Here is a 71333-nt window from a genome sequence, read left to right as displayed (position 1 = left end):
TATTGCCTCTGTCAGAGGTGGGGCAGTTATCTGCTGTGCATTGGGCAGCTTTGTTTAGCTCTTCCACAACCAATCCTCCCTCCAGGAGATCTCTTCTGTTTATGGGCCATTAATTACTAATTATCTCCTGTTCATGGCCAGTGAGTGTCCCTGCATGGCTGATAAAATTCCATCATCCCACTGGGAGATGCTCTGCCCAGGGGAGGAGCCAAGCATTCCTACCTGGATACAATCTGACCCTGGGAGCAGCACAGCAGCCTCTGCCCACTGCATTCCCAGAGGAGCAGCTTTCTTCTCCCTGCATTCCCAGAGGGAGAGCAGGCCCATCTCCAGCAGCCCTGGAGCTTCAGAGGAAAACTCCAGCCTTGTCCAGGATCCCTGCTCCAGCAGAACCACAGCTGGCCCTGCAGGAGGGCTGAGCCACCATGGAATGGCACTGCTGCCACCACCCTGATCCACAGGGGGTCAGCTCCTGCTCTGACTCTGGCAGTGTTGTTTCAATTTACTGCATTTTTTATTTTATCTTTTTATTTTCTTCCCTAGTAAATAACTGTTATTCCTCTCCCATATCTTTGCCTGAGAGCCCCATAATTTCAAATTTATAACAATTCAGAGGAAGGGGGTTTACATTCCCCATTTCAGGGGAGGCTCCTGCCTTCCTTAGCACACACCTGTCTTTCCAAACCAAGACCCCTGATTTTCAGGCTGCAGTGCTGGATGTTCCTGGGTGCAGACTGCCCACTCCTGGGGCTGTCACTCCTCAAGGACGTACTGCTGACCACACCTTGGCATCCACGCCAGTGCCAGGTGAGCAGCAATCCCAGCTCCTTGTCTGTGTTGGTCTGAGCTGGGTTCAGTTTTCCAAGGGGTGTCCAAGGGCTCTGTAGTTGTCCCAGAATATCTGAGGCACCTACAAGGAGGAGGCAGACATGGAATGGGGTCTCCATTGGCATCACCTGTGGTGGAGATCCTTGCTGGAGATAACACTGCCTGTTCTGAGATTGAAGTCAAAACCTCACTGATTTGAGGTTTTTGTTGGATAATGGGAAAAATCTCCTCACTGAAGGAGTGGTTAATCATTGGAACAGGCTCCTCAGGAAGTGGTGGAGTTGCCATCCCTGGAAGTGTTCAAAAAATGAGATGTGGGGCTATGTCTCAGAGGGAGTGGTGACACTCAGTCAAAGGCTGGGCTTGATCTGGGAGGTCTTTTCCAACCTGAACGATTCTGTGAGTCTAGGACAAGTGTTTCCATCTATTTGAGGTGGGAAATGGAGTTTGGGCCACCTCAGCTCCCTGTGCCAGGCACATCCATGCCCATATCCACACTCGTGCCAGATAGCCACAACCAGTTTTCCTGTGGACCCCCCTGCAGAGAGAACTGGTTTCTGGGGTCATTTCAGCACCTTTCCACACACATCTGAGAGGCAGAAAAACATCTCCCAGCTCTTCTTAGTGTAGGCTCTGAGCTCTCCAGATCAGCAAGGTGGAAATCTCTGCCTCTTTGCCACAGAAAGGCTTCAGGGGGAAAACATCGTTATCCTGATTTCCACCTTTTTTTGGGAATCTGCTTCCTTGGCTGGCAGATCCTCCAGCCCCTCACAGTCTGCTTGCTGCAGAGCAGCCTGGGGGAATGACCTTGGCCTCAAATTCCATCAGGAAAGGTCCTTGCAGAACAAGGCTCTTCTCAGAGTCACAGTTTACAGGCATCCTAGGCAACCACCTTGGGCTTTTTCCAGTCCTCCAGGGAGAAGCACAGTCCTAGGAATCAATAACTGAGTTCTTTTGAAAGTCAGCAGGGCTCCAGAGTGATCCAAACCACTCTCTTCAGTGCTTTCTCTCTGCTAAAAGCAAAGAAGGGGTCCCTGAGTGAGAGCCCTGGGCTCGAGCAGCCTGAAGGGGAGCAGCCCTGGCCCTCTGTCCCATCCCCAGGGGCTGGTTTGCTCAGTGCCCGCTGTGTCCCATCCTTCTGGGCACTGACTGCCCAGCTCCCCCTAGAATGGAGCCAGGCAAGGGGACCCCAGCAGGCTTTGAAGGCAAACACCTTCATTTTTTAGTGGAAACAGCACCCCGAGGCTCTGCTGGAGCAGGGAGAGCCAATCCCTCCTTGTGAGCCCCCAAAACTCATTTCATCTTCAGATATTCTCCCTCACCCTCTTTAAAGCTGGGATTTCTTTCCTGACTCCAACTGCTCCTCATTGAACATGCAATAACCACCCAGACCCCCCCACATCTGTGTTTTCCCCTCCCCAAAACACCCATAACTTGCTCTATATTAATTTTATATTAATTCCTCTCCCAGCAGTGCTTTCTCCACATACCTGGACAACAAGGCTTCAATTACTGACTAAGAAAGTCTTGTTCTCCTGCCTCACTCCCATCCTGCATGTCTCTTAAAAAAACACCATAAAACAGCAGCTGAGCACATCCCTTGGTGTAAAGGCACTTCCTGATGCTGGGACACCCCAAACTCAAAGCTAAGGCTGGCACATTCTCCTGCCCAAGGACAGCAGCTGGGCTTGGGGCCCAGAGAAGATGTTTCCCTCCCATTAATGGGATGAATTCACGCAGAATTGTGTGGAATATGCCTTGTGAATGAAGGCAACCAAGAGGCTGAGGGATGCACCAGCACGAGAGCTCCGCATCCCACCAAAGGTCAGGCCTGCATCCCCCCTCCTGTGCTTGTACTTCCAAGGGAACAAAGAAAAACTGGAAGAAGCTCAGGAAAATGCCACATTTTTAAAGGCTGAGAGAGCTGACTCGTGGCCAGAGAGACAGAGAGGTCAGATGGGTTTGTGCAATAGGGGGGAAAAGGGTGAGTGGCTCAAGGACTGACCCCATTTGTGCTGTGAAGACCTTTTGGGGGGTTCATGGTTTTGCCAGAGGAGCTGGGAAAAGGCACAGGGAGAGGCAAGGAGGGGAAGATGGAGCTGCCTGAATTCTCAAGTTCACCCGTTTTTTTAGCAGTGAGGGTGTTTTACCAGCTGGACAACTTACAATTGGATCCTCTCCCAGTCTTTAAACTGAGCCCATCTGTGTTTTTAAATACTAAGTTTAACCCCAGAAATGATGATACAGACAGAAAAAAATCAGCCTATTAGCCACTTTCTGGAAAGGTCTGGGTTCCTTGCACTCCGTGACCCCTTGGAAAACACAAGGAACCTCTGCACTTCTCAGAAACAAACTCCAGGATGTTTGAAAATCTGTTTGTGCTGCGTCCAGAGCGGGGTAGCAACAGCTGAAGGTCACAAGCAGAGTATAAATAGAAAGGAGGTTTTGTTGTGACATGTCCATCCGGAGCCATTGCTCCTGGGTATGCCATCTGGGATGGGAGCAGGAGCCTGTGCATCCCCACTGCAGGAAGGAGGAAGGGATTCTGTCCTTGCAAGGATGATACCATGGAAAGGAGGGGTGAGAATTATGAGGTTGTAACTTGGCTCCTCATTTTACCGATTTTGAAGAAAAATCAGAGGTGTGAGGGAGCTTTAGAATGCAAATTCCTCCTGTGGGGTTTCAATCAGGTACCCGAGCAGGGAGAAGGAAATTTTCCACCCGTGGAGAGCTTTTCCTCTCTGGGGAGTGGTTTGCAGTGACTGTCCTCATTTGGGGACCTCAGTGTCCCCAACAGAAGGGGTAAGAGGGCCTCTCTGGTGGCTTTTAGCATGTGCTGGTGGGATTTTATTCCAAGCTCTAACCATGTGCTAAAGACTTTTTCTGGCCAAAATCCTGCTTAATTCCATTTCCCTCTTCCACCCATCAGCTCCCTGCACCTGACATTTGCCTCCCTCACATATTTGGGTGATAAATTTTTTACGGTCTGGAGCTTGGTGCAGAACAACACCACCAGGAGGTTGCCTGAAACCACAGGTCATGATGACTCCAGCAACACCTGTGGATGTCAGGAAAGAAGGGCAGAAAGCCATGGGGGAGAAACCTCTGGAATCTTGGTAAAACCAGAGGGAATGAGGCACTGGGATGGAAAAGCTCGAGCCAAGGAATGTGGCTGGGCAGGTGAAGGTGTTTGCTGATGCAATTCCTGCAGCTCTTGAGGCAATGAGAGAGGAGAGGAGATTTTGGCTTTCAGCACTCAGAGATAACTCCTGGTGTTTCAGGAAAGCACTTGGAAAGGGACACAGCCCATAAACTTCAGACATCGTGGCTGGATGGTGGCCAGAGAGTGTCTCAGCTCTGGCTGCCCGAGGCTCATCTCATCAGGGAATCTGCTTTCCCAGTGAAAGGAGCAGTGTCCTGTCCTGTCCCAGCATAGGTGAGACCCAGGCTGGGGGCCAGAGAGCTGTGAGTGCTCAGTGAGGGCCCTTTTCTGGGGAGCCTGACCCTCTCTTGGGAGCAGATCCTCTGGCAGCTGCTGAATGCTGCCTCCTCCTGCTCCGTGATCCCACTCTTGGGAGGTCTCTTTTAGCCTCAAACACAGACCTGGAGCAGCACCCTGCCCCCAGGACTCCCCTTTCCCAAGATCCAGGTTGTCTACACTTCTCTGAGCATGAAAAATGTGGATAACTCCCCAAATTACCATCTCCTGCTACTGCTGGCTGGAAGGAATTTGCTGATCCAAGGAAGAGCTGGAGGTCAGGGATGCCAGAGCCATGGCAGGGTAAATCCAGGGCTTCAGCAGCACAGATGTGTTCCAGCTTCTCCCACTTTAACACAGGCTTGCTGGATCCATTGTCATCTTCCCACAGGATTATTTTTACCAGCTCATAAGGATGGGATCTGGAAGTCTATTGAAGCAGCTAAAGGTGGCTTGTTGGAAACCCATGGGAATAAAAGGAGGAGAATCCCAGCTTTCCTTCTCAGCTTGGAGGGAATGACTGTTTCTCCTCCTCCTTGAAGGACAGCTGGGTGTGTGGCATTATGACCACAAAGAGGAAAGTCTTTTCTCTCCTGCTCTCAGTGCTGCTCTGGTATTGGATTGTGTGATGGGTCACACCTATTGATCACAGCAGGCTAAAAAAGACACAACCCATAAATAACTCCTGACGTCCCCAGCTGGGCCACAAATCCTGAGCAAAGGGCTCTTGGGAGAGCTGTTGCTGGTATTTCTCTGTCCTTTTCCTCTGGGAAATGCTGGGGACAGGTCTGGCTTCAGACAAAACAGGCTCAGTGCAATGTTTTTGCAGGAGTTTTCTTAGCAGGGTGTCTTGGTTTGAACAGACAGGTGTGTGCTAAGGAAGGCAGGAGCCTCCCCTGAAATGGGAAATGTCAACCCCTCCTCCCCTCTGAATTGTTATAAATTTTAAATTAAGGGGTTTTCAGGCAAAGATATGGGGGCAGGAAAAACAGTTCTTTACTAGGGAAGAAAATAAAAAGATAAAATAAACAATGCGGTAAACTAAAACAACACTGACAGAGTCAGAACACAACCTGACCCCCTGTGGGCCAGGGTGTTGGTAACAGGACAATTGGAATGTGACTGCAGCCCTCCTGCAGGGCCAGCTGTGGTTCTGCTGGAGCAGGGATCCTGTAGAAGGGTGTAGTCTTCCTCTGAAGATCCAGTGGAAGAGGCGGCTGTTCCTCTGGGAATCCAGTGGAGAAGCTGTGCTGCTGTCCCAGGATCTCAGGTTGTATCCAGGTAGGAATGCTTGGCTCCTCCCTCTGGGTGGAGCATCTCCCAGTGGGATGCTGCAGTTCTTATCAGCCATGCAGGGACATTCAATGGCCTGTTATCAGCAGATGTGTCCCTGGAAGAAGGATTGGTGTGGAAGAGATAAGGAAAACTGCCCAATGAACAGAAGACTACTGCCATCCAGATGGCAAATAGAAAACAATTTGCTTGGCAATCCAGGACAATTTGCTTGGCAATCCAGGACACAGGGGCTGGGTTATCTCAGTCCTTGACCCGGCCCTGCCTGGAAGAGCCTCACCAGCCAGGTTGGAATGGGGCACTGCTGCTGCCAGCCCTGTGCTGTTCCCATGCCAGCAATGGGTTAGGACAGGAAGGCAAAGGTGGTTCTGGGCTGCTCTCCTTTCCCAAAGTGAGTCATTCCTTGTGCTCAGCCTGCCCTCTGAATCCATGGAATGCACGATTTTGGCACAAGGAACTGTAGGAAACGCACAGCAGGGAGACCAAAGTGGGGGGATCAGATTGTGCCTGCTCAAGGAAACAGCCCCAGAGGGTTCTGGGGTGGAGGAGCACAGCCTGGTCCCTGCAGGGCACTGGGGACCCACCCAAAATCCAGGCCAGCTGCTGGCCAGGTCAGGGCATAGCAGCAACCCCCTCCTTAAAGCTCTTCCTGATGCTCCAGCAGGTCCCACGTGCTCTGTGTGGCCTGAGCACGGTGAGGGACACGTGAGGAGTGGAGAGGACACAGCCTGGCACCGTCCCTCTCCCTCCCCCCGTTCCCTTGTTTTTACACAGCTGAAAAATAAAAAAAAGCATTCCCCACGTAATGATGGTTCGGCCAACAGGTCAAGCCAAGCATGACAGATCTCATTTGGAGCTGGGGTCAGGCAGCAAATTGCCTCAGTGCTGCTGGCACTGAGGGGCCACTGGGGTCCCCCCAGCATCCTCTGGCTGCTCACACCCTCTGTACCCTGGGTTTTTGGGGGGCTGGGGTGGGTCAAGCCACTGCAAAAGAGACTTTGGGAGCAGCGCCGTGCTGGTAACTCCCAACCTTGGGGCATTTCCCACTTTATCAGAGCCCATGGCAACATTTTTGCCTGATCCAAGAGGTTTCTCAGCTTCCAGCATTTTGCAGGGCACACTGTGTCCTGCATTTCCCTGGCAGAGGGGAGGAGAAGGAGGCAGGAAATGACTGTGCTGGAGCCGGAGAGCTCCAGGGGCAGCGAGGAGCTGCAGGTGCCTTGCAGGGAGCCAGGCTGGTGCTGAGAGAGCTCCAGAGGCCTCCCAGGCCCTGAGCCGAGCCCAGGGAATAAAATCCATCCCGTTGCAGGGAGATGGGAGAGTCAGCCAGGGAGGGGAAGGTTTATTTAGAGAAACAACCGTGGGCTGCCAGCCCACAGCAGGCTTTTAGCTGATGATCTGCACGTGCCATGCTTGGGGGCGGCTGGGGGAAGGAGTCCACTATTAAAAGCCTGGCAGAAGCTCTGCTGAATCCTGCTGGAGCTCGGGGAGGGCCTGATCCAGCAGGATCCCACCTCCAGTGTCACCTCATCTGACCCTGGGACCAAAGCAGAGACAAATCCAAGGCAGCTCGCCCTCTTTTCTTCCAGGGGTGCAGCCGGCACTGGTGGGGAACACCAGCAACTCCTGGGAAACCGGGTCTTTTAAAGGATTATCCAAGATTTAAAATGTGCCCAGAGATCCACATAAACCCCGAGCATCTTCTGGGAAAGGCTGTGCTGAAGGGAGGGAGGCTCTGGAGAGGATGGAGCTGTGCAGATTCCCACCCTCCTGAGCTGGGTGCAGCCTGGAACACCAATGACCCTTGGCATTAATGGTGACCCGGGCAGTGAACCCATCCCCTTTGACTTCTCATCCCTCCAGACACCTCCCAGCGATGTGACCAGCACAGGATAATCCATCTCCTTCCCTCTCCGTTAAACAAGCCCTGCTCCTAGTCATTAAGGTGGAGATTCCTCCTGCAGCCAAGGGCACTTCCCGGCTCATTAACACCCAGCAGGAGGGAGGGAGGACTCGAAAAACCGTGGGTGTACCTGGGGGTGCTGCTGCTGCTGGGGGTGCCATGGATGGGGACACGGATGGGGACAAAGTGCTCAGAGCTTTTGGGATCTCCAGGTTAGTGTTTTGTCCGGGTTAGTGTTTTGGTGTCAGCCCCATCTGTTTGCATTGGAACGGTGGGGAATCAGCTCAGAACTGTGGATTGGTCACCCTAAAGGACTTCTGGTTCCACCTCCTGCCATGGGCAGGGAACCTTCCCTGATGCCTTGTGAAGGCTGACCTGGAGCAGAGGCTGGACAGAGCTAAAGAATAAAGCAGGGATTTATTAAAAGGTCTCAATGGATGCACCTTGGGCAGCACAAGAACCCAGGCAGGGCTGCACCCAAGATGAACCCAAAATAGTCACAAAATGAACTCAAGATGAACCAAAATGGTCACAAAATGGACACCCAGTCATGGGGTCTCTCACTTTGATCAGTTCTGCTCCATTTGCATCTTGCAGTTCATTGTCCAGTTCCAGCTTTAGCCCATGCAGTCCCATCCTTGTTGTTTTTCTCTCTTCAGCCCACGTTGTTTGTGCTCTTGGGCTGAGATTTGGATCATTTGTCCTTGGTCCCCAGCTAGAGCAGGAATTGTTTTGTCTCCCTGCTCTGTGCAGAGAGCTCACCATCCCCTCATGTGAAGCCCAAACCCACACACTAAAGCAGCACAGAACATGAAAAACAGAAAAGCCAAAACCTGAGGCATCACCCTTATCCCAAGCTGCTCCAAGCCCTGTCCAGCCTGGCCTTGGGAAGCAAGATGAGACGTGAGGAAGGAATTAACACCACCAGAGATGAGCACGTGCCCAGCAGGGCCAGATGGGCTGCAGCAGGACCAGGGGCTGTGGGAGCAGGAGCCCACCTGAGCACATCAACCTCCCCCGGACAAGGAAATTGTGACACAGCTCAGAAGGAAGTGGCCATTTCTTGCCCCAGGCGCTCACCTGGCACCTGCACAAGCCATCCCAGTGGTGCAGAAGCAGGGAGTGTGCTGTCAGAGGGATCAGGCAGGTCCGGGGCTTGTTTTTGTGTTTCTGGGAGCTGCTCCTCCTTTCTCCTCACAGCTCAGAGCTGGGGGAAGGACTCTGAAGAACCTGCCAGCTTCACCCCACGGGGCCCTCTTGAATCCAGCAAGAAATACATTAAAGGGACACTTTGCCACAACCTTTCCTTCTCAATAAGGGTAAAGGTGCTTTTCCTACTCCGAGTTTACCTGCAGGAGGTGACAAAAAGGAAAAAAAAAACCCAAATTTGTAGTGTTTTCCCTGAAAACACAAGCCCTGGTGCAAACCCCGCATTCTGGATGGTCATTCCTGCATTCACTGCCTGGCACCAGCAGCACCAAAGAACAAAGCTGGTCCTCCAGCAGGGGCTCAATCCTGAATCACAGACTTGTCTGGCTTGGAAGGGACCTTAAAGACCATGCAGTTCCACAGGCAGGGACCATCCCTCTCCTCCTGCCTCTCTCACAAGGATGTGCTGGGCCAGAACCTCCCAGCAGCCACCTGGGATGGAGGAGGGGAATCCAGGGTCATTAGTGCAAAGAGGAATGAGGCCAAGAGGGCTTTCATGCCTCAGCATCTTAATTGAAATGGGTTTCCCATCCTCCTCCCCCTGCTCCCAAGCCCAGGCTCCTTCAAGGGCATCTCCTGGCGTGGTGCTGTGCACTCTGCATCCCCCATCAACCACTCACATCTCTTTAATTAAATGTCAAGATATTCAGGGCATTTCTTTTTAATTTTTTTTTTTTTTACCTTTTAAGTGCCCTCTGCTCAGGAAGATTCATGGAGAGCTCAGTTACTGTGTGGTGAGGAGGGGGAGAGCTGTGGGTGGGAAAATTGTGGGGAAACTGTGATGATCACAGGCTGGCAGGATCCCCTGAAATCCTTTGGGGTGGTTATTTGAAATCTGGGAAAGGTTCTTCCCCCACAGGGTGCTGGGCACTGCCCAGGCTCCCCAGGGAATGGGCACAGCCCCGAGGCTGCCAGAGCTCCAGGAGAGTTTGGACAACACTCGCAGGGGCAGGGTGGGATTGTTGGGGTGTCTGTGCAGGGCCAGGAGCTGGATCAATGATCCTGGTGGGTCCCTTCCAGCTCAGGAGGCTCCATGGTTCTGTGATCTACCAAACACAGCTGGAGGTGCAGCTCCTCCATCTCCAAAGCCAGGGCTGGTCCTGGGGCATCACCCCCGGGGGAAGCCAGTCCTGTGCTGCACCAGTGTGGGACATCTGAAGGACCAAAACTGCTTCCCTGCGGCAAAGGACAGCCTGGCATGACCCTCCAGGGGTCTGGGGACATCATGGATTCCCAGAATCCCAGAATCCCAGACTGATTTGGGGTGGAAACAACCTTGAAGCTCATCTCATTCCACCCCCTGCCATGGGCAGGGACACCTTCCACCATCCCAGGTTGCTCCAAGTCCTGTCCAGCCTGGCCTTGGACACTTCCAGGGATGGGAATTGCACAGCTGAGGCACTTCCAGCCTTTTTTGATTCTCCACACTGAGTCCCCTGGAGTCACCTCCTCCCCTGTGCGCTTCCCTGTTCAGATCTCCCTGGGAAAGGCGCAGTGTCCGACATGGAGAGCTGCCAGGTGCTCTTTTTGCAGCTGATGGAGGGCTGGATGCCCAGTGCTGGCACTCCCAAAGGATGTTTCTGTACAGTTTGTCCTCCCAAGGAGACCTGGAGATGAAGCAGGAGAGGAGGGAGCAGGGCAGGAAGCTGCAGGCAGGACACATTCATCACCTCCATCCTCCTTGTCCAGTGCCAGCCAAAAACACACACGGCTCCTGTCCAGGCCACCCACATCCTGACCCAGCCTGGGCCAGCTCCCCCTGCTCCACATCCCTGCCCCAGCCCCCAGCCTCAGACCTGGCCAGGCTCAGTGTTTCACCTGGGGAAAGCCTTTTAAAATCTTGATAAAGTTTTAAATCTCAGTGTAAATCCTGCAGCGGTGGCAGTGGGATTTGGGAGTCGCCCTGGTAGGATGAGATGTGGTTTTGTCACCTTCTGGGGAGCCCACAGTGGGAGCCAGCTTCAAAGTCAGAGAAATTTAGTGCTCCAAACCAACCATAATTTCTCCTGGAAAGCACTCAAGGAGGCTTCTCTGGTGGTGACTGAGGAAGGCAAAGAGGCTGGGGAGGGGCTGGGAACACAAACCCTGTGAGGAACCACTGAGGGAGCTGGGGGTGCTCAGCCTGGAGAAAAGGAGACTCAGGGGTGTCCTCATCACTCTCTGCAGCTCCTGGAAGGTGGCTGTAGCCAGGTGGGGTTAATCTCTTTCTCCAGGCAGCACTGACAGAGCCAGAGGACACAGCCTCAAGCTGCACCAAGGGAAATATAGGTTGGATATCAGGAAAAAGTTTTTTACAGAAAGGGTGATAAAGTTCTGGAATGTTCTGCCTGGGGAGGTGGTGGAGTCACCATCCCTGATGTGTTTAGAACAGACTGGATGTGGCACTGGGTGCCAGGGTTGAGTTGAGCTGTTGGGGCTGGGTTGGACTCGATGATCTTGAAGATCTCTTCCAACCTGGTCATTCTGTGAATGCTATGAATTCTGTGATTATGAGCAGGCAGCTGAGTCCAGCCTGGATTCCCATCCATATCCATAGGCTGCAGTGGGAGCTGACACATGCCATGTGCACAAACACCAGCATTCAGGTGAGGAGAGACCAAAATAAGGAGAAGAAATGGTGCCTGTGTCTAGGTGGGAGGCCCATGGCCCAGAGAGAAGGAGCCTGGAGAGAAACACATCCCATCTTTGGTAAAACCCTTCAAAATGTCCAAATGCCTGAAGATAAAAGTTTCAGATTTTAGAAACTGCTTAGGTGGGATGCCAGAAGGACGTGGGCAGCTGCCTGGACTCCCAACACTGGTGTGTTGATGCCACCCCAGTGGGAACCACGAGCTCCCCTGGGATGCTCAGCCTTGGTGGGGCTGCTCCTTCTCCCCAGCGCAGTTTGGGGACTGGGTTGTCTGGGAGGCATCACAGTTCCTCTGGTGGGATCTCATTATGTGATGAGCTGAACATCTGGATTAAAATAGATCAAATAGTCACTAAATCCTAAATAAGCCTGGGAGCTCAGCGGCAGCCATATGCTTCCTACTGACAAGCTCAAAAAAAAAAACCCCTCTCCTTGCCATTACCTCACACTGCAGCAGTGTTTTATCCTCCTCCAAGCCAGCTCAGGGACAAACCTTCCTGCTCTGCCTGCCCAGCCCTGCCTGCTCTGGCCATCCTCTGGACCAGCAGCCTGAGGCTCTTTTAGGCAGGGATGCCTGGAAATGGGAACTTACCCAACTGTGCAAAAGATCTGGTGATGGGAATGAAAGGAATCGTATTCAAATGAAGATGAAAAAGGGAGAAAACCAGAGCTTTGTTGGTTAGCATTCAAAGGATGCTAAATGTCCCTTAATGTTTGGGGTTTTAGGAAAATCCTGCAGGAACACAGTGAATATTGATGTTCTGTTGCCTGTATCCTTCTGGGGCCAAGAGAAAAGTGAAAGTCGGGTGGCCTCCAAGAGCTGGATGGAGAGCATGGAGGGTGGGATGGACCCAGGGGTGCTGCAGGAGGATGCAGGGCTCATGGAATGGTTTGTGTTGGAAGGGATCTTAAATCCCATCCCACCCCCTGCCATGGCCAGGTACACCTTCCACTGTCCCAGGTGGCTCCAAGCCCTGTCCAGCCTGGCCTTGGACACTTCCAGGGATCCAGGGGCAGCCACAGCAAATCTGGGCAACCCAGGGCCTCAGTGCCCTCACAGGGAAGAATTTATTCCCATTTATTCCCATTTAATCTCCCCTTTCCAGGGCAGACTGGAGGGACTTGGGGATAAGACATCACAGCACTGCTTTTACCCCCTGGGAGCAGAAAAATAAGGTGTGGCCACTGCCTTTAGGTCATGCTCCTTATTCAGCTAAGCAAGACAAGGGCTAAGGTCCTGGGAGGCCTTGGCAGGCTTGTCCTGGAGCTATTTTTAGCCCTTTTCAGCTGATTTTAGCTGAAACAGCACATTGCCCAATGGCCAGATGAGCATTGCTATGGCATTCACATTCCCTGAACACGATTTCTCCACCCAGGGTTTTCTCCTGGGAAGCTGAGAAGCTCAGAGAAAAAGGAAAACAATTTTGATCTCATTTGCTTCTCCTGTGTTGTGCTCGTGTGGAATGTGTTTGGAGATTGTTCACCCACAGGTGATTGTTTCATTGGACTCTGCTGTGAGTTGTTTTAATTCTTTGGGCAATCAGGGCCAAGCTGTGTCAGGACTCTGGAGAGAGTCAGGAGTTTTCATTATTATCTTTTTAGTCTTCTGTAAACATCCTTTCTGTATTCTTTAGTATAGTATAGTTTAGTATTCTTTAATAGAATATAGTATTATAAAATAATAAATTAGCCTTCTGATAATATGGAGTCAGATGCTTCATTCCTACTTTTTTTGGTGGCCCTGCATGTACAATTCATTGCTGGAGTGGCAACCAGTCAGGCCACCAGATTTCACCAAGCCTTTTGCAACTGCATGGTTTCACCCCAAAAACATCCAACCAGCCAGTGAGGGCCTGAATAAAACCAGGGGGAGTTCTCTGACCCAGCAGTGCTTCTGCAGGTTGTGTGAAGTGAGAGCAGCACCAACCAGGCCACCCTTGACCCCCACCCCCTGCAGCAAAAATTCTGTGCTGCTGGTTGTGGAAACCCGGGCACTGGGAATATTTCTCTGTCTGCTCTGGGATGCCCTGACCCCCAGGGGAGCACTGACTTTGACCCTCACTCATGGAAAACGTTTCCTAGACTTCAAGATAGACCAGAATCCACCAAAGTGTGAAATAGATTATAGAGAGCAGTGTAGGTGTATCACTTAGGTGGGAAATTCAGGTTTTGGGATTTTTAGTATGTTGTGGATGGGAGCAGAATGGAGGGCACAGGGTGTCATCCTGGGTTTCTTCTTCATGTTTCTTCTTCCTCCTTCTCCTTGGGTTTGGGTGGCATTTTGTAATTGGGCAGAAAAACCCACATTGCAGGCTCTTTGGGATCAGTTACTGGGTTAAAAGGGGAAATAATCTAGGTGTCAGTTCTTAATTGGATAGTTTAGTCTGAAAAGCCCTTGTAACAAGAGATTGTTGGCCATTTTGTGCCTTCTAATGAAAGGCTGCTGAACTCATCATTGTGAGACCATGTTTTTTTCTGTTTTTTTTTTTCTTTTTCTGTTTGTTTGGTTGTTGTTGTTGTTGTTTGTTTGTTTTGGCTTTTTTGTTTGTTTTTTTGTGCTTTTTTTGTGGAAGGGGCTGGCTGTTTTACTGATAAGAAATAATAAACACTTGAGTCCAAACACGAATTACTGTCTCAAGCGCCTTCAACCCCGACCCAGAGAAACCCACGACTGGTGCCACCACAGCTGGTCCCTTGCCGTGGTGACTCCGAGGAGGGCCGAGCACAGGAGATGCTCAGAAGCCTGTGTGCACCCACCATAATTGCATTATTGATGGGAATTAGCAGTAATTGGATAATTTGGGAGCTGAGTGTTGGGTTTGTTACAACAAACGCCGACAGAAACGTCGCGGCTCGTTGCGGTTTGCTGGTTAATGAGACCAACCTCAAACTCCCTGCCCTGTGCACCGGGGTTTTGCTGCCTTTTTGCCTCCTAAATTGTAACACTTCAAGGATAATCACCTGGAAATGGCAGGGAAAAATCGGGGCAGGCTGTGACCTGGGTTAGCTGGAGAAATTCTCCTTCCTTCTCCGGTTTGCGGGAGAGGAGGATGGTGGTGGCTGAGCTGTGTTGGATCAACCTTTGATTAGTGATTAATAATGAGATCAAATGGGAGCACAGAGGTGTCCCTGGTGTCCCCTGCTCTCCATCTCCCACTGCTGTGACTGGGTGAATGAGGCAGCCCAGGGGCAATGATTCACAGAGGCCAAATCCTGCTGGGAAAGGTCCAAGGGCCCAGTTTGGGCTCCTTGGTGCCTCCAAGCTTTGGGAAGGACCAGACTTTCACCTCTGGGATGCACAGCCTGAAGGAATCAGCTCTGCATTTGCAGTCACATCTCCCCAGCTTCCTGCTTTTCCTTGGAAAAGTGTTGTGGGTTTTTTTTGTTTTTTGGGTTTTTTTGGGTTGGTTTTGGGTTTTTGTGGTTTTTTTTTTTTTTTTTTTTTTTTACGTTTTGGGCTTTTTGGGGGGCTTTTTTGGGTTTTTTGTTTTGTTTTGTTTTGGGTTTTTTTGGTTTTGTTCTTTTGTGGGTTTAGGGGGGCTTTTTGTTTTCTTGGTTTGTTTGTTTATTTTGTGGGGTTTTGGGTTTTTTTTTTTGGTGATTTTTTTGGGGAGTTTTCGTGGTAGTTTTGTGTTTTGGGTTTTTCTGTTTGTTTGTTTTGTGTTTGTTTTTTCTGGTTTTTTTTTGGGGGGGAGGTGGTTTGTGGAAGGGGCTGGCTGTGCCATGGCAGCGTGGGATCCACACCCTCCTTTTTCCTTCTTGCCGACACCTCGTGATGTTGCACCTGATATCTCCCGTTTCCTCCAGAAGGGAAACGGAGGGGGCAGGAGAAGAAATCACAAAATCACACCCCGCTCACCAAACAACCCCCTCAGGCTTTATTCCAGCTGCGAAACACCTCCCTCGCCATTCCCCTGCCTCCCTTCCTCCCCGCATCCCGGGAAAGGCCGGAATTTGGGGCTGGGGGAAGGGATGCTCCTCCTGCATCCCTTCTGCCTGCCCGTGCCCGATCCGTGCCGTGCCGGGTGACGGTGATGCGCAGCGACACTCGGCCGTGCGAGCGGGGACACGGCAGCCCCCGCTGCCCCTCCCGCAGCCACCGCCCCCGGGAGCTGCTCCAGCAGCACCCCCGGTCCCCCCATCCACCCCCCAGCTCGGGGCAGGGAGGGATGAGGGGTCCCAGAGGGGTCCCGGAGGTCTGGGGTGTGCTGGAGGGAGTGGGAAATGGGCTGGGGAAAAGGCTCCAGGGACTTGCTGGGGGAGAATCCACCCTTGGATGGGGCTGTGTCGGGGGGCAGGAGCATTTTTGGGGTCGGGATTCATCTGCCTTGTGGATTGGGGTGATGGGCTGGGGGAAATACAGCCAGTGGTTGAGGCTGTTCAGTCCTTCTGCAGCTCCTCGTGGCTCAAATGCAAGCAAGGCTATTCCTTCTCCATCCCCAGACTCCCTTTCCCCATTCCCATTCTTCCTTTATCCACTCCCATCCTTTTTTTCTCCATCCCCATCCTCTATTTCTCCATCCCCATCTTCCCTTTCCCCATTCCCATCTTCCTTTATCCACTCCCATCCTCTTTTTCTCCATACCCAGCCTCGCCCTCTCCATCCCCATCCTTTCTTTCCCCATTCCCATCCTCTCCCATCCTCTTTTTCTCCATACCCAGCCTCTATTTCTCCATCCCCATCCTCCCTTTCTTCACCTCCAGCCTCCTTTATTCATCCCCAGCCTCCCCCTCTCCATCCCCATCCTTTCTTTCCCCATCCCCAGCCTCTCCTTCTCTCTTCCCAACCTCCCCTTCTCCATCCCCAGCCTCTCCTTCTCCATCCCCAGCCTCCCAGCTCCTTCTGCTCACCCCGAGCTTGCCCCTGGTTGCCCTGGCCTTGACCTGGCCCCATAAATCCCAGCCCTGTGCCGAGCTCAGGAGCATCCCTCTGCCTCAAAGCCTGGAGCCGGGAGCACAGGACGAGGGGAGCCAAGTGCAGGGCGCAGGGAAGCAAAAAGCAGCGTGAGAACGCAGCCCTGATTTCTCACCCCGGCTCAGGAAGACACAGGGACATGACCCAGTTATTTGATGGCAGCGTTTAATATTTCCCCTGCAAGGCAAAGCCAGCCCGGCTTCCTCTCCCTCCCGCTTCCCAGCCAGGCAGCCCGGCCTGGATCGCCGCCTTCCCGGGGCTTAAGAGCTCCTGGGGCTGGGATGGAGGGGAAAATGTGACTGTGCAGCCTCATCAGGCTGTGCCCAGATGTGCTGCTGATTCATCGAGGATTGCGTAAGCCCCGGCAGCGCCGCTCCAGCCGGGAAGCAGCTGCTTCCTCCAGCTGTGCCCTGGAACGGGGGTGTTGGGGGATCCCTCCAGGGGGGGCAGAGCGCTCAGGGTGGGGTGCAGCGCCCCAAAAACTCTGCAAAGAGGTGAAGGAGCTGGGAGAGACATCACTGTGATGGTGGGAAGCAGGTGAGCAGGTCCAGGAGTGGTCAAAAAAGGCAGCCCAAGGTGGCCAAATCAACCCTCCCATCTCCCTGTTCAATGTCCTGAGGGTGTTTGGCCTCTCTGAGGGATCCAGTGGCTCTCCTGAAGGGACAAAGGACAAATCTCTCTGGGGTGCAATCGTGTGGACATAATTTGATTATCCCTTCCTTGATGGTTAACATCACAAAGGGAAACGCTGCCTGGGCTGAGCCCTTGGAGCCACCACTCCGGGACTGCTCTGGGGGAAGAAGGGTCTGAAACTGGTGAAACTGGGCTGGAGCAGCTACAGCATTTGGGAAGGCTTTAAAAATGTCCCAGCTCCTGGCTGTGCCTGTGTTCAAGAGACATGTGGACAATTCTCTCAGGCGTGTGGTTTGATTTTTGGGATTGTCCTGTACAGGGCCAGGAGTTGGACTGATGATCCTCGTGGGTCCCTTCCAGCTCAGGCGATTCCGTGATTCTCCCAGCAGCAAACTGGTCAGGCTCCTCTGGAGAAGATACAAAGAAGATACAAAGCCCAGGTCCTGCTTTTGTTCCAGGGCCCATGAAAATTCATTTTTGCTTTCCAAAAAAGACACAGGCATTGATAAGAAAGACCTGGCTAGACCAGGGCTTCTACAAAGTCACCCTGCAGAGCAAAGAGGTTTCAGTGAGGCCCCAAAACTCCTGATCTGCCTTAGCAAGGGGGGTTTAGCCAGTGAGATTTCACAGAAAATGTGTGTGTGCGCATCTGTCGAGTGTGTTTGCACACAAATAGCACAACAGAGGTTTTAGAGGATGGTGTTGCACAAAGCAAGAGCAGGACACGTTGTGTTTTATGAAAAATCCCCTGGCAAGATGAGACAGTTTTCCTGGATGTCAGGAAAAACATCCAGGACCTTGTGCAGGACTTCAGTGCCTCCTGCACACCCGTTGCCACACTCAGCCTGTGCTGCTGTGTACCTCTGCAAGCCTGGGATTTATTTTTGGGGAGGGATTTGGCAGGCTGGTGTTTCTAAGGATGACCAAGACCTTGGCCAACCCTTTGGGGAGGCCACCTGAGCATCTCATGGGCAGCAGGTCCCAAATCACAGTCACCACACAGGGGAGAAAACAACGAAAATCCTGAATCCGGTAAAACAAGAGGGGGGGAAAAACCCTTCAGTGCCAGAGGTGGCGGGTGAGCACATGGAGAAGGGGGTGGCGGAGCCAGTCTCATCCTTTTGGGATGCTGGGAGTAGGGGAGAGGCTTTTCCTTGCGAGGAAAGTGCTGAGCGAGTCACCAGGAGCGGAGCAGTGTCTGGCTAAGCCGGGGTTTAGCGCCGTTCTAAGCGGCTTTAGGAGCCGCGAGCGCGCGAGAAGCGCACACGAAATAGAAGTGGGGAAAGAAAAACAAACAGTGCCAGTGGTTATGTAAGGGATCAGAGGCTGCCCACGTGCTCCCTGGGGTCCTCCAGCCCCCCTCCGGGAATGCTCTGATGGGTTTTGGTTCATCCTGGTCGCCGCTCGTTAGGAATTTTTGGGGAGGGTTTGTGGAGTATCGTATTTGCGGGGTGCCTCATGGCAGGGAGGAGTGCTGAATCTGACTCCATGTGCTCAGAAGGCTGATTTATTACTCTATAATACTATATTATATTAAAGAATACTATACTAAACTATACTAAAGATTACAGAAAGGATATTTACAGAAGGCTAAAAAGATAATAATGAAAACTCCTGACTCTCTCCAGAGTCCTGACACAGCTTGGCCCTGATTGGCCAAAGAGTCAAAACACTCACACCAGAAATCCGATGAAACAATCACCTGTGGGTGAACAATCTCCAAACACATTCCACATGAGCACAACACAGGAGAAGCAAATGAGATAAGAATTGTTTTCCTTTTTCTCTGAGGCTTCTCAGCTTTGCAGGAGAAAAATCCTGGCAAAGGGATTTTTCCAGAGAATGTGAATGCCACAGTGAAGCTCCTCAGAGATTAGAAGTGAAGCTCGGGCTGCTTTGGGCAGCAGGCTGGATGATTTTCCTGGCATAATCAACCTTCCAGCAGAGAATACCAAGGTCCTTTGCAAACACCACTGGTGCTTTGTGCTGCCTGCACAAGCAGTTTGCTTTGCATTCTGGCTTTATTCTATTTCATTTCAATTTACCCAAAATATCCTGGCATGCTGTGAGTGGCAGCTCTCTGGGATGAGTGTGCATGTGAATTTACTTCTGCTAAGTCAGTGTGAATCCTTTCTGCCAGTCAGGCAAATAATGACAGCAGGGAGAATTAGCAAGGGGAAAAAGAAGACAGAGACATGCAGCATCATCTGGAGAACAGCCCAACAGCCCAGGACAGCTGACCTGGGCCTTTCCCACTCTCCTTGACCAGGTCCTGTGGAGCTGGGCAGCACAGCTGAGCTCCCTGTCCTGCCCCTGTGCCACCCTCCTCCACTCCTGGCTCTCCAGACCTTGGGGACATGGCTTGGGACAGTGCAGCTCACCCACAGCTGAGCTGCTGAAAGCTGCAGCCCTTCAGAGCTGCTCAAATTCTGGAATGAAATTAAATGAGCCAGGATCTGTCCAAGGAAACTTCCCAAGAAAAAACAGGTGGAATCCTTCCAGAGAAGAAACCTGAAACTGCACAGGAGTAGGAAGCATCTGGCAGATTCCACAGGATCCCAAAGGCCTGATGATGATGATGATGATGATGATGATGATGATGATGATGATGTGTGTTTTTCTGTGTGTATCTGCTGTGTCAGTCCCTCTCTGGGACTCGAGGCCACAGCAGCTGGTCAGCAGGGCTGGGACAACAGCAGGGCAGTGTCTGCTTGTGCTGTGTCAGGTGCCAGCAGGGTGACACCACTACTGTCAGCACCTCTGGCTGCAGCTGAGTCCCAGAGGGAAAGAGGGAGCAGCTGGAGAGCAGCCCCAGGACAGGGTCTGTGCTGCCCCTGCTCTCTGCTGGGGGATGAAGCAGCTCCAGGGCTCAGCTTGGGACTCAACATGGAGAACAAATCAGCGGGGCTGGGTGATCCCCCCAGTGCTTGGGTTGGGATCTTAAACCCCATTTCATTCCAGCCCTGCCATGGGCAGGGACAGCTTCCACTATCCCAGACTGCTCCAACCTGGCCTTGGACACTTCCAGGGATGAAAGCATCAGACAGAGCAGACAAATGGAATTTATTGACTCAACAGAGCAGCCTTGAGATACAACCCCTTCCAAACACTGCCCTTCCCCTCCTTGAGCAGCATTTCGAGCTGTGCCCTGACTCCAAGGAAGGATGTTGAAAGTGGGAATGGCTTCCCACTGCCAGAGGGCAGGGTTGGATGGGATATTGGGAAGGAGTTGTTCCCTGTGAGGGTGGTGAGGCCCTGGCACAGGGTGCCCAGAGAAGCTGTGGCTGCCTCTGGATCCCTGGAAGTGCCCAAGGCCAGGCTGGACAGGGCTTGGAGCAACCTGGGATAGTAAAATTTGTCCCAGCACATGGCAGAGGGTGGGATGAGATGAGCTTTAAGGTTCCTCCCACCCAAATTCTGTGATTCTATGGGAAACCCCTTTCTTGGAGCTCTCCAGCACAGCTCTGAGCTGCATCCCAGAGCTCCCCACCTGCCCAGGATTCCAGAGCTCATCACTTGCCCCGCTGGGAGGGGCATTAGCCACAGGCGGAGGGACAGGTCCCCGGTGACAGCTCAGTGTAATGTCACACCTGATTGCCAAAAGCTCTCGCTGCAAACCCGCGGGATGATCTCTGCTCTCGAGGCTCATTAACAAACGCTAATGAGCTCCCAGCGATGTGCTAAGCAGCTTCCCCGGGCTGGGAGGCTGGGAACAGCCCTTCCTTCCCAAATCTTCCAGAGCCTCTGCCCAGCAGCAGCAGCATCTAAAACTGTCACAGTCACATTTTCTGGAAGAATCCCTTCGCCCAGGATTTCTCTCCTGGGAAGCTGAGAAGTCTCAGAGAAAAAGGAAAACAATAATTATCTGATTTGCTTCTCCTGTGTTTTGCTGCTTTGGAATGTGTTTGGAGATTGTTTACCCACAGGTGATTGTTTCTTTGGCTTCATGTGAATTGTTTTGACTCTTTGGCCAATCAGGGCCAAGCTGCGCTGGACTCTGGAAAGAGTAATGAGGTTTTCATTATTATCTTTTTAGCCTTCTGTCTGTATCCTTTCTGTATTCTTTAGTATAGTTTAGTTTAGTATTCTTTATATAATATAGTATCTTAAAATAATAAATTAGCCTTCTGAAAACAGAGTCAGATTCATCATTCCTTCCTTCGTCTGGGAACCCACAAATACAAGATAAACCCACAAAGAATTCCCTACTCCCGGCCTGCCCTGATGATGCTGCACAGCTTTTGGGGCCAATCCTGCCCCTTTCAGTGCATCCAGGTGTGGGTGCCATGGGACAGAGAGAGAGGAACAGCGAGCGTTTCTCACAGCAGCTTGTGGGAATTTCCAAAGAGCTGTAAAAATGTGATAATTTGTTAAGTACAAACAATCTACTGTTGGAACCCAGGACTCTCCTCTGGGTGTCCTGGATGGCCAGAGCTGCTGGCAGGGGGCTCTGAGACCCTGGCATGCAGCCAAAGACACTCTTGGGGTTTCAATCTTAGCCCGTGGAGCAAATTACTAACTCTGTATGAAGAATTACAAGCCACACACACAAGTTTAGATAGCATAGTAGAGATAATCACGAAGTGAAAGGAAGGATTTCTGAGTGCTGTACAGGGGGGTTTTAAGCCTTGTACGCAGGGGTCCAAGTACACGGGGGTCGGGAGATCTAAGATGGAGGGACTTGGGTGTGCCCTGTCCTCTTTCTTTCTCCTTCCTAGCCTCCATGTCTTTGGTGATGTTGGCACTCACGGATTGGTTTAGAGTAGAAAGTCACCATTCAATATAGATAGTAGGCATTGGGGAAAAAGTATAAACATGTAGTATGTAATATATGATATAAAAGATGGCACCAGCCCCCTGAGAGGGCAGTGTGCCTTTGTCTGACCTGCTGAACGGGCCACAGCAGTTCGGGAAAAGAATCTTTTAGATAACCAACAATAAACAACCTTGAGAACAGACAACAGAAGACTACTGAGTCTTTCTTCGAAGGCACGGGTTGGAGGAGGGACTTTTCCATCTTTTGGGGTCACCCCAATCCAGGGGTGAAACCCCACAATCTACAACTAGTGCTTTTCTACTTCATCTTTCTGTTCTTCTCGAGGACGGCGTATGAAGAAGGTTTTTTTGTTAGTTAGCTGTCATGGACATATTTTATGAAAGTCCTTTTGCTGGGATTTTCTTCTCCTGAGAAGCTGAGGAGCCTCAGGAACGAAATGTAAACAAAAACTCTCTGCTGCTGTGGAATGCAACAGGTGCTCCCTTGATTGGTCCACGTGAGGTTTTTCTACTTAATGACCAATCAAGGATGCAGCTGACTCAGACTCTCTGGTCAGTCACCAGCCTTTGTTATTCATTCCTTTCCATTCCTCTCTCGCCTTCTGATGATTCCTTTCTCTCTATTATTTTAGTATAATTATTTATATATTATATATTATATATATAATATATAATGATATATATAATATAGAATATATAATATATATTCTATAATATAATTATTAATATATTGTTTAAGTATAGTTTTAATACAGCATTTTAAATATAATATATATCATAATATAATAAGTCAGCCTTCTGAAACGTGGAGTCAAGATTCTCCTCTCTTCCCTCGTCCTGGGACCCCTAAAATTTCACAACAGTTGGCCAATCAAACAGAATCTATCCTATCACTCTACAAAAACCACGCAGTCCTCTTGAATAAAGCCTCCTTTGCTCTTTCTACAATACTGCCTCCTGCCTGTTCCTGCGTTATTCTCGGCGCAAGAGTGACATCCAGGAGCGGTGTCACTCCTCCCGTGGCTTTCCCATCCTGCTAAAAGAAGCAAAACTCGGCAATTTTGGTTGATTTAACCCCAATGCCCTGATTGTCACCCCAGTGTCACAATGCTGGGCGAGGAGCAGAGCCCCCAGGCCGTGGGGACAGGGGCTGAGATGGTTGTCCCCAACCTCGCGGTCGCCCCTCCAAGCTCTGGGGATGCTCCGCGGGATGCCTGGCTCCCGCTGCCATGGGAACGCGGGGCGGGAGGGGGATGCGAGAGCTGCTGCTGCCATCTCCTGGAGCAGCCGGGATGGAGAAGGGGGGTCAGGAAGAGCACGGGCGAGTCGGAGACGTCCCGGGCAGAGCTCAGCGCAAAGCCGGGCAGAGACATTGGTACCCAGGGGTCTGGGCACAGCAGAGCGCGGGGGGGACACGGGATGCTGGCAGAATGTCACCCTGAATGTGCGGGCTCTCCCAAAAAAACCCATTAACAACTCCAATTAACGGCCATGACCCCAAATCATAAAGTTATTAAAGTTGGAAAAACCCTCTGAGATCATCCGGTCCAACCATTGACCCAGCACTGCCAAGGTCATCACTGACCATGTCCCCAGGTGCCACATCCACATGGCTACGTGGCTTTTAAATCCTTCAAGGGATGGGGACTCCACCACTGCCCTGCGTGGAGTCCCTTCACCCCTTTTGGTGGAGAATTTTTCCCAAATATCCAACCTGCCCCTACCCTGGCCCAGCCTGAGGCTGTTCCCTCTCCTCCTCTCCCTGTTCCCTGGGAGCAGAGCCTGAACCTCTGGCTGTCCCCTCCTGGCAGGAGTTGTGCAGAGCCACCAGGTCCCCCCTGAGCCTCCTTTTCTCCAGGCTGAGCCCCTTCCCAGCTCCCTCAGCCCCTCCTGGGGCTCCAGCCCCTTCCCCAATGTCCTTTTGTCCAGAAGTGCCCCCGGACTGGAGGTGCCCCAGCAGTGCCAGCACAGGGGATGGACACTGCCCTGGCCCTGTGCCACCCCAAGGCTGGGACACACCAGGATCGTGCCCAGAAGTGCCCACGTTGTATTTTGGGAGCATCCTGTGCTGGACTGGCCTCCCTGGCAGGACCCTGAAGCTCTGCTGAGGTCAGCCCCAGGATGGAGAGTGGCTCAGAGGTGGCTGCTGCAGCAAGAGCACTCTGAAGGAGTTAATGCCACCCTCAGTGCCCTGATGGAGGCAGCAGCAGGGGAACAAACAGATGGCAGGGGATGGATGGCTGGGAGCTTCCTGTGCCTGTGTGGAGGCACCACAGCGAGCGTGGGAGGTGCTGGAGCTGCAGCTCAGCCTCGTTTCTCAGGGTTACAACCAAGAGCTGCAGCCTTATATCCATCCCATCCCATCCCATCCCATCCCATCCCATCCCATCCCATCCCATCCCATCCCATCCCATTTCCTTCCTATTTAATTTCATCTCATCCCAATTCCATCAGATCCATCCAATCCCGAATTATTCCAGTTCCTTCCTGTCCCATCCCATTGCACCCCAATTCCCTCCCATCCCACTTCAGTTCTGTCCCCTCACATTCAATTTCTTCCCTATTTAATTTCTTCTCATCCCAAATCTTCCCATCCCATCGAATCCCCTCTCATCTCAACTCCATCCCATCCATCTCATCCCAAATTATCCCAATTCCTTCCCATCCCAATCCTATTCCATCCATCTGTCTCATCCTACCTTATCCCAATCTGATCCCATCCCTTCTATCCCATCTCAGCTCCATCCCATCCATCTCATCCCAAACAATTCCAATTCCTTCCTATCCCATCCCATCCCATCCCATCCCATCCCCTCCCCATCTCATTTTTTCCCATCCCATCCCATCCCATCCCATCCCATCCCATCCCATCCCATCCCATCCCATCCCATCCCATCCCATCCCATCCCATCCCATCCCATCCCATCCCATCCCATCCCATCCCATCCCATCCCATCCCATCCCTGCTGTCACCATGAGCTCATGGATCAGGGATCCCGGTCCCCAGGATGGAAACCTCAGCTCCTGCTCGTGAAGGTGACACGGGACACGTGCCAGGCTTGCAGGGACACACCATGGGGCAGGAGATGGGACACACAGAGTGGATTCCTGGGATTGGCCATTTTAGGGACAGCGACAGGAGCTGGAGCATGGGATTGATTGTGCTAAAGGCCAGAAACACTGAGATTCAAAATGGTTTTAAATGGGGGAGCCTCACCCTGTGCTTGGTCACCATCACCCAGGGAAAAGTGTCCTCAGGAGCTGCCAGGCTCCTGTGGGGTATCCTTGTCCCACCCTGGGTTTGGTTGGTTTTTTGTGTGTTTCTTTGTGTGTTTTTTTTTTCTTTTTTGTTAGTTTTTTGTTTGTTTGGGGTTTCTTTTATGTTATTTGTTTTTTTATTATTTTTAAATTTTTTTTGTTTGTTCTTTTTCCTGGTTTTGTGGCTCTTTGTGGGTTTTTGTTGTTTGTTTTGGTTTTTTGTTTGTTTGTTTGGGTTTGTGTTTTTGTTTTTTTTTCCTCCAATGCTCCTGCACTGGAGCAGATGAGAGAAATTCACATCATTGCTGCTGCCTCTCAGCTCCAGCTGCAGCAGCACCTCCTGCAGGAGTTGTCCCATCCCAGCCTTCTCCTTGCTTGGACACCCTGGCCCCGTGATGCCACTGATCCCCTGGGACACCCGAGCCCTGCCCTCTCCACAGAGCTCCTGCCAGGGGGGACAAATTCACACAGAGCATTCCAGAGGAGCATTTTCCTGGCAGGATCATGGGGAGAAAGCACACCAGTGTCCCCCAGCTCTTCTGGCTGGTACCAGGAGATCTTGTCCTGCTCCAAGGCTCCTGATCCCAGAGTCCCCTGCCAGGCTCAAGCAGGGCCAGTTCTGCTCTGTCCCCTGCTCCTAATTCAGTGCTGGCAGGAATTTGCCCCTGAGACAAACCAGGGATCTCTGTCCTCTGTGGGGACTTGGATCCACCTGGCCAGGAAGGGTTTCAGGAGGTGCCCACCCTGTGGCATTCTTATTCTCTGGAAAATCCCTTCACGCGGGATTTTTCTCCTGGGAAGCTGAGAAGCCTCAGAGAAAAAGGAAAACAATTCTGATCTCATTTGCTTCTCCTGTGTTGTGCTCATGTGGAATGTGTTTGGAGATTGTTCACCCACAGGTGATTGTTCCATTGGTTTCATGTGAATTGTTTTCACTCTTTGGTCAATCAGGGCCAAGCTGTGTCAGGACTCTGGAGAGAGTCACGAGTTTTCATTATTATCTTTTTAGCCTTCTGTAAGTGTCCTTTCTGTATTCTTTAATATAGTTTAGTTTAGTATTCTTTAATATAATATAGTATTATAAAATAATAAATCAGCCTTCTGAGCACATGGAGTCAGATTCATCATTCCTTCCTTTGTCTGGGGGCAACACAAATACAAAACCACCCCTCTGTCACTGTCACATTTTCTGAAAAATCCCTTGCCCAGGATTTCTTCTCCTGGGAAGCTGAGAAGCCTCAGAGAAAAATGAAAACAAGAATTATCTGATTTGCTTCTCCTGTGTTTTGCTGCTTTGGAATGTGGTTTGGAGATTGTTTATCCAACTGGTCATTGTTTGATTGGTTTCACATGAATTGTTTTGACTCTTTGGCCAATCATGGTCAGGCTGTGTCGGGGGTCTGGAAGCAGTCACGAGTTTTCATTATCATTCTTGTTAAACCTCCTGTAAGTATCCTTTCTCTAGTCTTTAGTATAATATAATAAATAGAATAGAATAATAAACTAGCCCTCCAAGAACATGGAGTCAGATTCATCAATTCCTCCCTTCATCCTGGGCACCCAGCAAATACCACACCCCTCTTCCAGCTCACATCTGAGCACACAGCAAAATCCCCTCTGCAACCATTCCAACCCTGCTTTTAGATCATCTTAAACTGATTTCAGGCCACTAAAAGGTCTGAAAAAGAGAGAGCAAAGGGAATTGTGTCTCTCTGGTGCTGGACTGCATCCACAGTGCAGCTCTGCACAGGACCTGTGGGGTTTAGCTCAGCTGGTTCTCTTCAGAAAGGGAAGCGCAGGTCCTTGAGAAAGAAATGAACTGGATTATTGGACAATGAATAAATCTGGAGATGTTCCTCCAATCTCATCACCCAACCAATTCATCCCTGTATGAGAAGCCTTTTGAAGAACCATTTTGACAATGAATAAATCTGAGGTTGTTCCTCTAATCTCATCACCCAAGCAGTTCATCCCACTAAGAGAAGCCTTTTGAAGAACCATTTTGGTTTGGGTTGGAGGGGACCTTAAGCCCATCTCACTCAGGGACACCTTCCACTGTCCCAGACTGCTCCAGGCCCTGTCCAGGAGCACCAGCATGGGTGGGGAAGGCAAAATTAACCCTGGACCAGGTGGGCTGGGAAGGGCTGGGCCACTCCAGCTGTGAGGTTTTATCCCAGTTCCTCCAAAACCAGGCCCAAGCAGCTGCTGATGCCACTCCTTGTTCCACTTTGTCCCCAGGGATAGAAAATGTGATGTGTGATGGATGCAGAGAGATCATAAATGTTCTTTATAAAATGCTCTTCTGTCTCCAGGGCAGGAAGCAGACATTTCCCCCCTCCTTTGTTTTACTTTTTCTTTTGTATCAAAGAAGATGAAAAGAATTAAAGTGCCATCCCTGCAGAGCTGCAGGCACAAGGCTTCCCTGGGTATCAGTTGTTTTTTGGTTTTTTTTTTTTTTTTTTTGCAGGGATCCCTGCAGCCACAGATTGGTGTTAATGATCTGGATTTGCTTTTGGGGTTAAAAAGAAAGAAATCTGTGCATGCAGAACGTGGCTGTTCCTGTGCAGAGGGGAATATTGCAGCTTTGTAATTCACTGCCATCTTGTGATATTTAACTGATGAACATGCAACATGAATTAGAACAGAACCCCAAACAAGAAAAAAAAACCCCAAATCTGTTCCTAGTATCCATAGCTACAGAGAAAACACAGAGATCCTGAGGGTGATGGGTAGAAAAACTCCCATCACAAAGACACAAATTGAAAAGTTGTGACATTTTGTTGCTTTTATTTTTTAACCTGTAAACACTTTGCATAAACTCCATTCTTCCATCAGACAAGAAGCTGGAGTTTTCCTTGATGAGCTCTCACCCTGTGTGTTCTGGAGACAAGGTTTCCAATATATATATATTTTTTTCTTCCTGCCCTTTGCCTTCAGGTGGAATGGCAAAATTAGGACAAGTTTGCTCCAATGAGCTCGTTGTAATAATAATAATAATAATAATAATAATAATAATAATAATAATAATAATAATAATAACAACAACAACAACAACAACAATAATAATAATAATAACAAGAGTAATGGGGCAAAATGCTGCATAAGGCATGGCAAAGTCTAACAGAAAATAGGGAGTTTTTTGAAAGTCAGGTAATAGGGGGAAGTTCAACCTTTTTAAAACTGATGAAAGCAGATTGGGCAAAGCAGCAAAAAGCAAAATATCACCCCCAACCTGTCTCTTGCAGAGAGGGGCAGTGGGAGGAGCTGCCCTTGCCCACGGCTCATTTTGATGAATGGTTTGCATTTGGATCATCCCAAAGTGAGGGGCCCAAAATCTACTGCCCAGAATTTTGCTGTATTTACCATTTCACCAGTGCTTTGCTGCCCTGTATTTGGTGCTGACTGTGCCAGGCTGTCAGGGCTTGGCCCAGCTGGCAGCTGAGCCCCACAGAACCACAGGGAATGGGATGAGGGAGGGAATTGGGGTGAAAGTGAGAAAAGCCATGGCTTGAGACCACAGAATGATGGAATGGTTTGGGAAGGGACCTTAAATCCCACCCAGTGCCATGGGCAGGGACATCTTCCACTGTCCCAGGTTGCTCCAAGCCCCATCCAACCTGGCCTTGGGTATTGCCAGGGATCCAGAGGCAGCCACAGCTTCTCTGGGCACCCTGTGCCAGGGCTCAGTGCCCTCACAGGGAAGGATTTCTCCCCAGCATCCCAAACTCTGGCAGTTTTAAGCCCATTCCCCCTTGTCCTGTCCCTCCATCCCTTGTCCCCAGTCCCTCTGCAGCTCTCCTGGAGCTTTAGGCCCTGAAAGGCTGGAGGGAGATGAAGTTTAGCACCCAAACACTGGGGTTTATTAGGAGAGGAGAGCACTCCAGTACCCCAAGATTGTTCCACCTCTCCCCCAGCACCCTCAGCCACCAATCCTCACCCAGGACATTAGGGACAACTCCCAGCTGAGCCAGGACACCCAGGGGTGTCCCTATTTCAGTGCCAGGGAACAACTCTCTTCCCATGTGGTGTCTCTTTGGGATATATTGAATTTGTGCTTTGAATTCAGCCAGTGAAGTCATTCTGGGGGCACAGCCCTGAATTTCTTCCCCCTCCACTTCCACAGACACAGACTGAAAGAGCAGCTTAGGTTTGAATTGCCTCACTTACAACCCACCCAAACAAATGGCCTGAAGCAATTGTGTTCCAGAATTTCACCTGGGACTCCTGGGACTTTGGATGCGAATTCCTAGAAAATACCAAAGCATTCCTTTAATAGAAAGCAGAGCTGCAGTTTTTAGTGGTGGCTGTTCCCCAGGCTCAGAGCACCAACACCCAGCTGTCCTCACCTCCTGCAGCCACTCGGGAAACTCAGAGAGGTGCAACAATTCCTCCAAGGCAGAGCAGAGGCTGTTCCACGGTTTTCAGCAGGGTTAGAAGCCTCACTGACGTTTTTTTGTTACCTACATTATTTTCTCCTGGCTCATGTAAATCCTCACAATCCACACGCAGCAAAGCACCCCCAAAATGAGAGAAAAATGAGTTTTCCTGAGTGATGAAAAGAACAGGAATGGAAATGGTGGGAGAGGATGAGGAGGGCAGAGCAGCTGCTGGCAGAGCTCACAGTCCGTCTCACCCCAACCCTGCCCCTGCCCATTTCTAACACAAACCTCTGCAATTCCTTCAATATTGTTGATTTTATTACAAGAATAGCTTAAGACAGAGCAAAAAACTGGCGGCAAACCCAAATATTTTCTAAAAATTTAATATGCAATCCTTAAGCAAGGGACTTTACAAGCCTCAAACGTTAAATAACCTCTTTGCTGGCTGTGGTTGCACAGCACTCAGGATGTGCTGATCTTTCACACCAACACGTGGTGCTGGTGGAGCTCCACTCTCCTGCACTCTCACATCCAGCAGCAGTGCAGAGATTAAAAGGAAATGTGTCCTTCCATTGTTTTATTGCTGTCTCATCCCACTGATAAGGTGGCTTTTAGTCTGCTCAAGTTACCTCTAAGTTTGGCAGAGGGAAAAAACCTCTTGTCCTCCCCAGTTACTGTTTATCCAAATAAAATCTGCTGATTTCAGAAAGGAGAATAAATGAATGATTAAAAAAAATATAAATATTCTTATTCAGGAAATACACTGACCCACACAATTAATACATTAATAATCATTAACTTGGAACATTAATTGCATGACTCAGAGTGTCTGAAGTTTTTATTCAAAACCCCCCAGACCTGCAGAACACAGAGGCCACGGGGTGGGGGTGTCTGAGGCCTTCAGACACTCTGAGCTGGCTCTGACTTCAAAGGATGAATCACCAGGACTGGCTGGTATCAGCAGGACTGGCCTGCACAATAAATGAGCCCAGTCAGCCCTTCCCTGGAGGGGTTTCTGTCTCTTGGCTCCAGGGAAATGATGCAGCTTGTCTGCAAGAAAACTTTTTATGTTACGTAAACCAAGGAAAACATATTTATACAGCAAAGGTTTCCTGAAATAGCCCCTGGAATTTTGAACAGAGCAACCATTCTTTCCAGAGTTCCAGGATATATTTCAGCAAGAACAAAGACACACTTTAGAGTATTTTCTTTTTACTCTTTCCTTCCAATCTGGGTACAGCAGCCAATGCTGTGTCCATCACAAAGTGAAACAGCTCCACAGTGCAGAGCAAGCCTGCAGAATCCTGAATGCAAACACCCCAAACTATTTGATACAGACATCAGAATCTGCAAACAATAAAACGTTTGTTTATAGCAACATGAGACTGGCTGCCAGGGGATAAATGACTGATCTTCCTGGGCTACAGGTGCATCAGTGTTTGAGCTCCTGGCCAGCCTCTTGTACAATCAACTTCCACCATTTAACAGCAGCTCTAACAGAAGGAAAAGCAAAACTGAGTTTGCAGCTGGTGCTTCCAAAGAGCTTCCTACCTTCAGGTGACCTTCAGGCACCACAAACAGACCTGGGAGGTTCTCATTTGCTTTTAATTATGTGGTTTATTCATTAAGAGGTTCAACTGCTGCAGTGTGTGTCTCAGGCCAGGGTTGGAGCCACAGCTCTGCTGTCAGGCTGGAGGTTGATGAGGGAGTTGCTGGCCTGGGCCAGCTCTGCAATGGACACTCGGCCTCGCTGCTTGATGTACTGGGCCACGGCTGCCATCTCCTCTGCAGTGATGTAGATGAACTTCCCCCTGTCATCAATCACACCTGCAGGGCAAACACAGCAGTCAGAGGCTCCCCTCACTTCCCCCAGGCATCACTCACTGCTTTGGGAGGGGACGTTCCAGCTGCTGAGGCAGCACTCTCTACCCAGGCCAGGCAGGATTTCATCTCCTGGGTGCTGGAGCAGGGCTGTGCCAGCAGCCCAGGGCCCTGGCAATGCTCCTTTTGCTCCAAGGAACACGTTCTGGCACTGGGAACAGCTGGCTGGGAGCTCCACAGCAGCTGCTGCAGGGATCCCAGATTGTCCTGAGCTGGAAGGGACCCACCAGGCTCCTTGCACAGACACCCCAACAATCCCACCCTGTCCCTGGGAGCATGGTCCAGACTCTCCTGGAGCTCTGACAGATTTGGGGCAGTGCCCAGCACCCTCTGGGGGGGAAGAACCTTCCCTGATCTCCAACAGAAATCCCCCTGACCCAGCTCCAGCTGTTCCCTGGGTCCTGTCCCTGTCACAGGGAGCAGAGATCAGAGCTGTCCCTGGGGATGAAGCTGCAGAACTTGATGGATCTCCCCTCAGCCTCCTCTTCTCCAGGCTGAACAAGCCAAGTGTCCTCAGCTGCCCCTCACATGGATTCCTCTCCAGACCCTTCCCCATCCTAGCCCTGTTTCTTGGTGCTCATGCTCCCAGCTGAGGCAGCTGGTGGAGAAAGGCAGAGCAGGAGGTCCAGGAGGGCACTGAGAGCCCTTGTGGGGCCCAGCTCAGCCTTTCCAGCCTCCCCTCGGCCAGGGAATGCAGCTGAGTTTCCATATTCCTGTGGCTCCACCAGGCTGAGAAGAGAACTCTGGTTTGATGTATTCCACCGAGGCAGAGCCTCCCTGGCTTTGGGCACAGCCAGGACAGCACACATCCTTCTCCCTGCATTCCAAGCACTTGTAGGGCATTTGAAAGGGTTTCCACACTGCTGAGTTGCACAGTTGTTCCCCAGCCACGAGCACAAGATCACGTCAAGAAATATTTGTGCTGGCACCTTCCCCTACTTCACCCTTGGAAAGAAAAGACTGCCAAGCTCTAAACCAGCCTTTTTCCTGCTCAGTCTGCTGCAATTCCAGCTTGGACAGGGCTGGGAACAAGCCCTTCACTGGCTCCAGCATCCTGCAGTGCTCTGGGATGTCTGCATCTCCCACATGCCATACCCCAGTCCTGGAAACCACCCCAAATCATGCCAGTGAGCCTCTCAAATTCAGATTTCAGAAGGCCCCATTTACAGCTGGCTGCTCAGCAACCCCAAAAGGCCTTCAGGTAAATAGGTGGGTAAATAAAAGGTAAAGAGGTAAATAAATAAAACAGAAATATCTAGCTATCAAGTCCTACTAGATCCTGAGAACAGGAGTGACACTGGAATTCTGTCTGCCTCAGGGAAGGCATTTTCTGCACCAGCAGCTACAGGAGGACCCCCTTTGTGCTTTGGCTGTTCCTGCTCAGTCTGCTGCAATTCCAGCTTGGACAGGGCTGGGAACAAGCCCTTCACTGGCTCCAGCATCCTGCAGTGCTCTGGGATGTCTGCATCTCCCACATGCCATACCCCAGAGTCCTGGCTTTAACCACCAGTCCTGGAAACCACCCCAAATCATGCCAGGGATCCTCTCAAATTCAGATTTCAGAAGGCCCCATTTGCAGCTTGCTGCTCAGCAACCCCAAAAGGCCTTCAGGTAAATAGGTGGGTGAATAAATAAAAGGTAAAGAGGTAAATAAATAAAATAGACACATCTAGCTATCAAGTCCTACTAGATCCTTAGAACAGGAGTGACACTGGAATTCTGTCTGCCTCAGGGAAGGCATTTTCTGCACCAGCAGCTACAGGAGGTTCCCCTTTGTGCTTTGGCTGTTCCTGCTCAGTCTGCTGCAATTCCAGCTTGGACAGGGCTGGGAACAAGCCCTTCACTGGCTCCAGCATCCTGCAGTGCTCTGGGATGTCTGCATCTCCCACATGCCATACCCCAGAGTCCTGGCTTTAACCACCAGTCCTGGAAACCACCCCAAATCATGCCAGGGATCCTCTCAAATTCAGATTTCAGAAGGCCCCATTTGCAGCTTGCTGCTCAGCAACCCCAAAAGGCCTTCAGGTAAATAGGTGGGTGAATAAATAAAAGGTAAAGAGGTAAATAAATAAAATAGACACATCTAGCTATCAAGTCCTACTAGATCCTGAGAACAGGAGTGACACTGGAATTCTGTCTGCCACAGGGAAGGCATTTTCTGCACCAGCAGCTACAGGAAGATCCCCTTTGTGCTTTGGCTGTCACCTGTCAGGGTGCCATCTGCCATCAGGTCCTGGATTCTGTTAATTGCATCCTGTGCAGAAGAGAAAAAGGAGTAACAGACTGATCAAAAGGGAAGCAAAAACCAAACAAAAATTTCACATGTTCAGATCAACTCCAGAGGTTTACCTTGAAATCCCTCAGGGCTAAGGAATTCAGTATTCCCACACAGAGAGATGGAATCAGCCCTTTGGTCTTAGAGGGATGATTTTTTTTTTTGTATTTTGGGATGTTCAAATTAAATTCCCTACCCCTTAAAAGAGACTTTTATTGCCCTTACTTGGCTGTTTCAAGGAGCAGGGGGTTATAGGAATCTTCCTATGGAAAGGCTGAGCAGTGCCATGAAGCACAGAGGTCCTTTTCCACGGTCCTTGCTCAAAAATTCCATTTTTTTTTCTACCTTTTCCTGCTCCTTTTAGGAGCAAACCTCTCCTACCAACCCAAAGCAACAACTTGTTGAATTTATGGCTGGGTTTACTCTACAGTTACTCCAAGCATGCAGTTCCACTGCACCTAAAGTGCTGCTTTCTACAGCTCTACCTCTCTTTTTCTTGTTATATGACTGCAGAAGGAAATGATAATTTAGATTTTAACTAGATAAATTCCTGTAAGTAACCCACTGCACACTTAAATGGAGTTCTGGTTTAAGAGGGAGGCAGGGGCCCAGCAAAAAATAGTACTTCCACCCCAAAAGTCAGTTTGGTTTGTTTCTTTACCTGTGTCCTTAAACCCAGATGTGAAGCCAAGTCCTCCAGCTGGATGACCTTTGTTTTCTGTGGGGACAAACAAGAGTTAAGCTGATGAATGAGAAAACTGAGATTATTTTTTTTTCCATTCAAATAAAAAAAAAAAAAAAAAAAAAGCATTAACCAGACAAAGCAGAACCTGTTCCTTGAAGAAACTTTTCCTAGCTAGCACTTTCCTGTGATGAAAAACTCTGAGGTTACCTAAAGCAGGGAGCTCTGTGGAAAGACTGAGTGCTCTGACCCACTTAGGGCAGACTCAAACCCATCTGCCAGCCTTGGTCCTGGACTTTTCCTTACACTGGGATGAGCACAAGGAACAGCCATGACTCTGTTCCCCCACCTCCTGAGTTTCTCAGCTGCTACCTTTAATTTCCAGAGTGTTTTATCAAGATGCCTTTCTTCTTTCAGGGATGTTTCAAAGCACCTTTTAAAAGCATCACTGGTGTGGATCAGCACTTACATAAAACCCAGGCAAGAGCGGCAGCATTAAGTGCTTTAGTCTGTTTTACTGATGTCATGTGTATTAATGCCATAATAATCTTCCTAAGCAAGCCAACACCTTATTAAAATTGTCAGTGTTGGAACTGCACATTGTCATTTTGCTTTTGACAGACTCTTCCTGCAGCTTTTCTCAGTCAAGGCACAGCCACCACTGCTCCCATCTGGTTTTGTGCTTCTCTGTAGCTCCAGAGAAAACACCTGCAGGGCTTGTCTGGAGCTACTTGGTTCCTGTTTTCTTCCCTGCCAAAGTTTTAGGAACTCGTCTGTTTAGTTGCAAAAGGATGCAGTGTTTGTAAGGAGCTTGGAAAAGACAGAAGTGTTGGAAAGCTCGGTTAATATTCAGGTTTACATTCCTAAAATCCATGTATGTCTGCATCTCCAGTAACAAATTAAACACTTCAAACAACAAAGTCCTCTGTTTCTGGTCTTGAGAGCAAACTGAGAGGCCACTGGAGAAACACAGAGAGGCTGAAATAGATGAATCTTTTTCATTAATAAAATCAGACCCAGAAGAAAGGCACACACAGATTTAGCAGCTGTGAAGTTCGATGCAGCCAAGCTAGAGAACTGAATACCATGGACTGAAGACATGGAACTGGAACCAGTCCATGGAATTCAGTTCTCAGAGCTGGGAACTGCCAACATTCGTCACATCTTCTTCTAAAGGGACTGGGGGGGTTGGTGCAAAGCCACACGAACAGGAAAAACAGGACTTAAACCTTAACTTAGAGATCTTCCCCCTCAATGACCGAGTTTAGTGGAAGCTTTCCAAGACAGATCCTGCTGGGAATGAGAGCCCAAGGGGGTGGGGTGGGATGAGGATGCACCCCCCCACACTCTGGAATACAACAACATGAGGTCCCAAGGGAATAAAACACTTCTCACATGCATCATGTTCTAGAGGCAGGCTTAGCTTCCCTTCAGCAACCAAACCACATCCACATTCTCCTGAATTAATTTAATTTTAGGGGTGATGCTGCTGCTGTACTCAGCAGAGGATGCACTTTGCTCCCAACACCCTTGAGAAAGCTCACCCCGTGCTTCTATCTCCAGGCAATGATACCAGCATAAGAAATTATTCAACACAAGAGCTAAATTCAATTTTATTTTTTAAAAAAATGACAATTCCTCTTAATTTATACATTTTTTTCCTGACAGCTACGAGCAGCTCAGCACCGCTTCCTGTCAATGGTTTCTGTGAACAGAACAGAAGATGAGGGCAATACATAATCTATACATTAAGCACACTTTCAAGATTAAAAGAAAAATACTTAAAACTTGAGAAAGAAAGCAATGCCCCAGTTCTGCAGCTCAGCTCTGCAGAGGAAATCAGGTGTCAAATATTCAGACTTCGGTTTCCAGCCCAAGTTTAATTTCTCTGACGTCAAGATGAAGTGACTGATACAGAATTCAGTGCTGAAACACTCAGCTGGGAGTTTGTGACTAATCTGGTCCATCCACCACAAGCCCTGGGGCAATGGGCAGAGCCTGCCCTGGCTGTGTCATCCCCTGGCAACCTCCCAGACTTTGTGGAAGATCCCAAGGGATGCTGGGATCTCCTTTTTTACCCACAGAGGTAAAGAGCAGCCCAGCAGAGCTTTGCAGGGCTCTGCTCTCAGCTCTTGTCCAGAACTGCCTGGCAGTCACTCCAAAAGACTCCCCAAGCAGAGTTATCCATGAGGCAGACCTCCAAGTCCAGGAGATAAATCTGCTGTAAATTCAGGGTTTTGCTGGGATAATGGATGTGCAAAACGTGAGATTTTGGGATCCAAAATGATTGGCAGCTCACAGAGTATCAAGTGATACTAGCAGCAAGGGATTTGCTTGCTGGAGAAGCCTTTCACACAGGTCACACATCCTGAGAGCTCAGATTCCAGTAAAAGAAGAAAGGGATTCATTAGGAAAAAAGATTTGCATGAGAGTGTTGGAGTGAGAGGAGAAAAATGCATCTGACCTGTGATACAGCAACAGTGGAGAGCATTGGCCCTCGCAGATCAAAAGCACAAGTGAACACAGCCCAGGTTTTAAACACCCAGCCATACAATGGGATGGAAGGGAGAATGACACACCCCGGTTAAAACGAGGCAGCTGCTTCTTCAACTGCCCTCCTGAACATAAAAAAACACCACTGGAAGCTGCATGGGTAGAAAAAAGTGAAGGAATCGCAGGAAAAGTTGGGATTGAGCTTTCCAGTGCCAGTGCTAGAGGCTCCAAAACACCCTCCAGGTACAGCAGCTCTCCTTCCTGCTGAGCTCACGTGGAGAGACTGCTCTTAAATCAGTGGCTGATGCTCACAAACAAAAAAGCCTGAATGCCCCAAATCCCAGTCCACAGCAAACATTGCTTCCATGAACTCTGAGGGAGATTCACCAGGCCACATCCTGCCCCAAAAGCCAGGACCCAGCTGGAATTAAATTATTTTAGATAATTGTGTTTGTGCTGGTTCAGGAAATAACACTTATTTGAAGGGATCACTTTTGTTACTTGTTGAATATTTAAATAAATGAAAGAGGAAGTAAAGATGTCCCTCTTTGACAAAAGGTATTTCACACCATCTAAGGAGAAAAACCAAAGGCACCTTACCTTAACATATTCCAGGAATTCCATGAGAAAGCTGCGAGACTGGAGACAGCAAGAAAAACAATTATTATTTTGAATTAACGAGCATTAAATGCATCAAAAACTTGCTGAGTATAAATACTATAAAAGAGTTTAGGTTGCATAATTCCTAAGTTTTAACTACACACACTGAGATATTGAACTGGGAAGAAAAATAATCTAGATTTAATCTTCACAAGGGATTTCTGACAGGTGTTTTCTGAGACAGAATGTGGCTCAGGTACAATTTAAATGTTTCTCAAAAAGTTATCATTCAATTTTTTTTTATCCTTCTGATCACAAATACCCTGAAATAACCACATTTGGGTGAGTTTAAATATCATAAAGTCACACACCCAGGACATTCTGTGCAGAGGAAAACCCAGAGTGACTCAGGACCTGCAGATGGCCGAGTGCAGCACAGCTGCACAGCACAGGTGGAGGCTCAAGCACTTCAGAGCCATGCACCTGAAATCCAGGGAGCAGCTCCATTGCAGAGGCAATGCAAACACTGTGCATTGAGTTAAAAGCAGATCAGGTTACTCTGGAACCCCAGAAATCAATCAGCCTTAATCAACTGGTGAGCTCTGGAGTCAGGAGCTTGATTTCCAGCACAAGGCAGGGTCAGCTTTGCTAACAGGACACTGAAATGCTTCAGTACTTCAGCCACCACGAGGCCAGGGTGACTACTTAATTTCCTTCTCATTTCTGCTGCCTCCAAATGACTCTGCAGCTGTTATTATTTCTGAGTATGACTTTTAAATCACCTGCAATTCAAGTTCTAGCTCCCCACCCCTACTAAAGTTATCTCAGGTTGAGATGAAGGCCTCTCAAGCTCTTTTAGGTGAGGAACACCCTTCTCTCTTCTTGAATTTCTCCTTGACAGGCAGCTGCAGGAACAGGGACAATCACCACATTCCAGCTTTGAAGGGTGTTTGAAGTGGAACACAGCAATATTTAGGGATAATCTCATCTCCTAACAGGACAGGTACAGATTTTTGAAGGAACTGTCTACAGAAGTGTGCATTTTGCTGTTGACTGCAATTCCCCATCAGCAGGCAGAACTTCTCTTGCTGGTGTGATGGAGGAATTTTTCTTGACGGGAAGGGATCCATAGTGAGAACCAGTGGTGCTTGACATTGGGCACAATCTGCTGTGCCCAAAGCCACTCTCAGTCACACTAAAGCAAATCCATTTAATTCCAGAGCCTCTTCAGCAGAGCAGCAAATGCACACATGGCCCTGAAATAAATCCTTCTCAAGAAATGCACCGGACAGCTCAAATTGGCAGCTACAACCCAAGAGCAATTCCAGGATGCGACAGCAAATAAATTGTGTCTAACAGGTTTTCAGCAGACAAAACAAGAACTCTGCCTCCCACCACAGCAAAACCTTTTTCAGGTTTGCTGTGATTTTATATCAAATATCACATTTTTCAACCACCATCCCCAGCAGCTCTGCAGGCAGCCGCAGGAGGAGCAGTGTGGGTTTGTCCTGAGGATTTCCTTATCAGGAGCCGTTTGAGACAAGAGCTTGGCTTTTAATTTGATTTCACAGCAGCTCTCTTGGTGTAGAAAATAAAGCCAAACCCAGATAATTGCCCCCAAGGTCTGTGGGCACTTTCAAACTCCAAATTCAGCTTTACTGGCTCAGTCTCTGTGGGTAAGGCAGAGCTGCTGACAGTGAGAGATTATCCAGGATGAGTTTCATTTCAGTTCTTAGACACAGGGAGGACAGAACTCATTTCCAGCAAGTTCTCTCAGAGCTCCAAAATACCCTGTAGGAGTCTGGTATGAGGAACAGCAGCATTCCCCAGGAAATATTCCAGGGTTAACCTGTGCCACAGACACAATTTAGCTTTCACAAGCAAAAACCTTTGGCTGACTCCTACTTTTAATTTCATTTTACACGAGACAGAATGCAGCAAGTCTAAGAGGAGAAGGGGAACTGCAGAACCAGCCTCACATACCTGTTCCTCTGTCATTGATTCTTCAACCCCTTCCTCTTCAACCACAAAACTCTCCTTCAGCTTCAGGTACTCTTCATATTCTCTCTTCTCCTCTTCTTCCTTTGCCTTCCTTTTCTCCTCTTCCTGGACAGAAAAGATGACAAGTGATCAGTTTGCTCTTTCCCAAATCAGGTTTGAGGTGAAGCAGCATCTTTTTTTCTCTGCAGCCAGCACATAAAAAGTTTTTAAGCTGAGTCTAAGCTGTCCCTTGATGGCACGATCAGTTTCAGAAGCCACCCCAGAGGCAGTGACCATCTCACACCCAGAGCTGACAGAAAACCTCTTAAATAGCAACCTGCCTGCTTCATTTGCATCAATCTGCTGCTCCTCACAGGAAGTCCCTGCCCCTCCCTGCACTTTGATGACACGTTCACATTTTTGGTTACTGGCCCCAGGTCTGCTCTGCCACTGCAGGACACTGGGAGAGCTCACAGTGGATTACACTGCTGGAGAGAAGCTGTGAAAGTTTCAGGTAAAACCAAGTTTTCAAGGAAAACCTCTTTCGTATGAAAACTTCCTACATGGATAATATATAAAATTAAATAGTATAAATTATTATATAAAGTATTTTAGGCACAGGAGGCAATGCATGATTGTATTAACAAAATGAGTTTTTTACATTTTGTTTGTTAAACAAAAGCCTTAGCCTTTTAGTTATCTGCAATAAAAAACCTTCATGGCCTGCCTTGAAATAAATATTAAAGCTTTAAAGCCCACAGTAAAGCTGACCCTCCCCACACTTTGATTCACATTTTTGGTTACTGGCCCCAGGTCTGCTCTGCCACTGCAGGACACTGGGAGAGCTCACAGTGGATTACACTGCTGGGGAGAAGCTGTGAAAGTTTCAGGTAAAACCAAGTTTTCAAGGAAAACCTCTTTCTTATGAAAACTTGCTACATGGATAACATATAAAATTAAATAATATAAATTATTATATAAAGTATTTTAGGCACAGGAGGCAATGCATGGTTGTATTAACAAAAGGAGTTTTTTACTTTTTGTTTGTTAAACAAAAGCCTTAGGTTTTTAGTTATCTACAATAAAAAAACCTCCATAGCCTACCTTGAAATAAATATTAAAGCTTTAAAGCCCACAATAAATCTGGCCTTCCTCACACGTTGATTCACATTTTTGGTTACTGACCCCAGGTCTGCTCTGCCACTGCAGGACCTTGGGAGTGCTCACAGTGGATTACACTGCTGGGGAGAAGCTGTGAAAGTTTCAGGTAAAACCAAGTTTTCAAGGAAAATCTCTTTCGTATGAAAACATCCTACATGGATAATATATAAAATCAAATAGTATAAATTATTATATAAAGTATTTTAGGCACAGGAGGCAATGCATGATTGTATTAACAAAAGGAGTTTTTTACTTTTTGTTTGTCAAACAAAAGCCTCAGCCTTTTAGTTATCTACAATAAAAAACCTTCATAGCCTGCCTTGAAATAAATATTAAAGCTTTAAAACACACAATAAATCTGGCCCAGAAAACTCCAAGGCCAGCATCAGTGACATGGTGATGCCTGGTTCTGTGGAAGTCACACCTTCACAAACGAAGATGGTGATTCAACGTTTGGGAATGTGACAGATTGTTTAAGAAAATGCTTCAAATAAGAACTGGTTTTTACTGGGAACTCCTAAATTTGCATGAAATTTCCATGATTTTCATTTCAAATTTGTTTTGCTCTTTTCCAAGAGAAGGCTGGCCCAATGTTGAAGGTTGGATTTGACAATCTCAGAGGCCCCTTCCAATCTCAAAGATTCCGTGGCTCACACAGAACAAAAATGTCTCCCTCCAGGAAATGTTGCACAGAGGAATTTATGTTTGTGCAGCACCTGGTACAAAGAGACTCCTAAAGGATCTGGCCTCTGGCTCCATCACATTCCAGAGGCTGATTAAACAAACACAGGAGTTCCTCAGATTTCAGTGACAATCCCAGGGCATTCCTCTAGCATCAGCAGGGAAATTGATTTTTGTAAAGAACAATGATACTGATTTCTAAATGCTTGCCATGCTGCATCTTTGACATTGATATGGAGATTGTTCCCTTAAGGAACTGGAATGTAAATATTTGTTCCATAAAAACCAAAACCAAAACCAAAACCAAAACCAAACAGGGAGTGACAGGAACAGGTCATTTAGTATATAGAAAATATATCCATATTAAAAAAGATGTCTTTTGGTAAAAAACAAAGAGTAAGTTTTTATTTAAATATATAAAAATATTAAATTATATAAATATAATTAACATATATAAAACCTATAAATATTTATTTTTATAAAATATATAAGTATATAAATAAATATAAAGGATATAAAAATAAAAATAAATATGAATGTATAAAAAATATATATGAGAAAATAAATATTTTAATATCAGATTCCCAGAAAGTCAGGAGAAAGAATCCTGCCAAGAATGAGAAGAAACAGGACTGAAAGGATCTCAGTGTATCTGCAAAGCCAAATCCACTTTTTTAAACTGCTATCTCATGAAAAATCTACGGATCTGAGGAAGCTCTTGAGACAAAACAAGATCATTTTTGGGTTATTCATCACCACAACAATTAATCCAACGGCAGATTTTTTCCCTTACATGCACTCCAGGTGCCAAGAACAACATAACCATATTTCATTTGGAAGCAGGAGCAATTGTTCTCTTCTTGTAAGTGCATTACATTTAATCTTGATCCTGGAAAGACAAGAATGATGTTCTTCCCCTGGTCTATTAGAGAGGTTGTAATTCAGCAGGATTTGAAATGAGGAAAAAGAAAAAAAAAAACAAAACCAATCACAAAGCCTCAAAATTGCTTTGGTAAATAATTTCTAGATGGTTCTGAAAAAAGAAAAAAGAAAAGATCAGAAGACACCGTCCCATTTGTAACTGAGAGCAACAACAACTAAAACACATTTTCCTGCTTCTGGAATGTAAAAAATGAGCAAGGCTCCTTCCTGTGGTCCTTCCCTACCTGAAAAACAGCACCTTGCAGTTTTTGGAAGTATCCCAGCAGGTTCCTGTCAGCACTTCCATTCCCAACCAGGCAGAAAAGCAGCCCTGCTGAGAGACTGGCAGAGCACTCAGCCACCAGCCCCTCTTTTGCCAACAGGATTTTGTTTTCCAGCTGCTGAATTTTGCTCAGCAGAGCGTTTCCAGGTGCTCTGAGGCACTGCTTTGGTTGCTAAAATGTGTCAGCCCTCAAAAGCTTCCTGGTGGTTGCAGCTTTCTGCAGAACACTAAATATCTCCAGCTGCTTTTTTTCCACCTAAAAATTCAAAATTCATGAGGAGCCTCACATGCTTTACCACCTAAATTCACCTATGATTCAGTCTGTAGGAAAAAAAAAGGCTTTATCCAAACTGCAGCCTGGTTCAGAGCAAGAGGAGAGATGACTTTGCACAAGTGCCCAGGGAGAAGCAAGCTGGAGGCTGAGCAGGGGAACCCTGGCACAGTCAGGATGGCTGGGAATGTTATTTATATTTATTTAGAATAAATATATAAACAAATCTATAATATTTATATTTATTTAGAATAATTATTTTATTTAAAATATCTATATTTATTTGGAATATTTATTTATATTTATTTAGAATATATATTTATTTAGAATATTTATTTATACTTATTTAGAATATATATATTTAGAATATTTATATATATTTAGAATATTTATTTATATTTATTTAGAATATATATATTTAGAATATCTATATTTATTTACAGTATTTATTTATATTTATTTAGAATATATATTTAGAATATCTATATTTATTTATATTTATTTAGAATATATATATTTAGAATATCTATATTTATTTAGAATAATTCATTTATTTAGAATATTTCTATTTATTTATTATATTCATTTAGAATATTTTTTGTTCAACCATCTCTCTAACCCTCTTCTCTCGCGTGTTCATGGAGCAGCTGTGTGGGAGCTGCAGGGTCAAATTTAGGCAGCACAATTTCCACAAAACTCAGTGTGTCCATACAAATAACCCAAAAACACCCCCAGCCCCTCAGGGTCTCCTCATACACCGAGCCCAGGATTTTGTGCCAGGCACACAGAGGGCACTGGGCTCAAACCCACCCTTCAAACCCCACATTTTGGACACTCAGGCTCCTTCTGAGCTCAAACCCCAGATTTTGGCACTCAGGTTCCTTGTGAGCTAAAATCCCACATTTTTGGCACTCAGGTTCCTTGTGAGCTCAAATCCACATTTCAAACCCCACGTTTTGGGCACTCAGGCTCGTTCTGAGCTCAAATCCACATTTCAAACCCCACATTTTGGCACTCAGGCTCCTCCTGAGCTCAAACCCCACATTTTGGGCACTCAGGTTCCTTCTGAGCTCAAATTCACCTTTCAAACCCCACATTCTGGCACTCAGGCTCCTTCTAAGCTCAAACCCCACATTTTGGGCACTCAGGTTCCTTCTGAGCTCAAACCCCACATTTTTGGCACTCAGGCTCTTTCTGAGCTCAAACCCCACATTTTTGGCACTCAGGTCCCTTCTGAGCTCAAACCCCAGATTTTGGGCACTCAGGTTCCTTCTGAGCTCAAACCCCACATTTTGGGCACTCAGGTTCTTTCTGAGCTCAAACCCCACATTTTGGGCACTCAGGTTCCTTCTGAACTCAAACTCACCTTTCAAACCCCACATTTTGGGCACTCAGGCTCCTTCTGAGCTCAAACTCACCTTTCAAACCCCACATTTTGGGCACTCAGGCTCTTTCTGAGCTCAAACCCCACATTTTGGGCACTCAGGCTCTTTCTGAGCTCAAACCCCACATTTTGGGCACTCAGGCTCTTTCTGAGCTCAAACCCCACATTTTGGGCACTCAGGCTCTTTCTGAGCTCAAACCCCACATTTTGGCACTCAGGTTCCTTGTGAGCTCAAATCCACATTTCAAATCCCACATTTTGGGCACTCAGGTTCCTTCTGAGCTCAAACCCCACATTTTGGGCACTCAGGTTCCTTCTGAGCTCAAACCCCACATTTTTGGTACTCAGGCTCTTTCTGAGCTCAAACCCCACATTTTTGGTACTCAGGCTCTTTCTGAGCTCAAACCCCACATTTTGGGCACTCAGGTTCCTTCTGAGCTCAAACCCCAGATTTTGGCACTCAGGCTCCTTCTGAGCTCAAACTCACCTTTAAAACCCCATATTTTGGGCACTCAGGTTCTTTCTGAGCTCAAACCCTGCATTTTGGGCACTCAGGTTCTTTCTGAGCTCAAACCCCACATTTTGGTCACTCAAGTTCCTTCTGAGCTCAAACTCACCTTTCAAACCCCACATTTTTGGCACTCAGGCTCCTTCTGAGCTCAAACTCACCTTTCAAACCCCATATTTTGGGCACTCAGGTTCTTTCTGAGCTCAAACCCCACATTTTTGGCACTCAGGCTCCTTCTGAGCTCGTGGCTCAGAGCAGAGAGTGGCTGAGCCACCCCCCAGCCATGGGTGGGGTGCTGGGGAAATCCCAGCAGATGGAAATGTGGTAACTGCAGATGCTCATCTTCAGCTGCCTGCTTTTATTTTTTTTGTTTTTTTTTTTTTTCTTTGCCTCTCTCCTCACCCATCTAAATGTTACCCAAAATGGGGGCTTTAACAAAGATTTCTTTTTTGATTAGTTTATTCCACTGCATGTGAAGAACAGACGATCCCACTTTGACCACATTTCTTCTGAACAAATAAGTAAATAAATGAGTCACTCAAACCTTTGTTTTCTGCTCTTTTTCCCACCCAGTCCCCCCGGCCCACCAAGGACCTGGATGTGCTGTGAGGCTCCTTTCAGACTGATCCCAGGGATTATTTCCAACACAACCTTTTACCAGGTGAAACCCACAGCATCCCAAAAACTCTCTTAGGCTCCCAGCTGGAAGCACACGTTGATTTTTGGGATCACAGATTGCTCAGGATGCTGCTTGGGTGGTGAAAACCTCACTGGTAGTGAGGAAGGCAGAGCAAACACCAGACTCTGTTCAGGCACCACCTGCTCCCTGTCATTCCTTCATTTGTGGCTGTTTCCTGAATTTTTAGGATGAGGAAAAGCATCCTGAGTGTTTAGAGGACCAAAAGAATCCCTCCTTGTACAGCAGCCAGGTTTTGTACTGTCAGGGCAGGTTCTGCAGGAAGCCAAAAGGGACTTTTGAGAATAATCTGGCACAAAGCAGATGGATCTGTAGGATTCCTGCCCCCCTCACTGCTTAGACAGAAAATGTCCTTAACCCCTCAAAATCTGAGGAGAATGAGGTTTTTTTTTGCAAGGTTTTCAGCTTGTACTCCCTAAGGAGAAATTAATTTTGAGGGAAGTATACACACTTGAAAACTGATGCTTAAACTGCAATTATGGAGTGGTTCTCCATCAGCTTCCAGAAATGCACTGGTAATGTAGGAAAAATGGATATAAATACCAAACAGATAATTAGTGACGAGCTCTGCTGAGACACACACCAATCTTGCTGTTCACATAATAAAACAGCTAAAACTTGGTGCTTCTTCTATAATATATAAAAAAAAATCAGAGTCAAATATCAGAGTCAAAACTTTAGGGTCAAACCTTCCAGAGGGTCCTTGTGATCCTGGCTGACCCCCATTTCTACAGCTCTGAAGATCCAAACCATTTTTATTCGGGCACTTAAATGCAAATTTACCAAAATCTAAGTGCATTTAGGCACTTAAATGCAAATTTACCAAAATCTCTGTGCACAGGCAAAGGAAAAGGAGCTTTTTTTGCCTTTTTTTTTTTTTTTCTGAGCAATCTGCCAGTTTTTTTTCTGAAGACTCTGTTTTGCAACATCAGAGGAAATTCACTCTCATTGATAAGGTGTCAGCTGGTAAACCAGCTCACCACCAAAAAACTCCAAGAGTGAAAGGGAAATCCCCAGGGTAAAGCAGAGCTGAAGCAAATGCCAATTATGAAGGAGCCTCCTCAGGCCTGCAGCCAATCAGCTCAGCAGAACACTGGAAAGGAAACTTGAATTTAAAAATACATGATCTGGTTTGCAACACTCAAGCCAAGGGGCAACCACATTTTATTTATAAGTGCATACAAATCTATTGAAATAGAAGCAGAGGGTATTTTTCTCAAGGCTAGGCAAGATTTTAGCCCCCATAACTCCCTCAAGGTGCAGTTCCCACCTGTCAGCACAATTTTAGTAGCACTTCTTAGGAAGGAGACTGAAAAAAAAAAAGGGGTTTAAGTGGAATTTAGGTACCAAAGCTGGCTGTGCTTGGTTGGGGACTTGCCCCTGCCAGTGAACCTGCAGAAATACTCTGGGAGAGAAAGGGGAAAGTGAGGTACCTGACAACTGCAACATTTCTCAGGCAAACTTCAGTGATAAACTGAATTTTTTGTGCTTTGTGGGATTATATTAACTACAGCAATGTCAGTGACCAAAATGCCTCTAAGAAAAAGCCAGCTCCACCCTGGTTTTTATCTGCTATCAGTCACTACTTGAGGTGTCTCTCAGAATTTTGCCTTTCCACCTCCAAATTCAGATGAGGGAATGGAATCATCACATGTGCAGTCCACAAGGCCTCACTGGTGACAAGTCATTACTCGTGGCAATGAAGAACTCCTCCTCTAGAGGAAAATAAATGACATTTTATCCTGTGTATTCCATAAACCCAATGATCCTCTCGCTGCTCACAGGGGCTGTGCCTTTTCCATCACACCATCAGTCTGTAACAGGATTGGAAAGATGAGATGTTCTGAGCCTAAGGACAGGCTCTCTTCAGTTGCTCTGTTTCCTGTTACAGGCTCCATGAAGACAAATTTAAAATTACCAGAAAACAGCTGAGCATGGACATTAAATATGGTCAGACACATTTACTTTGATCCACGCTGCAAATGTTCAGCAGTTACTGGATTATCAACTGAGACACAAGAAAAAAAAAATTAAATATTGAAAGCGCTTTCCTCTGAGAGGCAGAATAATGTCCCTGATGTACCCTGGTGGGTGGGCTTGCTGTCCTGATAAATACTGGGAAAACAAATAAGTAAACCAAACTAAAATAGCTCAAAATTACAGTGTTTAAGTAGGAAGGTACTGGCTAAAGTGACCAAGCTGGATTCAGGCATCTGGGCAATTTTCCAAGTTCTAGGAAGTACTCTGTGGATTGTTGTGCACAAAATTTTAAAATAAACAAACAAACAAACAAATAAAATCAGAGTCTTGGCTTGTATTCCTCTTTTTCCCAGAGCCATGTGAAATAGAAGTGCTGTAGTGCAGACTTCACTAGGAATCCTGCAAACTAAACCAGAAACAAATAAGAGTTTCCTCATTCAACCAAAAATAAATTACACAGCCCTCAACTGAACAGAAACCAAAGAAAAAGAAGGCAAATAAATATTTCTGTGTGAAGAGATGCCTGGTTTAAATTTAACCTTTATTTTCTACTGAACTTTTGAACTATGCCTGAGTTAACCCAGCTAAATTGCTGAGAGAATCCCAGCAGAACAACTCAGTCCTGTGCTACAGCTTCCCTGGAGCAGGTTGGCCCAGCTCAGGTGGAATTTGCTTAAAAATTCACCTGCTGGGCTGTGCTGTGCTGGCTGCCACCCTGCAAGGGACTGGAAGTTCCAGTGTCACTTAATGTCACTGTCCAGCCAGGGCGCCACAATTCCCCCAAAGCACTGGAGTCATCTGAGCTCGTTATTCAGGGTTTCAAGAACTTGAAGTTCTCAGAACTTTAGGAAAATATTAAAAAAATAAATGTGTACATCTCTCTTGCAAGGGAAGCTGTGGAATTGTTGGTCCTCTGGAAGTTTGGTCCAGCTGCTTTACAAAATCATGCCCTGATGTTGTAGTGCTGACATTCTCCTCCTCCAGTTTCTGAAATTCAAGACTTCCACTGATGGAAAGGAACTGAGAGCTCAGAAGGAAAAGGATTTGTGGGGAATAACACCAGAGCTAAATGGAAATTCACATAAAGATCTCAAGGATGCAACCTCTATGTGTAATGTATGGATTATTTTTTAAATTGCCTTATCCTGCCTTCATACCCTCGACAGAGGAAAGGAAAAACTGTCTTTTCCTTTTTAAAATATTATCAGCGACACACCCCACTTACACAACCTGCTCTTGGAGCAAATTAAAATAAATCTCCATGAAGTAGAGACACAAATTCAAAAAAAAATTAAAAAAAAATCACAGTGAGAGCTGAGTGCTGCAATTTTTCATCTCAGAACTGTGCAGAACACCTCTGTCCTTTCCACCACAAAACCTGCAGCAGCACCAGAGCATGAAGTTCTCAGTCAGCACTGATGGCCTGAGTACAAAAAGCAGCTCTGAAGTCCAAGTTTTCCTCCCTCACTGGTGAAAAGTATTCCACACAAGCATTCCAGTGGAGCAGTACCTGTTTTTCTGGGTCACTCCTGCTAACATATGCACAGCTCAGGAATCTTTAATTGGGAAGCACATGCAAATACACATAAAATTAGAATGAAATCATACAATTTCACACAACCCTTGCAAAATCAGTTGCTGCTGCTGCTGCCTTTCGCTTTCTGCCCTGCTGGTTCCAGCTGGAACAGAGGAAGTTGTGAATCTCCATCCTTGGGAGACACTCAGAGCTGGGCTGGGCAAATCCTGAGCTCCAAATCCTGGATGTGGCTGGAGCAGGACAGACCCTGTGGTCCCTGGGCACAGAACTCCCCCCAGAAACAATCCCAAAAGCAAAGCTGGCTCAGTATTTGCATCAATAAATACAATTATTCCCACCTGTCGTTCTTCCTCCAGACGAATCCTCTCCTCTTCTTTCCTCCTCTCCTCCTCTCTTTTGGACTCGAGCTTTCTCCTTTCTTCTCTCTCTGCTTCTTCAGCCTGAAACAAACATGATGCAAGCCAAGCCTTACCCTTTTTGAATCTGCATTTTAAAATTTCATATGATGATACCATGGGGGGGGGGGGGGGGGGGGTCTTCCCACCTTTTAGATGCAGAAAGAAACATCAAAAATCATAATTATAATAATAATAAAAACCACTATAATTTCACTTCCCTCCAGCACAATCAACATCGTGGTAAATTTAGAAATTACCCTCCTCACTTGTCTTATCTGTATCTCATTAATTTTTGAATGTGCTTATGAGCTTATTACAACAGTGATGTTAACCAATGTTGTGTCAGGGAATTCCAGTTCTCCTCACCTGAAGTTCAGTTAGAAAGGACCCTAAGGAACTAAAAAAAAAAAGGATTTGGAACACACACACTGTAAAAAAGTGCATTCAAATGTATCATTAACCTGGGCAGAATCTCCTGCAGAAAAAGCTGCAATGGTCTCTTAAAATAATTTTATTTTTGTTGTTAAAACAAAGAGGTTGTTGCAAAATGAGGGAAAAATAAAAAGGGTGTTGTCTTGGTGTGTTTAGCTTTTTTAAAGATTTTTTTCCGGGCTCTTCAGGATACTTAAATTTGAAAATACATTAAGAGGACAAGCAGAAAATATTCCAGTGGAGGATTTGGCTTTGAGTGTTCCAGAGAAAAAGCCCCATCCAAGGAATTTATCTGTCTACATGGGAAAATAAAAATCAGCATGTTTTAAAATGAAACAGAAGATTCCTTGCTCCACCAACTGATGCTTATCCAACTTCATTCAACTTTGCTCACATTTTCCACCAAAAAAAAAAAAAAAAATTAAATTCAATGAGTATGGAAAGTAAAGTGATGAAAGCACTGAGTGAGAAAAGGTTCATAATGGAAGTATATAACCACTAATTAAGTTTATTACCAACTGCTCCATCTACTACACTGGATTTAAACCTCAGGTGACATTAAAATTCCCAAGTTGGGATTTCACAAGCTTTAAAAATGTACATATAGAACAATACAGAGCCTGAAAAAAAAAACAACCCAGAACAATTCCAAGAAAAATGCACAAACTGCTGCATTCAGAAGGGTGAAATGCCTCTTGCTTCCCTGGAATTACCACCAAAAAGCTTTTCATCTCCCCCAGTCTGTAAAAACAACAACTATGGCTGAACAGAGATAAAACCAAACCACACTTCTGCACTCTGAGAGCACCTGAACCACTTCTCACAACTGCCCAGGGTGCTACACCAGCACCGTGGGGACTGGCATGGATTTTTAAGGGGAGACAGTGCTGGCATTAATCTGGAAGGCAGTGGAAACATCCAAGAAAGAGCATTCAAGAGTTTAACTCCTCTCCTCTCCACGAGTCTGAATGGAAAGCAAATGAGACAGACTTTTCCACGGCCCTCTAGGGCCAGCAAAAGCTGAATTGACATTTTTAAGATGAAACAACCCTTCAGTGATGACACTGCCTTTGCCTTTCTGTGTCATTCCCAGCTCTCTGCTGAGCTGTTCAGGCTCTGCTCAATACGTGGCAGGAAATACTCACCTCTCTCTGTGCTCTCCTGGCTTGTTTCTCTTCTAATTTCCTCTGCTTCTTTGCTCCAATTTTCCCAGACACCTGAAATTCTGGTGCCTCCTCAGCATCCTCTTCCTCTGCAACATTGCACGAATGACAAATTTTAAATCATCTGTCAAAAGTCTCTCAGAGGAAACTTCAGCGCTGCCTAGGAAAGCAGCAGCAGATGAAAAGGAGACACACACACACTTCAGACAAGACCTTTTAGATGGAAAAAGAGAAAAAAAAATCACATGAGACTGCCAAAGCCACAGAGCAGAAGTAACAAGGCAAACACACTCAAGTGAAGGCAGAAATAAAAATTTCCTTGATCCTTTAAAGGGAGGCTTTTCATGAATATTTCTTGCTTTCCACAATTAAAAGAGAGATTTTCTCTCATACAGGAATTGTGCTAATGGTTGTCATTATTTATCTGCTCAACGCTGGCCTGAAGAGACTTTCTTCCCAGTTAACCCCAGGCTTTGCACAACAAGACATCCACTGAAAAAATGGGATTCAGAGGCACCCCACTCATGCACTGGTTCTGACAGAAAAAACCTTTCAGGGATGAGGGGAAAAAAAAAATCCTTGAAATGCAAATCTTGGGTCTGCCTGCAAGAAAATGACATGTAAATATTTGCCTGTTGTATGACAAATGGTTGTTCACAGAGGTGATTTCTGCAGTGGTGAAATATGAAAGGGTTTTATGCTCAAAGGGTGTGCAAATGAGGATTTCTGCTCACTCAAGGGCTGAGGAAGAAGAGCTTTTCAACGCAGCCATTTCCTCCCTGCTCAAAGCTCAGGAATATTTGGCCACTTTATTTGCTGGTCAAAATCAGACCCTGATCCCACCAAAGGCCTGGGGACTGACCTCAACACTCCCAGGGAAATCCTCAGCTCACTGCACAAGCACCACACAGCAAATTCACACTCATGGCAGGCTCAAAATGAAAACTCTCACACATGGATCCTCTTTTTGGGTCAATTAATTGATGCTTTGAGCATCTCCAGTGCTGCTCTGCTCAATGCTGACTTCAGATCCAACCTGGAAGAGATTTGTGCCAGGATGTTTTCTGAAGGGAGCTCTCTCCAGAACACCTGGTCCCCTCTTTTGGGAACCCAAAAAAGCTGCTGTGAAAGGAGTCTATGGATGAATGACACTCCTTTTTTTATGAAGAATTAGGTTGGAAACACTCTTGTTTTACTAATTCCAAGACACAGAATGCGACTATGGTTAAACTACCAAGACATCATGAGAAATAAATGTATCTGAGAGCTGTGTAGGTGGCTCTCAAATAACAGCAGTTTTCAAGAGATGGAATTAATATGAGCTTGGTTGCTGAGCTGGGCTTCAGAGAACTACTGGAGTCTGATTACTGAGATGAACAAAAAGGTTCCCCCTTCCTGCACCAGGGATACTCAGACCTGACACAGATGCTTCTATAATTTTAATAATACTTAAAATAACTTTATTTGTATTTTAAGTACAGCACTGAGGGGAGCTCCAAACACAACGGGTGAGCACACCCAGCACTAGCAGTTATTACTCCGAAATTAACAGCTCAGTCCTGGTATTATTTAGAAAATTATTTCTTGCAAACACCACAAGTATAAAACACCATCTATGACACTGTTCCACCTGAGGGCTTCTCAGGTTTCATCTATATTAAGATTACCTGAGCCAGAAATCCAAGGAAGGCTTGTTTTAAAGCCTTTTTTTTTTTCCTAGTCCTGGATCAAACTTTGTTGCTCAGGAGCATTTCTTTCCTCCTGTTTGAAGCATCTGATGTGACCCCCTTAGGCACCACTTCCTCCAATTTTCCTCCAGTGTGTGGAGTTCTGTCAGAATCCAGAACATCCCTCTGGGTGCCCTGGATGGCCAGAGCCGCTGGCAGGGGGCTCTGAGACCCTGGCATGCAGCCAAAGACACACGTGGGGTTTTGATCTTAGCCCATGGAGCAAATTACCAACTCTGTATGAAGAATTACAAGCCACACACACAAGTTTAGGTATTGTAGTAGAAGTAGTGACGAAGTGAAAGGAAGGGTTTTTGAGTGCTGTACAGGGGGGTTTTAAGCCTTGTACACAGGGGTCCAAGTTTTGTACATGGGGGTCAGGAGTTCTAAGATGGAGGGATTTGGGTGTGCCCTCTCCTCTTTCTCCTTCCCAGCCTCCATGTCTTTGGTGATGTTGGCACTCACAGATTGGTTTAGAGTAGAAAGTCACCATTCAATATAGATAGTAGGTATTGGGGAAAAGGTATAAACATGTAGTACGTAATATATGATATAAAAGATGGCTCCAGCCCCTGGGAGGGCAGTGTGCCTTTGTCTGAGCTGCTGAACGGGCCACAGCAGTTCGGGAGAAGAATCTTTTAGATAACCAACAATAAACTACCTTGAGACCAGACAACAGAAGACTACTGAGTCTTTCTTCGAAGGCACGGGTTGGAGGAGAGACTTTTCCATCTTTTGGGGTCACCCCAATCCGGGGGTGAAACCCCACAGAGTTCCAGCCATCAAAAGGCAGAGATGGGGATGGAGACACAGCACACGATTCAGCAGAGCTGCAAAGGTCACCAGGGCACTCAACCTGGCTGCAATTAAAATTTACTAAATAAACCTGAACGTGCTGACAGCAACATAAACACACAGCCAAAGCATTTGCTGAATCCATTTGCTGTCACAGCTCCACCAAAAGCAGGGAGGGTGCTGCACACAGCCAGCCATTCTCTATTTCATGTTAATCAAGCAGGGGTTGTTTCAGCAGCTTTTAACAATCACTTTTCACACCCTTGTGGCTGTGACAGCACTGGGAGACTCCGTGGGGAGCGAGTCCATAGGAACTTGGCCTCCATCTGTCCCTGAGCTTGGGTGGGGTGCAGGAGGGTCAGTTCATGAAAGCAGCTTAGCATCCCCCAAGTGCTGGGCTTGGGCAGCCTGGCTTTGTGCTCAGCTGGGAAACCCCACACCCTGACAGCATTAAAACTGAAAGAAAGCAGATTTAGATGGGATACTGGGAATGATTTTTCCCCTGTGAGGATGGGGAGGCCCTGGAATGGATTTCCCAGAGAAGCCGCGGCTGCCCCTGGATCCCTGGAAGTGTCCAAGGCCAGGCTAGACAGGGCTTGGAGCCACCTGGGCTAGTGGAAGGTGTCCCTGGCCATGGCAGGGGTGGCACTGGATGAGCTTTAACATTAATTCCAACCCAAACCCTTCTGTGATTTCAACAGTCCCTGGAATTTCCATCCAGAGTCAGAAAGCACAACCAGTGTGACAAACTCTGCTTTACACAAACGTGGGCTCTCTGCTGGCCAGCTGATCCAGAATCAGCACAACCAGTGTGACAAACTCTGCCTTACACAAACGTGGGGTGCTCAGCTGCCCAGCTGATCCAGAATCAGCACAACCAGTGTGACAAACTCTGCTTTACACAGACGTGGGGCTCTCTGCTGCCCAGCTGATCCAGAATCAGCACAACCAGTGTGACAAACTCTGCCTTACACAAACATGGGCTCTCTGCTGCCCAGATGATCCAGAATCAGCACAACCAGTGTGACAAACTCTGCTTTACACAAACGTGGGCTCTCTGCTGCCCAGCTGATCCAGAATCAGCACAACCAGTGTGACAAACTCTGCTTTACACAGACGTGGGGTGCTCAGCTGGCCAGCTGATCCAGAATCAGCACAACCAGTGTGACAAACTCTGCCTTACACAGACGTGGGCTCTCTGCTGCCCAGCTGATCCAGAATCAGCACAACCAGTGTGACAAACTCTGCTTTACACAGACGTGGGGCTCTGCTGCCCAGCTGAGGGAATCTTCAGGGAAGTTTTGCTTTTCGTTGATATTTTGAACATACTGAGAGGCAGCACAACAGGGAAGTTATCAGTCACACAGGTGTCTGAATTGCTGGAAATTTACAGTACCTTTAGAAAATGTGCTGGAGTGCTGATGTTCTCTATCAGGACAGAGATTTAGCAGAATTCTGTAGAGTGTACAGAATTGACAAAAACTTCCAAAATAAACTATCAGGATCGTGTATTTTTGTTCTCCAAGAATCAAAGAATGGTTTGGATTGGAAAGGACCTTAAAGATCATCTTGTTCCAAAACCCCACTGCCACTCTCACCTTCCACTAGACCAGGTCTCTCCAACCCCCATCCAACCTGGTCTAGCTGTCCTTGTCTTGCTTCCTTTTAAGTTTTGGGTGAAGCAAATGGATTCCCACCCACGAAAAAGAAGGAGAGTTGCACAGGTACTCCCAGAAAGTCCTTTGGGCACAGCCAGCTGCCTTATTTACTATTTATGCAGCACCTAACAAAAGGAGTAAGAGAAAGGAGGGGGGGAAAGATGCTAGGCAAAAGCAGAAAATGTTATTAACAGCATGTAATTAATACCCAACAGATGTGTGACACCAGCCTCTGGAAAGGTGTGGCCATTCCCCAGTAACACAATCCTGTGGTGGGATTGATTATGATCTAATAACTGGCCTCAGTTTTTGTGCTTCTTAATTTTTAATTTAGAAACTGAACAAGAAACTGGTTTATTCATCTGAAGCCACAAAAGCAGGCAACACTGAGGGCAGAGAAGCACAGCAGACACAAAGACCAGACCTTTAGAGCAGAACGTGAAGGTTATTCTCAGCTAAAAGCATCTGGCAGAAATGAGAAACCACAGCCCTCCCCCTGCCCAGCCTGTCTGTGCCTGAACAGGATCAGACACTCACTGGGGGCACTCTGGCAACACCAAACTCACTGGATGAGTAGCAGCAAGGCAAAACTGACTTTTGATTCACTAGTTGGGATATTAGTCAAAGTTTAACTGTACTAGAAAGGTTTTCCCACTGATTAAGCATTAAAATGATTTCAAGTACTACGCTAATTAACACAGCTCCATTTCACAAGAACAGCGTGGGACCACATCACTGCTTCTAAATTTACACATTTTCCAGATCTTTCAGTGCTCAGCAAAAGTGCTTATTTTAAGAGATTTCAGCACAAACACATTCTTCTTGAACTTATGCACAATATCTATCACTCCATGGGGATGAAGCATTATTTTTATATTATTTTTCCCCCCAAAAAATAGCAGAAAACACTCATACAAGATTTTTTTTAGCTGCACGATTTGAATGCTGAGCGTAGATGCCACACAAAGCAATAAAAAGCATTCAAAAATGCCCAATTATTATAATTTAAAAACTTTTAAAACTTTGTTTTTTGCTTTCTTCCCAATAGTGATTAATACTTCCAAAGAAAAAATGTGAGATTCTCATCTCCAAACCTTGCCATGCAAAAGAAGAGAGGAACTTAGAATTTCATTTATGTTGCACTCACTAACTTTTCTTTATCATGTTTTATTTCACAAACTCACGCACTCAAACTGTCAAAAGCTGTTGGATTTATCATTACTGATGCTGTGGAAGTAAAATAATTTAACCAAATGTTCACTGTACTGGAGATTCCAGCACTTGTGCTCAGCTGCACAATGCTAAAAGCTCAGAGAAAAGCCATGCAGATGTTGGGATATTGAACCTTTGGGAATTTGATGTTGCTGCCAGAAGTAGAGAGCCCACAGACTGGGCTCTCTACTATTATTGCTATTATTACATAATAAAATAAATGTTAAAAATATTAAATAATAAAAGCAACCTGACAAAAGCAGGTTATTTCTCTGAGGGAGTCCTTACTTTCTGTTTCTTAAAAATCCAAACCAGAACAACAATCCACACATAAGCCCCATTTTTTTTTTGGCAACACATCTGGCAACAGGTCAGAGAGGTCATTTTGAAGATGTGAAAAAGAGTGTTTTTCAAATTCCAACCCTTGAAAAATACTCCCCAGAAATGGACTGGGCTGCTGAGGTTCTTCTGGCACATCCTTCCCTTTTTCTTTTTTTTTCATCAACACCCCCAGCAGACCCAGAGCATTGCCCAGAGGTCCCTGCTCTGTGGCACTCTGGAAAGTGCTGGCATGTCTTACACAATTCTGGTTCTTGCTCACCACACCACGATTTAGGGCAGTTATAATCACCAGTTTCTCCCTCACATCAACAGCAGCAAAGTTTTGGCCTGACACACCCCTCCAAGTGACAGAAAACCCTCACTATTTTTAGCACAGCTGGATCAAGACAATCCAACTGTACCTGTCATTATTTCATCATCCTAAGTTTCTTGTCACTTGAGAGGAAATTATGTTTTTGATGGAAATATCAGATGGGTGGGTCACTTTCTGCTCCAAAATGCAGTCTCAGGAGAAGCACCTTCACCTCCGAGCTCTCTGCAGTGTTCAAGAACAAGGAGCAGGTTTGGAGGGTCAATCTCAACTTGAGAGCTGGACAAGTGTTTTTTTCTGCACAAGTAAAAGCTCACAACAAAACATCCTTATGTCTACCCAGAGGTGAGCAGAATCCAAGTGGATGCACTCAGAGCATCAGTCAGGCAAAAACAAGAGCCAAGCACACCCTCCTTGGATGGTAAATAAAAGGAATTTCAAATTGGAAATGGGTGATGGTATTTTTTTTACACTACCACATGCCCCAAACATCCCTCACTGTTAACTCCAATTTATCCCCTTCTCTCACTGCTTAGCTTGGCTTTTCTTACCCTAAATGATTAATGCCTGAAATCCTCACCCGTTTATGCCTTGCAGCATTTTCATCCTGGCTGCAGCCAGTCCACAAAGCCACCTCTGTCTGGCTTCAATTTAAATTAAGACACAGAGAGTTAATTAAGTCTGCTAGCTGGGCTCTCCACCTAACCCCAGGAATAGACAGCTCTCCTCCCAGCCTCCTTTTCCACAGGGAAAGGAGCAGCACCCTGCTCCAACATGCAGAGCACAGAGGCTTTTCACAAGACTCCAGATTGCAGAGGGCTGCTGGAAAGGCAGGAGTGTTGTGGCTGGGATTAAAATGGGCAATTTGAGGCAATCAAAACCATTTTTCTAAAGTCCCAGCTCAGGGGTCCCAGTCATTTTGAGAATCACTTTGTCACCAAGGAGAAGCATCTCCCAGCAATCGCTGGCCACCAGAGGGTACCTGCAGGTGCTGATGCTCTCCTGACAGGTGACCTCCTTGGAGCACTCACTGACAAACACTGCTCAGTGAACTGAGGCAGGGTGGGCACCTGGCTGGGTCTGTCCCATGCCACAGCCCACGTGGACCCTGGCAATCAGGAACCCAGCACCTGCTGGCTTTTCCCTCTGGGAGGAAAGTCAAGATATTTGCTGCTGCACCACTGTCTGCCTGTGACAATCTAGAACTGATTTAGTTAATGAAGCTACCCCAGTAAGCTGAAGAATTACAACCTGGTTTTGGCCCAAGACAAAACCAAATGACAGAAAACTCTCACCTTCACTATTTTTAGAACCCAGCTGTACCTGTCATTCTTTCATCCCCTCAAGTTTCTTGTCACTTGAAAGGAAATGATGTTTTTGATGAAAATATCAGATGGATGGGTCACTTTCTGCTCCAAAATGCAGTGGGCGTAGATTTGAATATTGAAAATAATCATTTACTATCTCTGTATTAAATTATTCCTTATTCAGACCTACAAGTAAAACTGAAACTACAGAAAGGACAATGAAGTTTTCAAGGTTTTGATCTTAGTGCCCAGGGTTTGGGGTTGTTTTTCTCCCCCACTGCTCTGTGAGAGATTTGAGTCCTGGCACAAACACAGCAGCTCAGCACAGGCAGCAGAAAATGTGGGCTACAACTTCACCCTCAAAGCTTCTTTCTCATTCTGGAATTGAAATCTGATTGTTAGATGGAAAACAGAAAACCCTCATGCTAACCACAGCTCCAAAGTCTGCAAGTGCAGCTTTGGGGACATTTCCTAGAGTCAGCAGAACTGGCTCCCAACAGGCAGAACTGTGAGGTGGCAACAGCACTTCCCACCTGACTGCACTTTGTGACCATCACGGGGACACAGGGATGGTCAGGGCATCCCCATACCCTCCCTGAGGTCAGTGCTCAGATTCCTGCAGCAATGGCTTGGTGAAGAAATAATTTCCTGGCAGAAGTCAGAGCGACACACAGAAGGATCAGGCAGCTTTGCCCGAAGTTCAGCACAGGCCCAGAGTGGAAATTCCACAAACGGAACAGAAAGTTACCAGTAAAACAACGCAACAAATTCAAACAACAAAAACAACAACAAAAAGAAACCTGCTTTGGTTGCAGATGTTCAGAAGTTTTCAAAGGCAAGACTGGAGAACCAGACTGGCTTGGGTTTGGTGTTTCTGTCTAAACTGCCAAATAATTTTGTTCTTCAGCCCTGGTGCTGCACTGGGCTCCCTTTCCAAGGAGTCAGTGAATTCCTTAGCACAAAACCCTGCTGTGGAGAGAAACTGCTATTCCAACTGGTTCAAATGCAAGCAGCAATCAGACAAAACTGCTCTATACTGCAGTGACACAGAGAAAATGCAAAAAAAAAGGGATAAATCCCAGAGTGATTCCAGGCTGGTGCCACATGTCCATAGAGAGGGCTTTAAAACATTTTGTGAGGGGAAAACCCTTACAAAAGACAGGTATCTTAATCCCTTACCTAAACCAGGTAGCTCAGGGCTAGGCTGAAGGATCTGCAGCACAGAGGGTGGCTAATCCCAATTAATAATGGCCACTGGTCACTGAGCCCCTCAGTGCTGGGGCATCAGGGACAGCTGCCTCTCTCCACAGCTCCTCTGCCCAAGTCTCTGCTCACGCTCCAAAGGCTTTGCTGCTCCTGCTGTGCACCTGTGCTCAGCCCCTTGGAAAAACCATCCCAAAATATGAATAAAACCACCCACAGAAGCAAAAAACAAGAGGCTGGTTTAATTTGGGTAAGAAATTAGAGAAAACAAATAAAAGAAGGCATGTCATTTCAAAGGGAACTTCATGCAAAAGCAGCAGCACTTGCATCTGATGTACAGAAAGCTGCAAAAGAATTATTTATAAAGCCCAATGACACAGATTCTTCTATTGCTAAAGTGACAAAGTAAGATAAGATAAGATGAGCCATTTGCTTTGACAGCTTCACTGTCGGCCCTCAGCATTGAAACTTTTGATGTCTGGAGTTGAAAACTGAGTATTTTTAGATTCCATTTTCCTTCCAGGATGTTATCACATGAGAAGAAATAACCAAAGTTGAAAAGTTCACACCTGTCCAATCTCCATCTGTGAAACTGCTGAACATAATTAGCTGGAAAAGGACATTCACCTGACAACGTGAGGCTTCCCACAAACTGCAGGGCAAGAAAAGCTGAACCAAGTACAAACAGTCCCTACTGAAGGCATCACAGAGGTGTGTGCTCAGTGCTTTCACCTCCTGCACACCACAAAGACACCCTGATCTCCACTGCAAACTGCAGAACTTGAGCAGAAAGCCTGAACACTTCACCCACGATCTGAAAGTAGAAAGAATCCAGGGGGTGAATCACGGTGATCTCATCTCTCCAGCAATAAAGAGAATAATGTGTCAAGCTTCACCAGAAAAGGGAATTATACTAACAGGGTGTAGAAAGATGCTATTTATCACCATATTTTTGTCTACACCACAGAAATGTAGCTGTGAACTGTAAATGCAGCTCAGGATTTACACAACACATTGTCAACAACCTGCTGGCAAAATGCTGCAGTCTGTGGTGATCTCCTTGATCCTGACCACCACCTGGATGGCTCCCTGGAGGGAGAATTCCACATTCTGCAGAGGTTACATTGGGGAATTATTGCTTCCCACCAATTTAAAAGGAATCAGTAATGCACTACAGCTTGTTGTTCAATGCAAGGTGTGGATTCTGCTTCCCAAATTTACAGAATTCACAGAGTCACTGGGTGGGAAGAGATCTTCAGGATCATCGAGTCCAACCCAGCCCCAACAGCTCAACTCAACCCTGGCACCCAGTGCCACATCCAGGCTTTGTTAAACACACCCAGGGATGGTGACTCCACCACCTCCCTGGGCAGAACATTCTAGAACTTTATCACCCTTTCTGTGAAAAACTTCTTCCTAATATCCAACCTGTATTTCCCTTGGTGCAGCTTGAGGCTGTGTCCTCTGGCTCTGTCAGCGCTGCCTGGAGAAAGAGCCCAGCCCCAGCTGAGCACAGCCACCTTTCAGGAGCTGTGGAGAGTGATAAGATCACCTAAGTTAAGGTAATTTAATTTAATTCCCTGCATGGCCAAGAAGGAAACTTCCTAAGAAGTTTTTAGGAAGGATGTGAACAGTCTGGCACCACAAATAGCCAGGATTCACCTGAGGAGGAGGCAGAGGTTTAATGTAAGGGGTATACAGAGAAAAGTGATGAAGTAGGGAGAGAAGGCATGCTGTTATTTTATTGTAAATTTTTTATACTTTCTCAGTGATTTCTCATGGGTAGTTCTCTGCAGCACAGTTAACAAACTCTAGCTCTCCTCTTAACTAGTTAACTCACTCTTTTACAACACTCATCTTCATTAAATTCAACTGTAACCTATTAAAAACAAACTTATTCTTAATCTTTAGTAATGAATACAACTACAACTCCTCAAAACCAAAATTACTTTCTACACTATCTCTATTTTTGAACATTTTATCCCCCACAAAGACAGATTATGGCGAAACTGCAAATAACCCATCAGCAAAACTCAACGACTTCCTCCAGGAGGCAGCTGCACCCCTTGCCCAACTTAACACCAGCTGTGAAGGTTTGTTTCAATGTCTGCAAGATGAGTTTGTTATAGATGGATAATGAGATGATTGCCTCTCGCAATTAAAAGATAACTATTGTGTGAATATTAAGAAAAGTTTTAGTGATGTACAGTTATGTTATTGTAGTTTAGATGTCTCTGTTCTCCCCATAGTTCCCTTTTCCCCCTGTACTGTGACCATCAAGCAGCCTGGCTTGTCCAGGACAGGTAAAAGAAGGCGTGCACACGTGTCCCTTGCATGGGCAGCTGGGAATGGAACAGCTTGGTGCTCAGGGGGTGAGGCACGGCAACACCTGACCTCCAATCCAGTTACAAGAAAGCAGCCTCCACTGATAAATGGCAAAGAAGAGCTGACTGACAGACTTTGGGAAGGGCCAGGGCTGGCTGATGCAACCCCCAGGGGTACAAAAGACTGAGTATCCATCTTGGAGATGAACTGGCCACGTGGTACCCATGAGCGCTGCCAATTTTTCCTTATGTAGTCCTTTGTTGTATTTTTGTTATGGTTTAATAAACCTTTTCAAATTGTCAAAGTGAGCAGCTGTCAGTCAGAAGCTGAAGCCAGAGTTACCTTGCAGCCCCTCCTCTGCCTGCTGGGCTCTCCTCTGGGCCATCAGCCTGGTGCCCATGTTCCTGCGGCGCCGGGGCATCCCCTCTGCCCGCTCCTCGTGGGGCCGGGGCCTGGCCCCTGCTGCTGCTGCTGCTGCTGCCACATTCTGCTGCTGCTCCTCATCAGCTGCAAGAAAAAAAGAAAATATTCGTATTAAAGCTCACTCTTCCTTCTGCCTCTGTTTCTGAGTTAGCTAACAGCACAGACACAAAAGTGTGTTTTTCTTTCTTGTGAAGAATGGCTTTGCACAAATATGAAAATGAATATTGTATGTGTTATGTTAGAAAGTTGTGCTGTATTCATTTTCTTCAGTAGTGTGTTCAATATAGTTTGAGGTTATAAAATAATGTTAAAATAAACTGTGCTGTGTAAGATACTTTTTTAAAGACAGGAATGAGGTACTCCCACCGAGATAGCAGCCACAGGACACAGAAATCTTTCAGAGAAAAAGAATTTATTGCTCCATTTTTGGAAGAAACGAACTTCTTCCCACCTTGCTCAGCCCTGAAGAGCCGTCAGGAGTCAGAGGAAGAAGCTGGCACTGAGCAGACAGAATCCTTTGTTTGAATGGAATTGATGCATCATGGATGAGGTGTGTGAGTATGCAACAGGCTGTTGCTTTTAGGGGTCTATCCTCTGTTAATGTGGGTCCTTTTTTGGGCTCATTTTGCCCAGAAAGAGGTACCCAGACTGTTTGTAACCTTTTGTTTTTATTGTCTCATATTGTCCTAACCCTTACTGTCCAAATTTTTATTACTCTAATTATATCACTATTTTTATAACCATTTTATTACTATTAAACTTCTAAAATTTCAAAAAACGAGTGATTGGCGTTTTTCACATTTCTGAAGTATTTTGATTTTTTTATTTGAACTTGTGCTTGTGTCATGTAGATTCATCTGACTGAAACCTCAGAGGCTGAATGTTTCAGAGCAGAACACGTAAAGCATTTCCACAAGAAACAAACCCTGAAGAGCAAACAAGGTTCACAAATTACAGCTGAAATAAACACTTCATTCTACCCTGCTGATTTCAACTCCCCAAACCACAGGGAGGTACAAACAGGACACTAAGGGTCACTGCAGCTCTCACTGCCATCTTCTCTGTATATGCTGCAGTTACTAATTAAGATCTGGCAAATGAAGAATATCCTAACAGGAGCAGCTGGGAGGATGGAACTGACCAGTGGTTCACTTCTGAAGTTTTCCACAGAAAATTCTCAGATTTTTTTTTCAGGCTTCCTGTTGCTTTTAAGTATGGCAGTAATGTAAAAAAAAACAAACAAAAAACAAACAAACAAACAAACAAAAAACCAAAATAAAAACAAACCCAAACCCACATAATGGTAAAATATCATCATCCTTGATCCCTGCTTTATATTCTGTTGATAAGCCTAACTGATATTTGTTTCCTGCTCAATCCTGCAAAGTATTACCTTTTAAACTTTAATTCAAGCAAATATTCAAATGGTCTCAGGGAAAACTGCAGACCAACCCAGTCCAACTCAGAACACATTTATTTTGTGATCTGACAGATGATGTTGTGTCCCAGCAGGAGCTGGGATAAGCTCTGCGCCAAGTCTCCAGCACCCCCCGAGCCAAACAATGCCCTCCTAAAAAAACCCCTATTAGCATATCTGCCATCAGAAAATGGGATTTGTTATGAATGAATCTATGCAGCACAAAGGTGTGCCTGCAGCTCACCTCAGCTATCTCAGCCTCCAAAGCACTGACTTTGGGGCTGATAAGGACAGGCTGCAGCCCCCAGCTCAGCACAGAATCACAGAATTTCTAGGTTGGAAGAGACCTTTAAGATCATCGAGTCCAACCCATGTTCTAACACCTCAACTAGATCATGGCACCAAGTGCCACATCCAGGCTTTTTTTAAACACATCCAGGGATGGTGACTCCACTCCCAGGGCCACCTGGGGCAGGCTCTGGCCAGCAGAGATGTCACAGGGATGTCAGCAGGCCCCCACAAGCTGTGACATTTGGAACTGAGGCACTGTCACACTGCTGTCACCCTCCTGGTGCCATCCACCTGTGCAGACAGAAGAGGGCTGGGAGAAATCACCGAGTGCAGAGATGCCAAAGTGCTGCTCCAAGGCTTGCCCAGTCCTACTCACAGCTTATTGCTACAGGAAACATCCTCCTGAAGAAGCAGAGCAGATCACTTCTTGGACACTGATAAATGCCAAAATAGCTCTGCAGAAAGCTTTTTACACAAATGCAGAATTTCACTTCCTAAGTTCTTGAGATATGCTGCAATTCAAACCTCAGCATCCTTTCACCTGCAAGCTTCAGTAATTCCCAAGATGGTCCTGCCCAGCAGCTCAGCTGTGCAGCTCCAGCACTCATTCATTCTGGTTTTGGTTCCTGTTGTCCTGTGAAACAGAGACTGCTTTGCATTTTATGAAAGAGGAATCTATTTATAAGCCATGTATTTATTTCAAACCAAAGAGCTCAACCCTCACAGAGAAAAAGATGTGAACCACGCTCTCTGCTCTTCTCCATGTAACTCCCTACAGGAGACCCAGGAATTCCTCAAAGTGACCAGTGTGGACTGGGCTCAGGATGTACCAAACCCACCACACCTCACCCATATCACAATCAAACACACAGGGCAGCTGGTGGTCAGTATTTGTCACATCTCCAAAACGTGCACATTAACACCAAGCCACTATGGGTTGTCATTTAGGAGAAAATGTTTTCATTAAGATTTTTTTTTCTTCCTTCCAGTCTCTACAATATTTCTCCTGACTGCAGATTCTTTTTCAGCAGCACACAGCTGGTTGAACACGAGCCAGTGGCACCTGGCTTGTGGCAGCAGGGCCAGGGCAGTGCCTGTCTCCTCTGCTGGCACTGCTGGGGCACCTCCAGTGCTGGGGACAGTTTTTGAGCCCCTCCAAGAAAGACCTGGAGGGGCTGGAGCGTGTCCAGAGAAGGGAACGGAGGTGGGGAAGGATCTGGAGCCCCAGGAGCAGCTGAGGGAGCTGGGAAGGGGCTCAGTCTGGAGAAAAGGAGGCTCAGGGGGGACCTTGTGGCTCTGCACAACTCCTGACAGGAGGGGACAGCCGGGGGGGGGTCGGGCTCTGCTCCCAGAGAACAGGAGGAGAGGGAATGGCCTCAGGCTGGGCCAGGGGAGGGTCAGGTTGGATATCTGGGAAAATTTCTTCATGGAAAGGGTTGTCCAGCCCTGGCACAGCTGCCCAGGGCAGTGGTGGAGTCCCTATCCTTTAAGGATTTAAAAGCCATGTGGATGTGGCACTTGGGGACGTGGTCAGTGGTGGCCTTGGCAGTGCTGGTGGAATGGTTGGACTGCATGACCTCAGAGGGTTTTTCCAACCTTTTTGACTGGAGCATTCTAGAGCTTCTGTTTGCCAGGCACTCAGCTGGGCAGGGATTTGGAAAACATGAATGCTCCTCATTGCATTTCTCCCTGTCCTTCACAGGAGCAGGAGAAAATCCTCATTTGCTCTGCTGTGCTGTCACACACCTGGACCTGCTCCCTCAGGGGTCAGGGCTCTGCCTACGTGACTCCAGACACAGCTCTTGCTCAGAATGCTGAAAGTTCAGCTCTGCTCTCCCTCCCCCTGAGCTGTGGCACACACTGGTGGCACACAGAGGGGAGGCTTCACACAACAGAGGACACTCTTAAAAATCACTTTTCCTTTTCCTTGGGGCTGGACTGATCAGATCTGAGCTCAAGAATGATTCGCTCGGGGGTCTGGCCCTGCTGGGGTTTTTTTCACCTCCTCCAGCAGCACAGGGCAGGGTTTGGCTGCTGCACTTATCTGAGCACATCCCTTCATTTTTCCTGGAGCTGCAGAGGTCTCAGCAGTGGCACCCCAGGCTAGTCAGATCATGCAGAGATTACTAACACAAGCACTAATTACCCTTGATCCAGAGCCATCTGAGTGAAAATTAATGGCCAGCATTAAAGAGGTGAGACAAGCCATCCACAAGCTTTGCAGAATGACAGGCCAGGCTGAATTAATGAGATAAACCCCTCAAATTAACAGGTAATACAAACAAAACACTCAACAGCTGTCTGGGAAAGGGACACGGGCTCAGTTTGTGTTTGTGGTGTCCAGGGTCTGACTCAGCCCTGAAAACCCAAGAACATTTTTGTGCTGGGCACAGCAGCTCTGCCTGGGTGCTCAGGAAGCATCAGTGCAGGCAAGAGATTATTTCAGCTGACTTGTCAGCCAGGGCACAGCAGCAGCTCTGGGACTCTGGTTGCGTCCCCTTCCTGAAGGGAGAGAGAACACAACTGTGCTCTGCAAGCAGAAACCTCTCCTGAACTGGATGTGAAGCACCACTGCAAAAACCACCATAGAAGCATTCAGAGCCCAGATCAGGACCTCATCCTGCACTCTCCAATCTGCCCCTTCACAAATTGTGCCCGCTTTTGCTTACAGCAGAGATGTTTTTCTAGAGAACAAGCCCTTGTCTATCACAGCACCTTCCTCTGAGTTCCATCGGGTGAGCGGGTGACACCTGGGCTGGCAGGAATGGAGGCAGCTCAGGGCTGCAGGGACAGGGACACAGCTCCACCTGCTGCACCCTCACACGTGGTGGCACCACCCAGCACCTCCTGCCTCCGTGCAAAGCCTCTGGAATTCAGAGAGGGATTCGAAATTCAACAGGTGGAAGCTTCCTGAGGAGACGCTTTGGCCCAGCAGAGCTTATCAGAAAGAGAAGTGGCAGCCACGTGGAAAATCAAGAAATGCCATTTTTTTGTTTTCATTTTCTGTAGAAAAAGTCCAGGCATGGCCCTGCTGGTGCTGCTCCAAGTGACCTTTCAAAGAAACACAAAGGTAGAGGATTTACCTCTCCCGACCCTCAGCTCCCTAAACATTTTGAACACGTCTAAAAGCCAATTTCCATGAGATAACACAAAGGAAGCTGCTGCCTCAACATTAACAATTAAAGGTGAGAGCTCCCACCACTTCTTTAGGTCCATTGTCCCTGGTTTCAAGTCCTGTCCAGGTGGCAACACAGATTTATTGGCACAACTGTGGCAGCTTTCATGTTCCACCTAAGCAAATGGAATAGGAAAGGAAATTCCTGCTTAAAATTAAATTTTGTGGCTATTAAATACACCACAATCCCAGTGGTTCTGAAAAACAATTCCTGTTGTGTACAGAGAACAAAGGCATCCCCAGCAGCTGAAATTCTGCGAACGGCTTTATCATGACAGAAAGCAAGATATTAAATTATATACTATTTTAAACAATATATTAAAATAAAAAAGATCTTAAAACCACAGTTAAAAAAAAAACCAAACCATGGTCAACTTGGAAGTGTCAAAAAGTTACCACTAAAAAAGGCTTCAAAATGATGAAATTGTCCTGAATGTAAATTAACTTCAACCAACTTGCTCAAAATCAGTATTAAAGTCTAGGTTTTTTAATAATTCACATTATTTAAAACAAATGCCTGGGCTTCAATTTAGAACTTTGAATGCTTAAAGAGCAAATAAATCCTCCCAAACCCCACAGCCCTCTGATTTTTTTCCAAATCATGACAGGATTCAAGCTCAGGAAATGATGCGTTTGTCCAGGACATGCATCCTTCACTTTTACCAAAGGTTCATCTCTTCATTCATAGGAACCCAATGAAATGACATCAGTTTCCAAACCTTTCCAAGAGAAAAATTTAGACCAGGTCTGTGGAAGCAGAGGTGTGTGAGAAATGTGCCAGAAAATTTAATTATTATCAGTAAAATCTGCTTTTACCACAGATCCCTGACCAGCACAGTGTTGCACTCACTATGTATTAAATGTGTGCTGGTTTTTCCTCTTAATTAAAAATTACCAAAGCAACTCCCACAAAAGAAAAAGAATAGAAATTCCAACCCCAAAACACCCCGTACCCCAAAAATCTGTGCAGGTATTGACCAGGATTTCAGAGTGCTGACTAAATATCTTAATTTGACACCTGGCAGCCAAACAGAACAGAGAGAGAACCTTCCAGTGTGAGAACAGAACAAGGGCAGTGAGTTCACAGCACACCTGACTCCTTCCCACCCACACCAGCTCACCTCCACCACGGTGGAACTGGCAGTGCTGGTCCTGGTTGGACTCGGTGATTTGAAAGGTTTTTTTTTTTTTGCAGCCCAGATGATTCTGTGATCTAACACGGGGCTGGAAGGGCTGCATCATCCACCTGCTCCCCACAACCCCTGCACTGCACTGGGACAGGTGGAAAAGGAGCAGAGGTGGGACACGGCACAGGATGGACTCCAGATGGCTCTGGAATATCTCCGGGGAGGAAAACTCTGCAGCCTCCCTCTCTGGGCAACCTTTTCCAGTGCTCCCAGTAAAGAAATTCTCCCTCATGTTCAGGTGGAGCTTCAGTTCCTGCCTGTTCCCGTTGTGGCATCGCTGGCTGGGAAAAATGCAGATTTAGTGACTGGCTTTTTGCAAATATGAAAATGAATATTGCATGGGTTATGTTAGAAAGTTCTGCTGTATTCATTTTCTTAAGTAGTGTGTTAAATACAGTTTGAGGTTATAACATAATGTTAAAATAGAAACTATGATATGTAAGATACTTTTTTTTAAAGAGAGGACTCTCGCTGAGATAGCAGCCACAGGACACAGAAATCTTTCAGAGAGAAAGAATTTATTGCTGCATTTTTGGAAGAAATGAACTTCTTCCCGCCTTGCTCAGCCCTGAAGAGCCAGGACTGAGGTCTGAGCCAGGTCCTGACTGAGTCAGGATTCAGAGGAAGAAGCTGGCACTGAGCAGACAGAATCCTTTGTTTGAATGGCATTGATGCATTATGGATGAGGTGTGTGAATATGCAACAGGCTGTTGCTTTTAAGGGTTAATCCTCTGTTAACTTTGGGCTCATTTTGCCCAGAAAGAGGTACCCAGACTGTCTGTAACTCTTTGTTTTTATTGTCCTAATCCCAATTGTTCAAATTTTTATTACTCTATATTTTTATAACCATTTCACTACTATTAAACTTTTAAAATTGTAAAAACAAGTGATTGGTGTTTTTCACACTGGCCACCAGAGCAGAGCCTGGGCCCTGCTCTGAGCCCTCCCTGCAGACACTGTGGGATGTGGATCAAATCCCCTCTGAGTTTTCTCCTCTCCAGGCTGAACATTCCCAGCTCCCTCAGCCTTTCCTGGTCAGGAAATGCTCCAGCAGCTCCTTCATCATCCTCACAGCCTCTGCAGGTCCCTCCTGTCCTGAGGAGCCCAAAAGTGGACACGGCACCCTGGATGTGCCTCCCAGGGCTGAGCAGAGGGGCAGGAACCATCCTGCCTCGTTCCCTGACCGGCTGGAAATGCTCGCATCCCGGGATCCCCTTGGCACAAGGGAACACGGCTGGCTCAGGGACAGCTCGTTGTCCACCCAGGTCTTTCCCATGCAGTCACACCTCAGTGTCTGCCGGTGCTCAGGGTTGTTCTCCCCAGGGGCAGGACCTGAACTGCACTGTGATGAATTTCAGAAGGTTTTTCTCTGCCCCTCTCTGCTGCCTGTCAAAGTCGCTCTGAAAGGGCACAACCCTCCGAGACATCGGCCATTCCTTGTTTTGTGTCATCAGCGAACTTGCTGAGGGACCATCGATTTCTTTGTCCAAGTCACTGCTAAACAAGCTACAAACACCAAGCACAGAACCCCGGGGGCACCACTCGTGACAGGCCTCCCCCTACACCCTGTGCTCAAATCCCGAGCCTCCGGGATCTCTTCTCCATTCCGCCCTCATATGCAGGAACCTCAGGGACATCTTCCAGTCCCAAAGCCCCTGACAGAACCCCTGACAGAGAACTCAGACTTCCAACCCGGCGCCCCTCACCCTGGGGCCGCCTCAGGCCGGGAACCCCAAGCAGCAGCGGACCATGCCTCGGCGCCCGCACCCCGCGGGGCAGCCCGGGCGGACAGCGGGGTTAAGACACCGGGACAGCCCCGGAACCTTCCCCAGGATCCCACAAAACCCCTCGGGGCCCCCCAAAATCCCCGCTCCCCCTAACATGGCGGGACCCCCTCAGGGGCCGCCCGAAGCGTGGCGCCCCCTGGCGGCTCCCGAGAAACGCGCCCCACCGCGCGCGTGCGGACCCCGTGGAGAACAGGGCCGCGCCCACCGGAACGGGCCCGCGGGGGGGCGAGGGAGGCGCCGGCCGGTCCGCTCGGCGCCGCGACCCACCTGCCCTGGCCTGGCCGCGGAGGCGGGTGGCGAAGAAGAGAAGGACGGCGAGCAGCACGGCAGCGGCGGCGAGCAGAACCGCGTCCATCCCGCAGCGCCGGCCCCGCCCACATCACCCTTGGTACGCCCCGTCCCCTTCGCCTGCCGCAAGGCCCCCCGCGCGCGGGCTGCCCCGCGGGGTGCCTGTGGCGGCGCGGCGCGGTGGGCGCGCTGCGATCGGTCAGGCGCGGCGCGGGCAGCCCGCGGGAGGGGTCCTGACTCGTCCCTGAGGCGGGCGCTGAGGGAGGGCGCGGAAAAAGGAATTAAAGGCGGAATAAAGCAGGAGTTATAGAAGAAATTAAAATCTATGAGGCAAAACCGGCCGTGAGCGCGGCGCCCGCGGGTCAGGCCGCCTGGCACGGTTGCTGCGGGCGGCTGGTGACGCGTCCATCCTCCACACACGGCGGGTGGGCCCAGGCGGGGGAGATCCTCAGCCGTGACCCCGCACCGGGTGTACCCCAAGCAGCCCTTGACAGCTGTCGGGGTGACCCAGGCAGTGGTGAAATTTAAATTACACCTCTGAGTAATTTCTGTCTTCTGCCTTTAGGTCTCTGCAATTTGGGAATGGGATGAAGCTGGAGCTGCCTGGCAAAGCAGCCTGCCAGGAGTGATGTCCTGACCTGGCCTGAACCAAAAGTGCACAAAAAGATTTAGAAACTTGCACTGGAGATGGAGAAGAAATTTCCCCCTTTTGCATGGTCACCCATGCTAGATCTGAAACTTTGTCAGGCTCTGCCCCAGTCCTATAAGTGAGGAGAGAAATGTTTTAAGCTTTGCCCATTTTCACTTTGTGGTTGTGAAGTTCTGGCTGTTCAAGCCCTTTCTTGCTTCAGAAATGTTTTCAGTGTCACAGTTTAAAGCACTTCTCTTGGTGGGGGAAAGTGTTTTAATAAATTGAAAATGCAAATTAGAGGCTATGGGACATCTAAAGGTGATCAAAAGCACTATTTAATTAGTCATTTCTGTGGGCTCCACAGCTGCCTGTGTCCCTGTCATGAGCTCCTGATGAGTTCAGGTCTGTCAGCAGATGAAAAGCAGCTTCTGCTGAGGGATTTGCTGAGTTTTAGCCATGTAGAACCAGCCACACAGTGGGAAGCTCTCAAAAAAGAGCTGAAGTGTTTGATGGCGAAGTTTTAGTTTAGTAATAGCCTTTCAAAAATCTTCTTTTGGGAATCATTCATAGAATCGTGGAATGAGGTTGGAAGGAACCTTAAGGATGATCTTGTTCCATTCCTTGCTA

The 71333-nt window shown here is 47.4% G+C and overlaps 1 protein-coding gene across 1 annotated transcript; it reads right to left on the bottom strand.

Annotated features, from left to right (window-relative positions):
- Positions 1-29601: 29601 nt before the first annotated feature.
- DDRGK1 (DDRGK domain containing 1) lies at positions 29602-70197 on the bottom strand. Its single transcript, XM_038135745.1, has 9 exons — positions 70055-70197; positions 61850-62014; positions 50611-50717; positions 48974-49075; positions 39216-39338; positions 37233-37271; positions 34119-34175; positions 33388-33436; positions 29602-31128 (listed from the first exon to the last, which is right to left on the bottom strand). Exons 1-9 carry the CDS (start codon positions 70140-70142, stop codon positions 30956-30958), a joined length of 903 nt encoding a protein of 300 aa, XP_037991673.1. The 5' UTR covers positions 70143-70197; the 3' UTR covers positions 29602-30955.
- Positions 70198-71333: the final 1136 nt, after the last annotated feature.

Source organism: Motacilla alba, chromosome 4 (assembly GCF_015832195.1).
Source record: "Motacilla alba alba isolate MOTALB_02 chromosome 4, Motacilla_alba_V1.0_pri, whole genome shotgun sequence".
NCBI classification, from domain to species: domain Eukaryota; kingdom Metazoa; phylum Chordata; class Aves; order Passeriformes; family Motacillidae; genus Motacilla; species Motacilla alba.
Note: the sequence above shows the minus strand (reverse complement) of the source record. Positions and strands in the feature narration are given on the sequence as shown.

Bases quoted from the DNA above. Each gene is read 5' to 3' on its own strand.
- DDRGK1 (XM_038135745.1), bottom strand. From the start codon at position 70,142: ATGGACGCGGTTCTGCTCGCCGCCGCTGCCGTGCTGCTCGCCGTCCTT. The intron at 50,718-61,849 runs GTAACTCTGGCT...GCAATGTTGCAG, and splicing joins GGCAGAGGAGGGGCTGCAAG to AGGAAGAGGATGCTGAGGAG. The intron at 37,272-39,215 runs GTATGTGAGGCT...TGCTGTCTCCAG, and splicing joins AATCAATGACAGAGGAACAG to TCTCGCAGCTTTCTCATGGA.